The sequence below is a fragment of the Helianthus annuus genome, chromosome 9, assembly GCF_002127325.2.
Source record: "Helianthus annuus cultivar XRQ/B chromosome 9, HanXRQr2.0-SUNRISE, whole genome shotgun sequence".
NCBI classification, from domain to species: domain Eukaryota; kingdom Viridiplantae; phylum Streptophyta; class Magnoliopsida; order Asterales; family Asteraceae; genus Helianthus; species Helianthus annuus.
The window spans coordinates 46,062,571-46,134,659 of NC_035441.2; the positions used below are offsets into that span (position 1 = coordinate 46,062,571).

Genomic DNA, 72,089 nt, shown 5'->3' on the forward strand with positions numbered 1-72,089 from the left:
TTCTATAAATAAATGGTGTTACGTTTTTTGAAACCTCAAATTTAAAATCTTAAGGTTTCTATTTCTATTTCCGGAATTTAAATTTTAAATTTAAAATTTTGAGCAATTTTAAATTTAGTTAGTGATTTATTTTTAGTATGATAATTTTCCGGAATTAAGGTTTCTATTTCTATTTCCGGAATTCAAATTTTAAATTTTAAATTTCGAGCAATTTTAAATTTCGTTAATGATTTTTTTTTGAAACCTCAAATTTAAATTTTAGTGATTTATTTTTAGTATGATAATTTTCCAGAATTAAGGTTTCTATTTCTATAAAAAATGGTGATTTATTTTTAGTATGATAATTTACAGGATTGGATGTTAGTGATTTAATTTTCAGAATTCAAATTTTAAATTTTAAATTTTGACGTTTCTATTTTAAATTTAAAATTTTGAGCAATTTTAAATTTCGTTAGTGATTTATTTTTAGTATGATAATTTTCCGGAATCAAGGTTTCTATTTCTATAATAAATGGTGTTACGTTTTTTGAAACCTCAAATTTAAAATTTTAAGGTTTCTATTTCTATTTCTGGAATTCAAATTTTAAATTTAAAATTTTGAGCAATTTTAAATTTCGTTAGTGATTTATTTTTAGTATGATAATTTTCCGGATTTAAGGTTTCTATTTCTATTTACGGAATTCAAATTTTAAATTTAAAATTTTGAGCAATTTTAAATTCCGTTAGTGATTTATTTTTGAAACCTCAAATTTAAATTTTAGTGATTTATTTTTAGTATGATAATTCTCCAGAATTAAGGTTTCTATTTCTATAAATAAATGGTGATTTATTTTTAATATGATAAATATTAGTATGATAATTTACGGGATTGGATGTTAGTAATTTAATTTTCAGAATTCAAATTTTAAATTTTAAATTTTGAGGTTTCTATTTTAAATTTTAAATTTTAAATTTTGAGCAATTTTAAGTTTCATTAGTGATTTATTTTTAGTATGATAATTTTCCGGAATTAAGGTTTCTATTTCTTTAAATAAATGGTGTTACGTTTTTTGAAACCTCAAATTTAAAATTTTAAGGTTTCTATTTCTATTTCCGGAATTCAAATTTTAAATTTAAAATTTTGAGCAATTTTAAATCTCGTTAGTGATTTATATTTAGTATGATAATTTTCTGGAATTAACGTTTCTATTTCTATTTCCGGAATTCAAATTTAAAATTTAAAATTTTGAGCAATTTTAAATTTCGTTAGTGATTTATTTTTGAAACCTCAAATGTAAATTTTAGTGATTTATTTTTAGTATGATAATTTTCCGGATATAAGGTTTATATTTCTATTTCTATTTCCGGAATTCAAATTTAAAATTTAAAATTTTGAGCAATTTTAAATTTCGTTAGTGATTTATTTTTAGTATGATAACTTTCCGGAATTAAGGTTTCTATTTCTATAAATAAATGATGTTACGTTTTTTGAAACCTTTTTTTGTTTGTTTCGGTTTTATATGTTTTCCCACTATTATGAGTTTATTTCTATAAATAATTTATCGTTTTTACGTGTTTTAAACCGTTCACATTTAATTTGCAGGTATAGATTTGAGTAACAACATTTCTTCATTCTTAAAGCTGACTGAGGACGATGATCCTATTTTTTGGTATGTTTATTGGTTTTATGATTACTAAACATATTGTATTCAGACTTATGTATTTAATTATTTATTTTTTTTGTTTTTGTTTTCACTGATAGGAAATACCTAATGAATTTGCTTCATTAATGTGGGGAGAACAACCACCTTATAAGGAATCTAACTATGATTCATTGTTTACAAGGAATTTGCTTTATTTAATTTTTTATTTATTTTTTCGGTATAATTTTAGGTTTCATTGTTTATGCTGATGCGTATAATTTTGTAAATTTTTTTTTTTTTTTGCAAAAATCTAACTATGATATTTTTTAAAATTTGAATATTCGGGTTGTTTCTAATAAATTTTGTACTGTTTTAATATGTATTAATTACAATCCATCAAAGATTTTGTTATTTCCTTAAATTTTAGTATTATATGGTTTTCCTAAATTAAGGTATCTCTTTCTATAAATAAATGGTGGAGCAATTTTGCTTGGCAAGGTTAGATTTTCCCAATAAGTTTGCTTAATTTACGGGATTAGATGTTAGTGATTTAATTTTCAGAATTCAAATTTTAAATTTTAAATTTTGAAGTCAATCATTATTTTAAATTTAAATTTTGAAGTCAATCATTATTGTAAATCTTCCATTTTTTTGTTGTTCAAGATGTTTAATTCGGTTAGAATTAAAAGGGTTTGGAAATAAAAGGTTTGGAGTTTAGGTTTTCAGTTTAGATCTACGTTAATTAAAACATTCTACCTTTTTTTTGCAATAGGTGTTTTGCTTTCTTTAAAGTAAATCCTTCAGTTGAGGTATCACTTGGATATAAATCCTTCATCTATTTTTTTATCTTTCTTGAAAGCAAATGGGATGTTGTAACTGGACTTTTGTTTGTTTCTTTTGTATGAGTCAGGTATTTTTTTTATTTGTTTATTCTTTTTTGCAAGTGAACACGACCAGAGGCAAACTAATAGTGTTTCAGTAAGCTTATAAATTTTCCATAGAGAAGAAACGAAGGGAGAAGCCTTCTTAGAGGTATGCTTATGAACACCGTTTGATTCTTGGTCATATGTATCACTCTTCACTTTAGGACACTTCTTATATTGTCTCGAGAAAAGACAAAAGGTATATATTCAAACAATATTCAATTATATAAACATTATTGAACAATTTATAACGTTAATAAACAATGTGTTTTTTCAGCATTTGGTTGGCATTTGGTGCATAAAGATTGATTATTATTATTAATTTTTTACTTAATGGTGTGGCTAGGGTCATTTACTAATCAAGTGGTGGCTCAAGTGGATGATTCTACCATTTTTGCTGGGTACGTGTCAAGATTTCTGGGTAGTTTAGTATATTGTTTGATAATAAAGCGAAAGGTATGGTTTATTTTGATTTTTGATCTTTCTCCCACTTTATTCAATTGGATATTTTAAACTTTGCTATCTGAGCTTTTTTTGGACTTAGTGACTTGAGATTTTGGGTTTTTAGGTCCGCTGGGTTACCTGGGGGATTACATTTGAGCTTTTGGTGAAATATGGTTTAAATCAAGATGATAGAACTTACCATAAAGATAAAAAATATAAATACCTCCTCGCGTTTGTGATGCGTGCGTGTTCACCTCTGCTCTCCGTCTCTCGCCTCGGTTCCAAGGACCCTATTTCAGTATGCAGTTTTCTGATCTGATCGGAGGTGCAATTACCGACTAGATCGAGTGTCCATGTAAGCAGTCTCCATCTTAGCTCATTAACTCCATCTGATCTGAAATTTTAGGATTTTGGTGATGTTTAACGATTTAATGTGTATTGTTTCTTTGCTCTTTATTTGCCAAGTTTGATTCATGTTTTGAGGATTTTGTGTTTTGATAGCTGCTGACAGCATACATTGATCTATTTCAGGTATGGGAATGGATCATAACATGTTGAGAGTTCGTCTTTGTGAAGCATGATTTGATGAAGAATCGATTAAACGAAGGGATAATGGTTCATTAATCGCTCATATTGCTAAACTTGAAGCTCAGGTTGTTATTCTTTTCCACGTTGTTGCCAACTGTATGGTTTTGTTAATTGGATTCAGTTGTTAGGACTCATGATCAATTTTTTTACTTGCTAAAGATTTTATTTTTAAGCAACATACTGACTAATTAGCTCCTAAAAATGTTGACTGGAGGTGGAGATGGTCAAATGAATGATTTAGTTTGTTGCTATTATCATTGGAATCGCGATTGGTTTAAACGTGGTAAGTGGAGTTAGTTGAGCCATTCCTCAGAGTGTTGTCATAGCCGAAAGGTAACCTCAAACAGGTACGTTTTATAAATTTTTATGATATTTTTTAGTTGTGAATGTTTCAAATTTTGAAGAAATTGATCGGTAGAATTGATTGATTTACTTCAAATGCTACTCAATTAAGATCATTAAAAGTCTGACCCAAATTAAGCAGACAACTAATTTTGTTTTTTTTTTGTTTTTTTTTGCAGATTACTTCTTTGGTTGTGAAGATCATGTGATTTTGGAATAAGAAGTCTGGGCTGAGATTCGTTTCCTTTGAGTCTCTCGACTGCGGCTTCTTCTGAGGTTCGTTTCGATTGTAATGGTTACATGCTAATGACGAATTTATGATAAAATTGTTATGGTTCTATGATGTTTGGTTGAGAGTTTGGATTTGGGCGCACAAATATTTTTATCAAGAAGATTTTACCGTTTTATACCTTCATGGTGTCCCTTTGTTTAGGATATTTTATGTAGTATGATATTTTAGAATAAAAAAGAAGTTACAAACAACAAATAGTGGATGAATGCAACTTGGTTGATTTCATTTGGGTTTGATTAAGTTTTTGTCTTGACCTACTTCAGTGGTATTCATTCTTGATTTATGTCTGAGTTTCTTTATTTGTTGATAAAATGTTAATCTTCTTCATGAAACAAATTGATAAGGTTCTACTAAATCCAAACATGTATTTTTTGGTTGATGTTTTTTGTTGTAGCTGATGTGGGTGGGGCAAGGTTCTGTGGCTTGGTTGTAACTCCGTCATTCCACCGCGTCAAGAGGTAGTCGTTTTTACGCGGTCACGGATTTGCAAATGAGTGGGATTTGCCATCTCCGGCGTTAGTTGCAGATCCGTCACACACGTACATACACTGCGTTTCTCTCTGTTATTTTGATCTTAATCGCCGCCTCCCAGTTATTTTGCTCTTAATCGCAAAGGTATGTTTAGAACCATTAAACTTTTTCTGTTACTTTAAATATTTAGATTTTTGATGTGGGCGTGAATGTGTACATTATGTAGGTAGCTCTAATTGATGAGCAGCAGGCCAAAATAATCTTTGCAACTCTCTTTTTCCTCAACAGATTTAGCATATTATAGATTTGCTTATGTTCTATCAATAGTTAGGCTAAAAAAATAAGAGTTGCTAACCACAACATAAATTTTTAAAAAAATAATCCGTTATTGTCTATACGTGTATATAAATTTTTAAAAATAATCCGTTATACTAAAAAAATATACATGATTAATATACATTCTTGGTTTTGTATGTTTTTATGGCTCTTTACAACAAGAAAAAGTTTAAGAAACCGAATTAAAAATTTATGGTGGAGAAAATGGAAAGATGATACTTTAAATGTTAAAAGTGTTATTTTTATACTTTTATTTGTTGTAAATTAAATTTCCTACCCGGAAAATTTCCGGGTTATAACCTAGTATGCAATATATATGAGTTAGGAAGGAGAAATATATAATTGAATTTTTAATTTTGAGAAATATATAATAAGACCTCTTAGGAGAGGAAAATATGTCAATAAACCCTAAAGAGGTTAAAATAACATTAATGATTGATTGATTGTGGTGAGTTCTTAACTATTTTGAGAAATATATAATAAGACCTCTTAGGAGGGGAAAATATGTAAAAAAACCCTAAAGAGGTTAAAATGTCACACCCCGACCACGTAGAACATACAAAACGTGGCGGAAACGTCGGGGAGTGTTGTAACAGAATCAATTGTTTCAAATCCATGGCAATTGAAGTTTCGTTTTATTGATCAAATATGAAAGTATACATTGTTTAAACAAGAACCAAAGAGTACATAACATGAATTAACTAGTTCTTGTCTCGTTTTAAGTCACTAAGGCACAGGTCCGCCTAAGTATGTCTTGATAAGTCCTATGCGTCATCTCCTGAAAACACATGTGAAAGTAGGTACGTCAGCATAAAAATGCCTATGAGATACATTGGTTTTGTGAAAACGGGATTCATGACTTATGTTTGAGAAACTGTTTAGTCATGAACCTTGTAATTTGCTTTGTCTTGTAAATCATTTGAAAAACGATAAGATCAGATGATATGTATAAATAAGAGAACACTGTATGGTTAAACGGATAACCATGTAAAATGAGTTTGTATAAGATAAGTCGTTTGTAAAACAATGTCTCGTGAAAAGTGTGTTATTTGTATAAAATGTCATATGTCTCAAATTGAAATGATTCAAATAACGCTACGATATGTAATACCATACAAACACTTATATATAGGAAGTACCAGCGGCGTATCCACCATGCTTGTATCATATTACACACGCCTCGTTACTTAATCACTCACTCAAACCAAACCATCAAGATGAAATGTTTAACAACGGTAGAAATGTTTATGTATAGTCAAATGTCTATTGTCAAATGTAAATCATGTCAACGGATACAACTGGTTCACACGGTTCAATGGTTACAAACGGTTCATATAATCAAACGGGTTTAGACGGTTCACATAGTCAAATGGTCACAACGGTTCAAAATGTAGCATAATGTGTTCATATGCTGGATGAGCATATGCAACAGAAATGCAATGTAAAACAATGTACTAGGTACGCACACAATGGGCATACATAGCATGTAATGTAAGACGATGTACTAAGTACGCACACAATGGGCATACATAGCATGAAATGTAAAGCGATGTAGTAAGTACGCACACAATGGGCATACATAGCATGAAATGTAATGTAAAGTGTTGTGCTAAGTATGCACACGATGGACATAGATAGCATAAACACAATGAAATCATGTAATATATATGGACTATCGAACATAGCAAGTATATGATGTGAAAACAGGAAAGCATGAAAGTAACAGATAGGCACATGTGTTTCACCCCAAAACAGTTTGGAAAACAGTAAAAGAGGGGTTCAATGTACTCACCTGAGATTGCTTTGAAGTTCTTGTATAAAAACCAAACAATGCTAGAGATCACGGAATATCAAATGGCACCTAATAGGTAGCTATATTAATATACCGGACCAAAATCGGAAGGATCGGATAGTATCCGGGTTCGTAAACCAAACGAGTATGGAGACTCGTGTAATATGGTTTAACAAAGCCTACATACTAAAATGAAACCTGACCTAAGTGCTTGCGACCCATTACGACCCGTTTAGGTAGCTTATGCTACCTTACGCGTCGTTCGCGTAGAACGCGTCTGGAACGCCTAAACATCGTGACCACAAGGTATAACCTCGGAAGGTTATAGCTATGGTCACCTAATGTGTTTGGTCGGATCCTAATGATCGACCAAATGGGTCGGGTTCGAAAGTATAAGCGATGGTTTAGATCGCTTACCTTACGACCATATATAAGCACTAAACTAAAAGTGACGAGCTAAGCATGTTAGAACATGCTTAACTAAGTTTAGAAAACAGGTTTGGCATCAAAACAAACGGCTTTGATCCTCACGAGTAGTTTGGTTACAAAATATGCAAGAATGCACATTTTGGCCGAAACTACGACTCGTCACTGAGCCTAGATAACGTGGTGATCAGTAGGTATAGTCACTACGGACTATAACCATCGTGATCACACTCACGTTATGAAGTTCCATGAACTTCGGGCTGACCATAGGCTGGTCAATGCAGAATGTCAACAAAACGTTGACTTTCGGACTCGAAAAGCGAATAAAAGAACGAAAGAAGACTTACGGAGGGTTCCCGAATGCTAATCTAGATCAAAGAGCTCAGGTATGAAGCAATGGCATCAACTTAGAGCATTTTGATCAGATTGTGTGGGTTTTTGGCAACAAGGGGGGGGGGTATTTATAGGAAAAGTAGAACCGTTAGGATCGTTTATCGAATATCGTGCCACGATCTTGTGCGTACACTTGTCAAAATATTGTGGTAAGTCAGAACTTGGCCCGTGGCTCTTGATTGGGTGAAAGGGCATTGCCCCTTGATCGAACGAAAGGCCAACTGCATTGAATGCAAGCATTGAATCTGGTCTGATAGTCCCACGCGGCCCGCGTGAAGGTGCAGGCCAATCTTACGCGGGCCGCCTGGCCCCGTCTGATCTGCACCAAGTTTCAGAATTTGCAGTTTTGGTCCCTGTTGCGTGTTTAAGCCTTTTCCGACACTTCTAAGGCCCGTAAAGCCAACTTTAAGGCCCTAAAATGATGCCTAAACATTGTGGACATGAAACATGCTCAAAAATGTTCCGGATGTTGGTTCGTTTGGTCGTACGAACGCGATGTTCGCTTTATTACGACGGAATGCGCATAAGCGCGAAAAATGGTCCAAATTGCGCGACGAATGGATTTTTCTCATGCCAAACACTAAGGCATAATATAAGGATGCTTACATAAATTTTTGGATGTCCGGATGTATTCAGAACGTAAGTTATGCGCGAAAGTGCAAACTTGTGCACTTTTTGACACTTTTAGTCCCTGAATGATCCAAAAGTTTGTTTTAGCATACCAAACCCTTCAAAGCCTATTTCTAAGCTATGTAAAGGATATTTATGGTATGTTTAGTATATGTTGATGTCCCGGAGTATTTGTCGCATTAAACTGAGTACGTTTACGCACCAGTTTGCGTATAATTCTCCAGAAAGCGTTGTAGAGTTTGAAATTGAACCAGAATTGATATGTGCAATAGATACACATATTTATACAAGATCCCAAGTATGAAATACGATATTTCATCGGCTTGGTATTTGTTTGATGGTCGCGGTGACACAGGTGTCACAGTCTCCCCTACTTTAGGAAATTTCGTCCCGAAATTTATTCGTAGGAGTCTATTTGTGACTTTGTGTCAAATAACCACCAAAGATATGCAAGGCAATATCCTGTCATTTCCTTAACGGAGACTTTTCAGAAATGGAAATGAAGGAAAAATTCAAGGATATTCATTTTCCCTTTGATGGAAAATTTTCAGAAACGAAAATGCACAGAATGAATCATTTTCCTTAATGGGTATCCTTTAGAAACGAAAATGCACGGAATGAGTCATTTTCCTTAATGGGTTTTCTTTAGAAACGAAAATGAACGGAATGAGTTATTTTCCACAATTTCTTCAGAAACAAAAATAAACGGAATGAGTTATTTTCCACAATTTCTTTAGAAACGAAAATAAACGGAATGAGTTATTTTCCACAATTTCTTTAGAAACGAAAATGAACGGAATGAGTCATTTTCCACAGTTTCTTCAGAAACGAAAATGAACGGAATGAGTCATTTTCCACAAATTTTCAGAAACGAAAATGAACGGAATGAGTCATTTTCCACAATTTCTTCAGAAACGAAAATAAACGGAATGAGTTATTTTCCACAATTTCTTTAGAAACGAAAATAAACGGAATGAGTTATTTTCCACAATTTCTTTAGAAACGAAAATGAACGGAATGAGTCATTTTCCACAGTTTCTTCAGAAACGAAAATGAACGGAATGAGTCATTTTCCACAATTTCTTCAGAAATGAAAATGAACGGAATGAGTCATTTTCCACAATTTGTTCAGAAACGAAAATAAACGGAATGAGTTATTTTCCACAATTTCTTTAGAAACGAAAATAAACGGAATGAGTTATTTTCCACAATTTCTTTAGAAACGAAAATGAACGGAATGAGTCATTTTCCACAGTTTCTTCAGAAACGAAAATGAACGGAATGAGTCATTTTCCACAATTTCTTCAGAAATGAAAATGAACGGAATGAGTCATTTTCCACAATTTGTTCAGAAACGAAAATGAACAGAATGAGTCATTTTCCACAATTTCTTCAGAAACGAAAATGAACGGAACGAGTCATTTTCCACAATTTCTTCCGAAACTAAAATGAATAGGGTTAACTCTAGATACACGACAAAACTTGCTGTGATTTCTGTGCACTAAATTCCATAATTATGTATGCATCCATAATTACGTAATCCCTTGCACAGTCCGCACAGTTTGTTTTGTAATGTTTTGGGGAAGGATATCATACTTGTGATGAGGGTGACTAGACTTCCACCGGGTCCCTTTAATTAGATCGACAGGGGATCTTCTTAGTTAGGCCACCAAGGAGTCCTTTCAGCTATATCATCACATGATATTTCTAGCCAGATTTTTGGATTAATCTGCTTAACTAGACCACTCAAGGGTCTAATTATGAAGTAGTACTTTATAATCCAAGGAACTTAACTGTAACGTAGAAGTCCATTGAGGATTTTAAGTAACACCCTTGGGTATCCTACGATAAATCTCTTGTACAAGGATATGTAAGATTTTACGAGGATTTGGATAACATAATTTGGATCACACAACAACACATAAGGGAATACGTAAGCACAAAGTCACATAGTTGTTTAACTTGGTTATAATTTGTTATTAACTTGTTATCGATTGAATACGGATATGGAAACCTGTCGACGGGTCTCAATGTTCACTGGAATCTATCTGAGAAGATAGAAAGATCTCCCAAAATTCGATTTTTGATTACAAGGAATTATCATATTCGAATTAAGGTATACAACAATTAAGGACTTACGGGAAATCCTTAGGTACCATATTAAGGATTTATAGTGGTACTTTGGGTGTTCGTCACGTGTTATAACTTGCGCCTTGTATTTCGTTTTCTTTAGAAGAAACGGGTACTTAGGAATTTCGTGGAAGACGCAAGAGATCATAGAATGGGAGAATTTTGGGGGTAGTTTGTTCTTCAAGGAATACGGTTCTTTGATTGTCGGTATTGTAAGGGATATGTCATTTATACATGCAACCACAGAAATACATTGCAATGTAAATAAAAGATTTATTTATAAACAATGATAACAACTGTTTCATGGACCTTGGTAACAAAAGAAAATAATACACAAGACATGATTATTTATAAAGGGTGTTGTCTTCTAGTCGGTCAGATGCTCATCACGGTGCTGGATTAGCATTAGCAAGCTTTGGGCAATTTCTTCGGAAATGACCCATCTCGCCACAATTGTAGCAAGAACCTGGTGGAAAGCGAGCTTGAGCAGGATTGTTGTCAGCTTGATTTGGTGCAACTGCAGATCGGCAAACCTTTGCTGTGTGACCTTTAAGTCCACAAATTTGGCATTCGCGGCACTTCACCCTAGCATGATGATGAAGGTTACATTGGTTGCACAAGGGTGAAGTTCCATTGTATGGCTTCCTAGCAGGGGGTTGAGCTGGTTGGTTGGGGACAGCTTGATCATTGTGAGTAACCATGGCGAAGTTCTGAGAAGCCTTCCGCTTCTTTGACTTCTTAGGGGATTCAGTCTGTTCATCCATGGTCTTTGATTCCTCGATTTGTTTTGATTCCTCGACCGGTTTCTTGTCACCCTTTCGGAAAAGCTTACGTTTCCTGATCTGAGATTAAGTCAAGGTTGCAGATAGCTCAATGGCCTGCCTAACCGTAGTGGGGTTACTACCAGTAACAATGTCCTAAACTGAGTCAGGGAGGCCATCAATGTATTTTTCGATCGCCTTATCCAAAGGCGTAACCATGGAAGGACACAACAGGCTCAGCTCCTCATATCGATCAGTGTATGCTCGATGTTCGCCGCTGTCTTGCTTAAGATCGTCGAATTCCCTTTCTAAGGCCCTGATCTCGTGACGAGGACAGAATTCCTTCATCATCAGTGCTCGAAGTTCTTCCCACGTTTTAGCCAGTGCCACTTCGGCACCCCTATCTCTCATCACACCGTTCCACCATGTTAAAGCTCGTTTCTCAAAGACACTAGATGCAAAATCTACCTTTCGCTCGTTTGGACATTGAACATGTCTGAAGGTGCTCTTTAAACTCTCGAACCATTGCAGAAGTGCAGTCGCTCCTTGAGACCCAGAAAACTTTAATGGCTTAGCCGAGTTGAACGTCTTGAAGCTGCAGGGGGCATTATTGTTGTTGAGGTCTTGGTTACATTGGGCAACGATGTTCGGGATTGCAGCAGTTATTTGCTGTGTAATGACAGCTGCCAGATCTTCAATAGATACCGGATTTTCGCATCGTGGAGGCATTCTAAAAAGGGGAAACAAGAGAGAAAACAAATGAAATGGCATGGGTAAAAATAGGATGTTATAATTACCGGCCATAATCATGGTTGATGGTCATTTGTTTGAATCCACGAAGCAAACAAACAGCACCAAGGCTGAATCAAAGTAAATAGATCCTCATAGTGTATCGTGAAGACATGCTCGCCTATAAGTGGACACTCACCCCAAGAGTTCCCAGGTAAGAGTGAGTGGTCCGATTATGTGGATTTGTACGAACACTCTAACCTTAGACAGAAAACCCAGGGTACAGGCATTCACTCTTCCAGTTCGCACGTGTTCACACTATTTAGGACCCAAAACTTTGACGGGAGTTTTGAAAATTCAAAGGGGTTCAAAACCTTATAACAGAGGGTTCAAAACCTAGAAATCAATCATCCTGGGACAGATGATTGGTTTTCAAAGCGGTTTTGAAATTTATGTTCTTGTTGTGGTCGTCGCCTAAGGATAGGTGACGGTATTGTTTTATGACTAAACGCAAGTGAACTCGCGTTAGGGTCCTAGGAAGGTTATAGACTAGGTCAAAGCATTACTAATAACCTAATTCCCTATGACCATTGGCTCTGATACCAACTTTTCTGTCACAACCCGACCACGTAGAACATACAAAACGTGGCGGAAACGTCGGGGAGTGTTGTAACAGAATCAATTGTTTCAAATCCATGGCAATTGAAGTTTCGTTTTATTGATCAAATATGAAAGTATACATTGTTTAAACAAGAACCAAAGAGTATATAACATGAATTAACTAGTTCTTGTCTTGTTTTAAGTCACTAAGGCACAGGTCCGCCTAAGTATGTCTTGATAAGTCCTATGCGTCATCTCCTGAAAACACATGTGAAAGTAGGTACGTCAGCATAAAAATGCCTGTGAGATACATTGGTTTTGTGAAAACGGGATTCATGACTTATGTTTGAGAAAATGTTTAGTCATGAACCTTGTAATTTGCTTTGTCTTGTAAATCATTTGAAAAATGATAAGATCAGATGATATGTATAAATAAGAGAACACCGTATGGTTAAACGGATAACCATGTAAAATGAGTTTGTATAAGATAAGTCGTTTGTAAAACAATGTCTCGTGAAAAGTGTGTTATTTGTATAAAATGTCATATGTCTCAAATTGAAATGATTCAAAAAACGCTACGATATGTAATACCATACAAACACTTATATATAGGAAGTACCAGCGGCGTATCCACCATGCTTGTATCATATTACACACGCCTCGTTACTTAATCACTCACTCAAACCAAACCATCAAGATGAAATGTTTAACAACGGTAGAAATGTTTATGTATAGTCAAATGTCTATTGTCAATGTAAATCATGTCAACGGATACAACTGGTTCACACGGTTCAATGGTTACAAACGGTTCATATAATCAAACGGGTTTAGACGGTTCACATAGTCAAATGGTCACAACGGTTCAAAATGTAGCATAATGTGTTCATATGCTGGATGAGCATATGCAACAGAAATGCAATGTAAAACAATGTACTAAGTACGCACACAATGGGCATACATAGCATGTAATGTAAGACGATGTACTAAGTACGCACACAATGGTCATACATAGCATGAAATGTAAAGCGATGTACTAAGTACGCACACAATGGGCATACATAGCATGAAATGTAATGTAAAGAGTTGTGCTAAGTATGCAAACGATGGACATACATAGCATAAACACAATGAAATCATGTACTATATATGTACTATCGAACATAGCAAGTATATGATGTGAAAACAGGAAAGCATGAAAGTAACAGATAGGCACATGTGTTTCACCCCAAAACAGTTTGGAAAATAGTAAAAGAGGGGTTCAATGTACTCACCTGAGATTGCTTTGAAGTTCTTGTATAAAAACTAAACAATGCTAGAGATCACGGAATATCAAATGGCACCTAATAGGTAGCTATATTAATATACCGGACCAAAATCGGAAGGATCGGATAGTATGCGGGTTCGTAAACCAAACGAGTATGAAGACCCGTGTAATATGGTTTAACAAAGCCTACATACTAAAATGAAACCTGACCTAAGTGCTTGCGACCCATTACGACCCGTTTAGGTAGCTTATGCTACCTTACGCGTCGTTCGCGTAGAACGCGTCTGGAACGCCTAACATCGTGACAACAAGGTATAACCTCGGAAGGTTATAGCTATGGTCACCTAATGTGTTTGGTCGGATCCTAATGATCGACCAAATGGGTCGGGTTCGAAAGTATAAGCGATGGTTTAGATCGCTTACCTTACGACCCTATATAAGCACTAAACTAAAAGTGACGAGCTAAGCAAGTTAGAACATGCTTAACTAAGTTTAGAAAACAGGTTTGGCATCAAAACAAACGGCTTTGATCCTCACGAGTAGTTTGGTTACAAAATATGCAAGAATGCACATTTTGGCCGAAACTACGACTCGTCACTAAGCCTAGATAACGTGGTGATCAGTAGGTATAGTCACTACGGACTATAACCATCGTGATCACACTCACGTTATGAAGTTCCATGAACTTCGGGCTGACCATAGGCTGGTCAATGCAGAATGTCAACAAAACGTTGACTTTCGGACTCGAAAAGCGAATAAAAGAACGAAAGAAGACTTACGGAGGGTTCCCGAATGCTAATCTAGATCAAAGAGCTCAGGTATGAAGCAATGGCATCAACTTAGAGCATTTTGATCAGATTGTGTGGGTTTTTGGCAACAAGGGGGGGTATTTATAGGAATAGTAGAACCGTTAGGATCGTTTATCGAATATCGTGCCATGATCTTGTGCGTACACTTGTCAAAATATTGTGGTAAGTCAGAACTTGGCCCTTGGCTCTTGATTGGGTGAAAGGGCATTGCCCCTTGATCGAACGAAAGGCCAACTGCATTGAATGCAAGCATTGAATCTGGTCTGATAGTCCCACGCGGCCCGCGTGAAGGTGCAGGCCAATCTTACGCGGGCCGCCTGGCCCCGTCTGATCTGCACCAAGTTTCAGAATTTGCAGTTTTGGTCCCTGTTGCGTGTTTAAGCCTTTTCCGACACTTCTAAGGCCCGTAAAGCCAACTTTAAGGCCCTAAAATGATGCCTGAACATTGTGGACATGAAACATGCTCAAAAATGTTCCGGATGTTGGTTCGTTTGGTCGTACGAACGCGATGTTCGCTTTATTACGTTGGAATGCGCATAAGCGCGAAAAACGGTCCAAATTGCGCGACGAATGGATTTTTCTCATGCCAAACACTAAGGCATAATATAAGGATGCTTACATAATTTTTGGATGTCCGGATGTATTCAGAACGTAAGTTATGCGCGAAAGTGCAAACTTGTGCACTTTTTGACACTTTTAGTCCCTGAATGATCCAAAAGTTTGTTTTAGCATACCAAACCCTTCAAAGCCTATTTCTAAGCTATGTAAAGGATATTTATGGTATGTTTAGTATATGTTGATGTCCCGGAGTATTTGTCGCATTAAACTGAGTACGTTTACGCACCAGTTTGCGTACAATTCTCCAGAAAGCGTTGTAGAGTTTGAAATTGAACCAGAATTGATATGTGCAATAGATACACATATTTATACAAGATCCCAAGTATGAAATACGATATTTCATCGGCTTGGTATTTGTTTGATGGTCGCGGTGACACAGGTGTCACATAAAATAACATTAATGATTGATTGATTGTGGGGAGTTCTTAATTAAATTTTGACAAAATTTAAGAGTTTATAAAATAACATCAATTAGGCCTTGTTTCATTTACACTAAAAAAGGTAAGATCATATATTTTGAACGACAAAACTTCCATATATAAAATATAAATGCTGGTTAGCAAAAAAATGAACCTGATAGTTACAAAATCAAATCATAAACATTAAAATAACCACATCTAGACCAATTAATGTTACAAAATTTCGAACTATTCATAATACAAAGAAACAAATTTTCTCTTTATAAATTATCACTAGGTTATTCATCCTATGTGTTACACGGATTGCGTAAAAAAGAAAATATCAATAGAAATACATATGAATCAAACACCACAAAATGTGAAGGTATAATATGAATATAAGTTATAATCCTTACGCAAATTACACATATTAGCATAACTTTGATCTTTTAAGATGCAATTGAATATAGACTTGGAAATAGGTGGAGAGATGGTGACATGATGATTTAGAACAGACTTGTATTATACATATACCTCTTAATTTGTAATTTATAAATAAATAATGAATGAATACTAATTATAAATAGTGGAAGAATAGTTATTATACGAATGATTTAATGTGTTATTTGGTAAATTTAAAGTAAGAATGCATTTTATAATTTAAGAAACAATAAATAAATACTAATTATTTAATTGAATATTAAAAATTTCAGTGACCAAAATTAACCGACAATAGTTACGACTTGGTCACTTGCCTGTAACTTTAAAGTAATTTCTCTAGTTATATGTATACTAATGATTTTCAAAAATGTGATTCAGTTCTAATTACTAAACTCAAAAGAAATTATAATTGATTCAAATTTAACCGATCTAATCTAACTATTAATGAATGATTTTTATTAGTGTCACATGTGTTAATGATAAATTTCTTGACTAATAATAATAATATATTAGTTTAATAGTATCTAATGTATTATTAATATATATGATAGCATATAAATGCTCCAATATATTGTTAATATATATTATAGCATATGAATGCTTAAAATCGTAAAATCGTATGTATGATAATAAAACAATTTGGAAATTAAATTTGAGGTATCTTATAAAACATTCTTTTTTTGTTTCTTTTTAAGAAAACTAATTATATTTTATTTATCAGATGATATCTTTTTTTAGATAACTAATTCTATTTTCTTTATCAGATGATATGTTTTTAGTGAATTACTAATTAACATATATAGGCCGGTGTGTTACTAATTAACATATGTAGGTCGGTTTTTTTTGATAGATTTAGGTTAGTTGTATGAATTGTCATATGATGATATCATCGAACACGTTAGTTTTATAAAGTTTTTTTTACAGATTATATAATCAAGTTGTATTTATGGTACAACACCTAGTAATACACGAGTCTATAATTTAGTCTAGTTAATAAATAAAGGAATAAAGTTAAAAATATAACAATGCATTTTACATTTAACATGATAAATGTTTATCATTATTATAATTATACATCGAATTTTTTGTTTACGAGTTAATATAATAATAATAATAGTAAAGGCCGATAAAGTGATAAATCCACACTAGTACATAAATGGTTCATTGGGGCGTTTAAAATTGTTTTTTTGACATGGTTTATGGACCGCCCCAACAAATAGGGAGTCAAAAAATAAGGCTATCTTTTAGCACGGTTAAGAAACTGCGTCATTAAATAGAAACAACAGCGTCATTAAGTAGAAACAGACGCGTCCAAAGCCACTTTAAATAGGGAGTTAAAAAATGAGGCTATCTTTTAGCGCGGTTTAGAAACCATGTCATTAAATAGAAACAACCGCGTCAATAAGTAGAGTTAACAAAACTTTCTAAGCCATTAATAATAATAATAATAATAATAATCATAATAGTAATAATAATTCTGGGAACTTTTTATATTTCTATAACAAAAAAATACAGTCAATGGATTCAAAATAAACAAAGAAAACATAATACTTTGATACCAAATGACAATAGTCTATTCCTCACTTAACACGAAATGAAAAGACTTCCTACAGAAAAAGAACTTGCCACCAAAAGTTCAAACACAAAATGAAAAAAACTAAAACTCCTATAGAAACGAAATTGCAACCAAAAGTTCAAACGCGAAATGAAAAAGGTTCTCAACTCCAACAGTGGAACTCCAACTTTGACTTGCTATCTTCTTGGTTTTCATTACCCCCACTGATTGACAAAAGTAAAAGTAAAAATTAATCAAGATCACATCTATTGAGATTCGGTGATCCATAACAAAATAAGAAAGAAAAGATTTGATTTCTTACATATTGTCTCCTCCAAACATGTTGTGAGTTGTTTAGTTATCCCTGGACGTTATAGTTTAAAAAAACGAAAAAAATAAGAAACAATTTGTTCAAGACACAACAAAACTAATAGATTATAACGAAGCTGAATGAAAATAATACCCAGTAAAGCATTTTTAGTATGTTTCCCAAGTCAACATATAGACTCAGAAGATATCCCAAAAACAAAATAGGATTCAGTTTCTAATTATATTAGGTTTGTTTATTATACGTGACAGATGGAAATACATTTTACCTATTGTCACACACGCATCTGACCCGTTGGAAACACCCTGCTGATAAATTGTGGTGTTAAGTCTCAAGATCAGTTTGTCGATTTCTTTTTGCGGAAGAAAGCCTTTTTCGTTCCAAAGCTAAAAAAAGAAATAGAAAATATGTAATTGAAAAATAGATAATTTAGGTAATCTACAAAATCTATAATACAAACCACTTACTTTAGTAGGAAAATCATGTCGAATAGAATTGACAAATTCATGCATGTGCTTGATTATCATGAAACTACATTCCCAACCATTCTTTTGTTGCTTACACTGCATTGATTTAACAATTAAGTACTTTGCATTAGGGGTGTTCAAAAAAATCCGAATCCAAAACCGAATCCGAATTATCCGAATTTTCGGATATCTGAAATTTCGGATATCCGAATTTTGGATAATCCGAAAATTCGGATTCGAATAGTGATATTGAATTTTTTTGGATATTTCGGATATCCGATATCCGAAATTTTAAATTCTTTTTTTATTAGTTTTTAATTATATAACAATAAATCAAATAAAACCCCAACTTTCATGTATACATAACACGTTTTTTCTCAGCCGCTGCACCTACCTTACGAAGTCAAGAAGCCTTTTCCACAAAGGGTTTCCAATTTCCATTGAAGTCAACTGATTCGAAGTGAATGAAGGTTGAAGGGCTTCAATCAAAGGATTTCTATTTTGTTTTGTTCCATTCGAAGATGATTAGGTAAGTCACTGTTTTGTTCAAAAAGGGTTTCCATCGAAGGTCCTTTTCACAACTGTTGACAGATAGATGGATTGAAAACAACTTTGAGACATTTATACCATTTTAATGTGTTCACTGTTGTTGCAGAATGATTACAGAAGAAACATACATTAGTAAATTTGAGTCTTAGTGTCACACCCCGATTTCCACGTGTTTCACCGGTGGGCCCGGTGGGGGATTACCGTGACGTAGTTGGCAACAATATAGTCAAACCACACAATATTTAAATGCACAGCGGAAGCAAAAGATAAATATATTACATTCCGAATATTAAGTAATGTCAAAGTATTAGAACGGAAAGTAAAGGATCCACAGGCGGATCAAATAAAAGAAAACTGTTCAACAGACTTTAGACATCTAGAACTTGCAAGATTCCATATTAACGCCCTGAGCTTCCAGCCAATTACGTTCAGTACCTGTCACTTAACCCTTTTTGGAAAATACGTCAGTTTACACCGGTAAATACAATTAACCGACTCATTTGAAAAGGTTTAATAAAATTGATTTGAATGCACAAGGCACAACATATCTTTTATAACTTGGGACAATTATCTTTATAATCTTGTATACAGATTTACATGTTCGTTGTACGTTCAGGGCCCGATGTAGAAACCGAGTCAAAGTTAACAGACACGCCACAAGTATAGGCCCACAAGAGAGTGAGATACCGTTTCCCTTATGCACTGTCAGGGGTATGCCTACACCTCGTGCATAAGGCGTGGCCATTTTATAATACAATGATGTCAGGGATATCCGGGACATGGTCATTAACCCCTAAAGGCTTTTATTTCAAACAATACAGATTAAAGCGGGTTACCTCAATAATTTAATCACAATCCGGCTAAAAATTCAATACCCGACCAAGCGGTATTATTATAATACCGTATCCCAAGCCCGTATAGGAAAAATAAGTTAAAAGTATTTACCTGAGCTACCAAAAGCAATTTATACTCAGCCGTATATTCTAATCAGCAAGCGCAAGTACTTCTACTGGGGCTCTCAATCTGGAACGAAGGTTCTATTAACCTATTAGATTCCTAACGGGTCTTTAATTTAGCCTTAGCTTAGACCGGTCAGTTTCAAAGGATAAATACGGTTTAATCGCGTGAAAGGCGAAAACCGGGAATGGAATGTGGTTTGGACCCAACAAGTTTGAAGACTTGTTTTATATGGGTATAATAACCACACTCTGGATTTTGAAGTAAAAAATGATAAGGTTTGACCCGTTTCGGCTAGTTTAAGTAAGCTAGTTACATAAACCGAACCGTGCGCGCAAAAGGCGTAACGGGTAACCGTAAGAGTCCTACACAAGTTTCCTAAGTTAATATTCTCTAAAGAGGTTGTGGTATCAGTAGAATACCTTCCATAATGCCCGTAATGAGTTTAAATCCAAAATGTGCCCCGAAGGGGTATTTCGGTCTTTTTAAAGATTATAAAAGAGATTTCCGAGTTCTACAGAAAATATGAGTTTTTCCGAACAGTTTATAAAGTCCCAAATACTTTATTTATTATTTAAAATCAGTAGCAACTGGAATCGGGTCAAAATACAATGTAGAACTCAAGTTACGTCCGAAAAGGGTATATTCGGTATTTACCGAATCGATGCCATAACCGCAGGTTATGTGCAGGTTAAAAATAATTAAAAATCTTTAAAAATCTCAAAATATTATTTTACATCAGTGTGTAAAAGGTTTGGTGTCGAAATTTGGGTTTAGATAGGCTTTATGCTAATTGCGCCGTTTAATTACTAAAGTTTCCGTAATTGCGCTATTTAGCATAACTCCTATTCTAGACCTCGGATTGATGTGAAATTTTAGGGACATGCTTAGAAATCAGTAACTAAGGTTATTGTCCTTTCACATGTCCAAAATTCTCGTTTTAAAGTGAAAAGGGCGTTACGGTCAACTTTTAAGCATTTAACGGAAATGTGTAAAAGACTCGGACAAACAACGAACCGGTCACAGAGGGTTATACCATCATGTAACCTGGTCCTAAGAGAGTCCTAAGGCATATCTAAATCATACTTTAACGGGTCAGAACTGAAGTCAAAGCAAAAGTCAAAGTTTTGCGACTTTCGGCTCCGAACCGGGTCAAAACAGTAAATGGTTGGATCAAACAGGCTTAGACTAGTTAATATACTTATTATCATGTTATATGAGTGTTAAAACAAGTTACACGCCATCTATATTACTGATTATGCATTAAATCGCCAAATAGCATTTCTGTTGACTTTTTCTATGCACGTTTGACTCGACATTCGGACTAGTTAGAGTGGGAATCAGAGGGTGCCCTTTTAGGGGTTTAAAGCCCACATGATTACCAACATATAACTACTTTCGATTCGATAAACCACTGGACCATTTGTGATTTATCGTGAAGTCAATCGTTAGTTACGACGGTGTGACTTCTAAGCTAAAACTAAGTGATAACTCAAATAAGAAAGGAGTAGAACACTTACTGAAGTCCTATGCACGAAATGTGACCACTTGAGAGAAGGTTTGAGCTCCAGAAGTGATCCAAGAATGCAGATGAAGGTGTGAACAATGGGGTGCACATCATGGTCTTTATATAGTCCATTTCTCACCATAAGAAGTTGACACACAACTCTACCACTGACCACAACTCATCAACACGTGTCCCTAATGCTTAGGGATTGTTTAGGGGTTACTTGGAAGGTTTTAAATGCATCTCATGACGTTTAGAAGGCTGAACAGGGAAGTTAATCATTTTTCTGCATCTGTGTCTTTCACACGGCCCGCATTAAGGATCAAGCAGCTTAGACGCGGGCCGCCTGAATCCTTAAGTCAGAAAACGAATCCTCAGGTGGCTCGCGGCCCGCATTAGTTTACTTGTTTCATTAACGCGGCCCGCCTGAGGCCTGTAAATCAAGATTTTCAAATCTTTTGCCATGATGAGCTTGACCTTTCGGTTTCGAAGGGGTAACTTTGCGATTTGGCCCTCGATTAATTACAAACAAGGGCCTCGTGACTTCTACCCGCATTGTTAAGTCCCCGGTTAGTTTAATTACTATTCGAAAAGCCTTAACTTTTATTGTTGACGCTTTTAACCCCTCGCATACGAATTTGATCATAACTTTCTCGTTTTAAAACGGAACTTCGCGAAATTTACATTGTATATTCAAGTGAGCGTATTTTACTGTTACAAAGTCTCGGGTTCGTCAAAGGGTCACTCAGAGGTATAAATTAAACATGTTGACACATTTGACCCCTGTACTTTGTAATCTCTCACTTTCTTCAGCATTTCGTTCCGTACGATCCATGATTTATTCGTTTGAAGGTACGAGCATCATTTAGGGTTACTATACAGTATATTTACCCCTCGTTGACATTTTTAACCCTCGAATTTACATACTTTCAAGGCTTGTCAACTTTAGTCCTTTATTTATTATTTAACGCCACGTGTAAACTTATGACACGTGTCATCACATTATTGGACACAAATTTTCGAGGTGTTACATCCTCACCCCCTTAAAAGAAATCTCGACCTCGAGATTTGTTAATGTAAAGGAAGTATTTTCTGTCTTATGTTGGGCTTAATCTTCCCCAGTACCTTTGAGCCTCTAAGGTACTCCAATTGACCTTTATAATAGGTACATGTATCTTTTTGGGGCTTCTAATCCTGTCGATCCTCAATCGACACAGGATGCTTATCACATCATAATTCTGCATATCATTGTGTGATAGTGTTTCCTGACTTATTGGTGAAATACATCCTTCAGTCACTAGTGTGTAGTATTTTGCGAGCTCCGTCAAGCTTCATAAATAGGTTTTAGCTTATAAGCTACTTGACCTTGATACATTCGATTTCCTTCGAATGATTCTATCTATTTTCAGGGCTTAACTCGCCTGAAAATTTAACAATTTGGCACACCCTTCCTGGGTGATATCTCTTGTTGAACCTTATTCCTTATCAAGAATCTAGGAGGTTCGCCATTTTCCGTAATCCTTGATTTTCTGCCGAATATTGGCTTCTCACAGATGATTAGGGATTTGTATGATCTTATTTGTTGTTTCCACTGCAACTTTCAGATCCTGAATATTGGGCTTACCAATCTATTGTCCCAACAATAGATGTTTGACATTCTACATATACAAGGTCTCCAAAGGAGCAGTCTTGATGCTTATATATCAATCATTATAGAAAGTTTATCTTAAGGTAAGATGGTTATTCCAACCACTGCTTAATTAATTTCAGGGAATAGCTAATCCTTGTCATTAGTCGAACAAATCGACGATCCTGGGCAGTTGATGGAATTTCCTGATCGATGCCTAATTTAGGGTTGCGGTAATAATGCATAAGCAGAATGAACCGTCTTACTTAATTAAATATACCGAACTCTCGGAATATTGAGTTAGACTACATGAATCCTTTATTTTTAAAACTTACCTAATCAGGGTGTTCGACCCTTTCCAATAATGGTACTAGCTGTCTTGGAGAATTCGTAATAATGATGCAGCCCTAAATGGGATATAAATCTTAACTCTACCTGCCTCTCTGGAGGTAAACAGGGTAGTCTCAGGAGAAGATAATCGAGATACAAGGAGATTACAAAGATTTTCCGAATCTCGGGCTCCAGTTCGTCCATCCTTGCTTGTGTCGAATGAGTGACTCATGTACGAGTCCACAGATTTAATCAAAGACACTTACTAGAAAAATTTTCCATTTTCTAAATATCCTCTTTGAATACTACTGGTTGACTTTGGTACCGTATGTTTATTTGAATATCCTTGTGGTTCCATGCATTAAACCCCCATACTGATCAGGCGTGGAAGCAATCCATGGAACATATTAGGATACACAAATCCTCATATGGTGCTTTCGTCATACCATTTGGTATTCGAAATCAATGGAGATCAAAGGGATATGAATTTTATAGGATGTCGTACTTTATCTGGAGAGAGGGTACATTAGGACTTTATGATTGAAGATTTTCGACAGGAATAGAAGGAATAGTTCCTGTGAATTTTCTACCCGTAGGTTTTACCTTACGCTTAATATATAGGGTTTTTATGAAACGTTTTTAAAAGTTTGCTATACCTATCGTTTATGAAGGATTTATTGGCATCCGAAAAATAAAAAAAAAACTCTTAGCATTAAAATTTCTGAATAAAATTAGGGAATGTACCTGAGGCCATTATTTATGAACTAGCTCAGGTATATAGGCGCTTTCATTCTTAGGCTTTCCTTCTTTAGCCGCATTTCATTTGACATATTTAGGGCACGTGGTCTTGATGTGGCCTTTCTCATTACAGCCGAAGCAGACTGCATCCTCCATGTCTTCGCAGTCCAACGTTTTATGTTCCCTTGATTTGCAGATCCCACAAGCCCCTGGTCGTGATTGGGATTTTGGTTCGAACCTGCACTTTCCATAATGGCACTTCTTGCAGGTCTTGCATACTGGTTTCTGGTTAGACTTTTGTTTGTTCTTCTTCATAGAGCTCTGGGAGTTATTTTCCTCCCTTTTCCTTTTTAGCTCATCTTTTGCAGTTGAGGCATGAACAAGATCCTCCTTATGAGCAAGGAAATGTGGTCCCTGATAAAATTTGGAGCGAGTAGCATGGGGCTCCTTGAACTTTTTCATAGCCTTTTTCACAGCCTTCCCAACAGCTACGTCTATCATAGTTTGAAGAACACCTTCGGAAATTCTAAGGCTCACAATCGTAGCATCATTGGCATGTGTCGCATCATTCATAACACAATCAATGGCTGTCTTATCTGAGTTTGCCATACTCGATATTGGTTCCTAACACCAACAAAACAATTTCTTAGCGGCAATCCAACAACTGCTATTCTTCATCCTGATGGCCTTAATATATATTAACCATGGTATCTATAGACCATATAGGCCAATAAAGTACTAACATTTTTAATGAATGTTTTTTTTATTATATATATTCATTATGTTTAGCCTAGGTCACGAAAGACCATCAATGGCATCTAAGGTTTGGACCTAATCCATCATCTTTTTGACAGGGGATTAAAACGTCACATCTGTCTTTAATATATTGATGGATTTTGGTTAGTATGAAAGCTTGTCATCAGGGTGTCAGAAAAGAGTAATTCCTAATAGATACTAATATCAATCTAGGATTTGTTGGAGCGTTTTCTTAAGTATCATCGGCAAATTTCCATCTCGCATTAAATGACCGAAGTCCTAAACAGGCGGAGACAACTGTCACACCCCCAAAATCCACCCGCGGAATACCACCGCTTGGGAGCGTGACTGACCAGGATCAAGCCATCAATCATATCAAACATAGCATTTAATATAAAAGTAAATAATGTAGATCATCATGACATGATTGATGTTTCAAAACCAACATCGTTTAAGTAGCGGAAGCATAGTATGTAATCTCATAATAATTATAAGTTCGAATAATGTTCATGAATCCAAATCCCACAACGCCCTGCTCCTCCCTGTGCAAGCTCCAGTACCTAAGGTCCTGCAAGGCATGCAACAAATAATCAACAAACTAGTTGAGCGAGTTCACGGAAAGTAAGTTCATAACATGCATAAGTATAGCTAGTGGGGGCTTCCCATACTAGTGTGTACTAAAGGTGGGGGCTTCCCAAACCTTGTGTTCATACTACTGGTGGGGGCTTCCCATGTTTATCCTGGCTAATGAGGGCTTCTCATTAACGGTACTTACTAGACTAACTTCCGACCATGTGTTCTTCTTTACCGAGAACAGGAAAACGTACAGGGTCACGTAGGCTTTACGTGACGTGCCCTTCCCCGAGGACAGTGGTACGCGTGGGGGCTACGTAGGCTTTACGCAGCGTGGCCTTCCGACCTGGAAGCCAGTGGATGGTATTGGGTTACGTAGGCTTTACGTAACGTGTCCTCCCGACCCGGGAGACATATGGCAATTGTACTGGGTTACGTAGGCTTTACGTAACGTGTCCTGACTAACCTGAGGACGATGGTCTATAGTCTGGTATATGCGTAAGTACGAGTAACTCCTTTTACAATAACATATCCAACCCAATTCCCAACCCGGGAATCCCATGCCTTGGCTGTGTGAACTCACCTTGGTTTGCTCGGCAGATACATAAAGGAAAGAGGGTTCTTGAACTAACAGTGGTCAACCACGTCCTAATAGGGTTACCACACAAGTCAGGTTCGGTTCAAGTATAGTAGCATGTAATGCACGTAAACAGTCAACATGTCGTAAACATCACTTGTGATTTGAATGTCTAATCCCAGACTACACCCGGCCCAGAATTATACAAGTCCCACATAAAGGTCTCGGCCCAAATAATATAAGCAGTCCAATGGAAATCAGTCCAACAACATAACAGTCATAGGATTGGGCCCGTGACAGTGGAGGCCCAAACAGTGTGCGTGTAATTGATGGTCTCGAGTCGCAACGGAGGTCTCGAGTCGCAACCGGAGATTACGGGTCGCAACAGCTGGTTGCGAGTCGCAATGGTGATCTTGGTTCGTCATGGTCTGGTTACGAGTCGCAACGGGACTCGCAACCGTGGTTACGGTTCATGCTGTTGTGGTCTCGAGTCGGGATCATGGGGTTTCGACTCGCAATCTGAGTCGCAACCGTGTGTGTAACTGATTTTCCTGGTTTCCTTAATTACCAACAACATTTACTCCGTGATTTCAGCAAACATATTCAGCAGTTTCGGAACAGATCAAACACAGAAAATTAATCAGTTTTCATATCACATTCAACCTGTTCATATTCATCATCAAGAACAACAATCGGACCAACCTAACACCCTAGACCAAATCAGTTATTATCATGTAACATGCCATGGAATTTCGAGATTATAATATCTCAGCCGGTTTAATCAACAACATCAGAACTAATCATCATATAGCCAAACCTATATGCAGCCGATTTCATGTCAAGTAACCATGTAGCCTAATCATACATGTTAATCAAGTATCTAATATCATCAACATGATTATTATAAGCACACACAACAAAACATCAACAACCAATAATCAAACACTAACCGATCGGATTGAACAAAAGGGAAAGTGAGCCGAGATCCTTGATCCGAGTGAGGGTTGTTCGCCGTCGGGTTCCAAGCAAGCCGAGAAAGGGAGAGAGCAAATAGAGTTGGGTGTGTGTTTGTGATTTTCAAAAGTGGTAAGACAAACCCCTAGTCCTGGTTTTGTGTTGCGAGTGGGGGGTGGGCCGAGCCCAACTCGGGTATCAAATGGAGTCCGATTTCAAGTGTGGCCCAAAGGGCTTGTGTGACCGGTTTGTGTAGTTTGGGCTCATGCAACGCATAACATACATACACACATAACACACGTAAACAAATATTCATTTAAAATCATATAATTCAGTTCTCTTAATCACGTAACGTTACATCAAAGCAAGTCGAAAGTTCGAGTTGTCACATTATCCCCAACAAATTGGAAATTTCGTCCCGAAATTTGGTATGCACTCACTGAGGAAGCTAGGTAAACTGTACTGTTTACTGATTTTCCTGGGGTGTCACATCCTCCCCCCGTTGATCTGGAATTTCGTCCCGAAATTCCGAAGTAGTAGCTTCAGCCTCAGTAGTGGTAGCATTGGTTTCGAATAACTGGGGGTACTTTTCTTTCATTTGGTCGTCGCGTTCCCAGGTGTACTCTGGGCCACGTCGGGAGTTCCAACGAACTCGAACAAGAGGGATTCTCTTGTGTTTGAGGACCTTCACATCCCGGTCCGTAATTTCAACAGGTTCCTCGACGAACTGCAACCGCTCGTCGATAGTGAGTTCCTTAAAAGGAATGATGAGGGTTTCATCTGATAGGCACTTCTTTAGATTCGATACATGAAAGACATTGTGAACTGCCCCGAGTTCAGCTGGTAAGTTCAATCGGTAGGCTACTGGGCCTATTCTTTCTATAATCTCGAATGGTCCGACATATCGCCGATTTAATTTACCTCGTTTGCCAAAACGTACCACACCCTTCCAGGGTGAAACTTTAAGTAATACCCGGTCCCCGACCTGAAATTCCAACGGCTTTTTACGCTTATCCGCGTAGGCTTTCTGACGGTCGCGTGCTGCCGCCATGCGTTGTCGTATCTGTGCAATCTTTTCTGTGGCGTCCACTACAATCTCTGGACCCGTAATCTGACTATCCCCCACCTCTGCCCAACAGAGAGGTGACCGGCATTTACGTCCGTACAATGCCTCGAATGGAGCGGCTTGAATGCTGGTGTGATAACTGTTATTGTAAGAAAACTCCACCAAAGGGAGATGTTTTTCCCAGTCGTTGCCGAAATCGATAACACATGCCCGAAGCATGTCTTCAAGAGTCTGGATCGTTCGCTCAGACTGCCCGTCCGTCTGAGGATGATATGCTGTGCTCATGTCTAAACGTGAGCCAAAAGATTTGTGCATCGCTTGCCATAGCTCTGACGTGAATCGTGCATCCCGATCCGAAATAATGGAGGTGGGCACCCCGTGCCTCGAGACAACTACTTTAAGATAAACGTCTGCGAGAGTGGAGAGCTTATCCGTTTCCTTTATAGCCAGGAAGTGTGCAGACTTGGGGAGTCGATCCACGATCACCCATATAGTATCATTCCCACGCTGGGATCTGGGTAAGCCCGTAACGAAATCCAGGGAAATTTCTTCCCATTTCCATTGTGGTATCCTGGGTTGCTGAAGTAGACCCGCTGGTTTCTGATATTCAACCTTGACTCTTGCACAGGTCAAGCACTTGCCAACATAGGTGGCGATGTGGGCCTTCATGCTAGGCCGCCAATAAGTAATTCTGATGTCGTGGTACATTTTGTCCGACTCTGGATGTACCGAGTAGCGAGACTTGTGTGCTTCATCCATTACAAGTTCTCGTAAACCGCCATAGAGTGGGACCCAAATACGCCCCGTTACATAGTAGGCGCCGTCTTCCTTTTGTTCCATTTGCTGCCTCGAACCACGTAAAGCTTCAGCCTTTACGTTTTCTGGTTTCAATGCTTCCACCTGAGCATCTCGTATCTGTGCAGGAAGACTGGACTGAATCGTAAGCTGTAGCGCTCGCACGCGCTTAGGTAGAGTGTCTTTCCGACTGAGGGCGTCAGCCACAACATTGGCCTTGCCTGGATGATACTTGATGGCGCATTCATAGTCGTTCAGCAGTTCAACCCATCTTTGTTGACGCATGTTCAAATCCTTTTGCTTAAGAATATGCTCGAGACTCCTGTGATCGGTGTAAATTGTGCACCTGGTACCGTACAGGTAGTGTCACCATATTTTAAGTGCGAAAACAACAGCTCCCAGCTCTAAATCGTGCGTCGTGTAGTTCCGTTCGTGAATCGTGAGTTGACGAGAGGCGTAGGCAATCACTTTAACCCGCTGCATCAATACGCAACCCAAACCCTGTATTGATGCGTCACAATATACTACAAAATCTTCCGTGCCCTCTGGCAATGAGAGAATAGGCGCGCTGCAAAGCCTATCCTTTAAGTACTGAAAGGCGGTTTCCTGGGAATCTCCCCAGCGGTAGGTGACACCTTTCTGTGTTAGCATAGCAAGCGGCTGCGCGATCTTCGAAAAGTCTTTAATGAAGCGTCTGTAATACCCCGCCAAACCCAAGAGTTGGCGTATTTCCGTTGGTGTATGCGGTACAGGCCAGTTCCTGATCGAATCTACCTTGAATGGATCGACATGAATCCCATCCCTGTTCACCACGTGGCCTAAGAAGTGGACTTCACGAAGCCAGAAGTCGCATTTAGAAAACTTTGCGTACAGTTGTTCCTTTCGTAGCAGTTCCAAGATCAATCTCACATCCTGAAGGTGCCATCCTTCTTTTTCACAGATATTTGGTATCCAAGAGTTCTTGTAGCTCCCCAAGGCGAAGAGATAGGTCGGATAAATCCCTTATCCAAGATTTCTTGTAACTGCGTCGATAGTTCTTCCGATTCTGGTGGAGCTAAGCGATACGGTGCTCGAGCTATGGGTGCTGCTCCTGGAGCGAGCTCGACGTGAAACTCGACCTGACGATGAAGCGGTAGACCAGGTAAATCTTCAGGAAACACTTGAGGAGAGTCGCGTACAACAGGAATATCCTCCAACTTCTTTTCCTTTGCTGATGCGTCAGTGACAAGTGCCAGAATGGCGGTGTGCCCCTTTCGTAAACATTTATGCGCCTTTAAGAAAGAGATGATGCCAACCACAGCACCACTCTTGTCGCCTTGAACTTCGAGAGGTTCCTGACTAGAACGAGGAATGCGAACAATCTTTTCTTTGCATAGGATTTCTGCTTGCTGTTGTTGCTGGCGATTCCGATTTGCAGGCCGTGGGCTCCTGAATCCTTAGCTTCATTGGCCCATCTTGAGACACCTCTGGCAATGTCCCTCGTTGCACTAACCACCGTGATGTCTGTTGCATTAGTTTCACATTGGGTGAATTCCCCGATATCCATCCTGCCCCTGACCACCAGAAGTTGGCTGACTCGGCTTTGGTGATCACTATTCTTGCGCTGCTGCTGTGTTTGAGACCGAACGGTAGCTGAACCCTTGCTGGAATGCCCATCCCATTTCCGCTTGTTGTCACTAGGGGTAGCGGGAGTAGCAGAAGTGGTAGCGGTAGTAATAGCGCTGGTACAACTAGTCAGCCTGTTCTGTTCCACTGCCTGATCCGTGAGGCGATGAACAAGACGCTGAGTGTCTTGGATATTGTCGAGGTTAGCCGATGTAGCATGGCTCTGAATCTTTGAGGCTAGACCCTTGAGGTACAATTCGATACGCTTGCTTGGAGGACCCACCATGGTTGGGCACAAGATGGCCAGTTCGTTCGACCGTTTCGTATAAGCTTCAAATTCTGACTCCGTCACTTTCAAATGGTAAAGCTCCACTCCCAACTTGTGAATGTCATCACGCGTGCAGTATTCCCTTTTAATGCGTTCTTTGAATTCGTTCCAGGGTGTGGCGTTAGCAGCTGCCAACCCCAGAATTTGCACCTGCGCGTTCCACCAGGTTAGCGCGATTCTTTCCAAGGTGCCAGTTGCATACTTGACCTTGCGAGCCTCAGGGCACTCGCACGTTTCGAATACTGACTCTAGCTTTTCAAACCAATGGAGGAGTCCCACTGCCCCCTCGGTGCCACTGAAAGAATTTGGACGACAGTCCATGAAGTTCTTGAATGTGCAGACAGGTTGCTGTGCGTTCCGACCCGTTGCGCGAGAAAGATAGGTCAAGGTTAAGCGTGAGAGTTGGGTCACGAGAGTAGGATCTAAAATCCTAGGATAGGTCTGGAATAGCAGGTTATACCTCCTGCTTGTGTGGCTGTAAGCGCCGCAACAACTTGTTCGTTAATGAGAGCCGTCAACTGGGCTTGAGTCATGTCAACACGTCCAGACATGATCGAACAGTAAAGGTAGCATAAGTATGTATGGTTCGCGAGTAGTGCGATGACAGAAAAGTGTAAGCACGTAGGTGTTCTCAAGCAATAACAAGTAGTGAGCAAAGTAATGTAAGCATACTACGAGCAAAGTTCTATGCAGTTCTAGTAAGCAGGTAATAAACATAAACCTTATTACCTAGTATGTCGAGTCTTGCACGTGGAGCGAAGCGTCGTTGTGGATCGTTGAGAGCACTGTTCTGGTTATAGTCTGGTTTTAATAAAAACGTTTTCCCATATTAAAACCAAGTTCTCTATAACCAATGGCTCTGATACCAATCTGTCACACCCCCAAAATCCACCCGCGGAATACCACCGCTTGGGAGCGTGACTGACCAGGATCAAGCCATCAATCATATCAAACATAGCATTTAATATAAAAGTAAATAATGTAGATCATCATGACATGATTGATGTTTCAAAACCAACATCGTTTAAGTAGCGGAAGCATAGTATGTAATCTCATAATAATTATAAGTTCGAATAATGTTCATGAATCCAAATCCCACAACGCCCTGCTCCTCCCTGTGCAAGCTCCAGTACCTAAGGTCCTGCAAGGCATGCAGCAAATAATCAACAAACTAGTTGAGCGAGTTCACGGAAAGTAAGTTCATAACATGCATAAGTATAGCTAGTGGGGGCTTCCCATACTAGTGTGTACTAAAGGTGGGGGCTTCCCAAACCTTGTGTTCATACTACTGGTGGGGGCTTCCCATGTTTATCCTGGCTAATGAGGGCTTCTCATTAACGGTACTTACTAGACTAACTTCCGACCATGTGTTCTTCTTTACCGAGAACAGGAAAACGTACAGGGTCACGTAGGCTTTACGTGACGTGCCCTTCCCCGAGGACAGTGGTACGCGTGGGGGCTACGTAGGCTTTACGCAGCGTGGCCTTCCGACCTGGAAGCCAGTGGATGGTATTGGGTTACGTAGGCTTTACGTAACGTGTCCTCCCGACCCGGGAGACATATGGCAATTGTACTGGGTTACGTAGGCTTTACGTAACGTGTCCTGACTAACCTGAGGACGATGGTCTATAGTCTGGTATATGCGTAGGTACGAGTAACTCCTTTTACAATAACATATCCAACCCAATTCCCAACCCGGGAATCCCATGCCTTGGCTGTGTGAACTCACCTTGGTTTGCTCGGCAGATACACAAAGGAAAGAGGGTTCTTGAACTAACAGTGGTCAACCACGTCCTAATAGGGTTACCACACAAGTCAGGTTCGGTTCAAGTAATCATAGTAGCATGTAATGCACGTAAACAGTCAACATGTCGTAAACATCACTTGTGATTTGAATGTCTAATCCCAGACTACACCCGGCCCAGAATTATACAAGTCCCACATAAAGGTCTCGGCCCAAATAATATAAGCAGTCCAATGGAAATCAGTCCAACAACATAACAGTCATAGGATTGGGCCCGTGACAGTGGAGGCCCAAACAGTGTGCGTGTAATTGATGGTCTCGAGTCGCAACGGAGGTCTCGAGTCGCAACCGGAGATTACGGGTCGCAACAGCTGGTTGCGAGTCGCAATGGTGATCTTGGTTCGTCATGGTCTGGTTACGAGTCGCAACGGGACTCGCAACCGTGGTTACGGTTCATGCTGTTGTGGTCTCGAGTCGGGATCATGGGGTTTCGACTCGCAATCTGAGTCGCAACCGTGTGTGTAACTGATTTTCCTGGTTTCCTTAATTACCAACAACATTTACTCCGTGATTTCAGCAAACATATTCAGCAGTTTCGGAACAGATCAAACACAGAAAATTAATCAGTTTTCATATCACATTCAACCTGTTCATATTCATCATCAAGAACAACAATCGGACCAACCTAACACCCTAGACCAAATCAGTTATTATCATGTAACATGCCATGGAATTTCGAGATTATAATATCTCAGCCGGTTTAATCAACAACATCAGAACTAATCATCATATAGCCAAACCTATATGCAGCCGATTTCATGTCAAGTAACCATGTAGCCTAATCATACATGTTAATCAAGTATATAATATCATCAACATGATTATTATAAGCACACACAACAAAACATCAACAACCAATAATCAAACACTAACCGATCGGATTGAACAAAAGGGAAAGTGAGCCGAGATCCTTGATCCGAGTGAGGGTTGTTCGCCGTCGGGTTCCAAGCAAGCCGAGAAAGGGAGAGAGCAAATAGAGTTGGGTGTGTGTTTGTGATTTTCAAAAGTGGTAAGACAAACCCCTAGTCCTGGTTTTGTGTTGCGAGTGGGGGGTGGGCCGAGCCCAACTCGGGTATCAAATGGAGTCCGATTTCAAGTGTGGCCCAAAGGGCTTGTGTGACCGGTTTGTGTAGTTTGGGCTCATGCAACGCATAACATACATACACACATAACACACGTAAACAAATATTCATTTAAAATCATATAATTCAGTTCTCTTAATCACGTAACGTTACATCAAAGCAAGTCGAAAGTTCGAGTTGTCACAACAACAGTTCTCAACAATTATTATTCATTATAGAATTATATGTGCCAGTAGTAACTAATTTCTGCATAAACTGCTTGATAAGGAAAGGTACCTGCTATATATTTATTATACTGCACCATCTCCTGGGCGTTCCTCCTGAAGACTTATGCGTTTGTTCTCTTGGCTTCTTCGGGCTTCTTCTGATTCCTAGGGCAGTTAGTCTTGATATGCCCCTTTTCGTTGCAACCGTAGCAGGTTGCATCCTTCAACTTCGTGCATTCCAACGTCTTATGTTCTTTAGACTTGCAAATTCCACAAGGCAGAGACTGAAATTCAAATCTGCATTTCCCCAGGTGGTATTTCCTACATGTTTCGCACCTGGTCTTCTCACCCGACTGCTGGTTGTCTCTCTTAAACCCGGAACTCTTCTTATCCTCAGAGTTCCTCTCTGTCTTCTTATCGGAGCGATGAGAATCCTCATCCTCCCTTTTACGCTTTCCATCTTCAGAGGCTTTGGCAGCCATGTTTCTGACTACATCGAGTGTAAGAGACAGCGACAGGTCTGCCGCTGACCTGAACGTAGCAGGTCTCGATGCTTTCACACGTGCCTTTATTTCTGGGGCTAGACCCCCAATAAGGCGAGCTATACGCTTTGGTTCTGGCGTGATTAAGTAAGGAACCAATCGAGACATAGTATTGAAACTTGTAAGGTATGCTTGACAATCTAAGTTCTCCATGACTAATGCCAAGAATTCAGTCTCAATTTTCTCAACTTCGTGTTGAGGGCAGTAGTTCTCTTTGATAAGAGCAACGAACTGATCCCAAGTCATGTTGTATAAAGGGATCTTCCCCGTAGTTTGGATCAGTGACCTCCACTAAGCTAGGGCTTCTCCTTTAAAAGATTGTGAAACAAACTTCACAATGTCTTGCTCTGCACATCCACTGATGTCAACAACGGTGTCCATCTCATCGAGCCACGTCATGCAATCGATGGCTCCTTTTTCTCCTGTAAAGTCTCTGGGCTTGCAGGAGACAAAATATTTGTATGAGCAGGTCTTAACTAGTGCCTCTTGATAAAGCACCACCTGTCTAGACGGGACAATCTTTTGATTTGACGGGTTACGATTATCGTCTTCCTTCGACTCGTGTGATTTAGAGAGGGGCTTACTACGAGCCACATATAGAGTCTTAGAGTGAGTATCACTTAATTCATCATACTGCCTGTCGAGAGCTTGTGTAACGGCATTATCTATTAATGCCCGCAGTTCCGCACCAGTTATATTAACTCTGGGAGCATCATTATCCTCCCTTGGATGGCTGTTGACCTCCTCCGATCCAGCCATGTAGCTTGATTGCTACATACATAATGACAATCATTTACTCAGAGGTTATTTTGGAATCATCATTTTTGACGATTCATCAACCATGGTAATATGAACCATATTGGTTAATTTGTTAGTTATATTTTCATTGTTATTTATCCTAGTTACAAAACATTAAGGATATTAATGTGGCGCAAAAGGCCTAGTCACAAGGACTGTTTTAATTTATAGGCCATGATTTCAGAGAATCGAGGCATTTAAGGTTTGAATCAAAGTTCACTACCTTTTCTTGGCAGGGAGTTGTAGGCTACCACTGTCTTTAGTCTCAGAGGACGTTATTCATAGCCCGTGGGCACTTCATCCATAAGGGATGATTATATAGATAAGGGGATTTAGAACAACCCTTTTAAAAATGACTTATGTGATTTTTATCGTATCACACTTTGTCAAGCATGTTAATATGCTTTCAGATATTTAACAAAATTTTGAATCTCTTAGATAGGTTCTACCATCTTGGCCATGTCTATAATGACATTCAGGCTAGGTTTTACTCTTTAGATTCTTTTAAATAATTAACGTAGAACAATCCTTAATTGGAATGTTAACGAGGATCTGAATCTAATTATGGAACTACCATCTTGGCCCTGTTTTAAAATAACACATGAGCTAGGTCTTGTCCTTTTTAGATTTTGTCATCTTATTATAATGGTAGATCTTATATAATATAGGAATAATATCTTAACATAATCGTTCCTTTTTAAAAATTTTAAAAACAAGTATATGGTTGCCTTAAACGGGACTTCTTAAGAACATGACTTGCCCATGCAAGGGCTAATCAGAACAATAACAAGGAAGTAATGAAACGAAATGGAATTCGTCCTATGTTCTTGTCTAGACTCAAGAATGTGCAATTGCGTAACTGAGATTAAACACAAAGGCTATTGTTTAATTCACTCAGTGTTGGCTCTGATACCAACCTGTCACACCCCGATTTCCACGTGTTTCACCGGTGGGCCCGGTGGGGGATTACCGTGACGTAGTTGGCAACAATATAGTCAAACCACACAATATTTAAATGCACAGCGGAATCAAAAGATAAATATATTACATTCCGAATATTAAGTAATGTCAAAGTATTACAACGGAAAGTAAAGGATCCACAGGCGGATCAAATAAAAGAAAACTGTTCAACAGACTTTAGGCATCTAGAACTTGCAAGATTCCTTATTAACGCCTGAGCTTCCAGCCAATTACGTTCAGTACCTGTCACTTAACCCTTTTTGGAAAATACGTCAGTTTACACTGGTAAATACTTTTAACTTATTTTCCTTATACGGGCTTGGGATACGGTATTATAATAATACCGCTTGGTCGGGTATTGAATGTTTAGTCGGATTGTGATTAAATTATTGAGGTAACCCGCTTTAATCTGTATTGTTTGAAATAAAAGTCTTTAGGGGTTAATGACCATGTCCCGGATATCCCTGACATCATTGTATTTTAAAATGGCCACGCCTTATGCACGAGGTGTAGGCATACCCGTGACAGTGCATAAGGAAAACGGTATCTCACTCTCTTGTGGGCCTATACTTGTGGCGTGTCTGTTAATCTTGACTCGGTTTCTACATCGGGCCCTGAACGTACAACGAACATGTAAATCTGTATACAAGATTATAAAGATAATTGTCCCAAGTTATAAAAGATATGTTGTGCCTTGTGCATTCAATTCAATTTTATTAAACCTTTTCAAATGAGTCGGTTAATTGTATTTACCAGTGTAAACTGACGTATTTTCCAAAAAGGGTTAAGTGACAGGTACTGAACGTAATTGGCTAGAAGCTCAGGGCGTTAATAAGGAATCTTGCAAGTTCTAGATGCCTAAAGTCTGTTGAACAGTTTTCTTTTATTTGATCCGCCTGTGGATCCTTTACTTTCCGTTGTAATACTTTGACATTACTTAATATTCGGAATGTAATATATTTATCTTTTGCTTCCGCTGTGCATTTAAATATTGTGTGGTTTGACTATATTGTTGCCAACTACGTCACGGTAATCCCCCACCGGGCCCACCGGTGAAACACGTGGAAATCGGGGTGTGACACTTAGTATTCAATGGATCATGTTTATTTTGCAAGGATGGATTTTAATGTAATTTTTTTTAAGATCTGATGTTATATTTGCTGCATTATAAAGATGGATGATTGTTTAAACTTTTATTTTAAATTTTTATTTTAGAATTATGGATATCCGGTTCAGTATCCGAATCCGTATCCGTATCCGAAATTTCGGATACGGATTCGGATAGTGAAATTAGCTATCCGAAATTTTCGGATATCCGAAATTCGGATATCCGAATTTCCGGATATCCGGTTTTTGAGCACCCCTACTTTGCATACATGAAAATAAACTGATAATAAAATAGAAAACATACTTTCACCATTTCCCAAAGAAATGGAAACCCAAAAGTTTCATCAATGATAGACGTAAGAAGGTAACTATGCTGGCCCTTTTCTCTATTTATAGAGTCAATAATATAGTCTTTCTCAGTTGAGGGACAAATGATAATTAATGTCCAATATTTACTACAAAAAAAAAATAGACAATAATTAAGTATGTATGTGTAATTATGGTGGAAAAACATAACTTACTTTGCTAAATATGGTGCAAGAAAAAAATGTTTTGTCAGTATGGAACGTAAACATGTCTATGATGTGTGATTAAACACCTTCAGAATTTTTATTGCATGATTCACCTTTGATGTGGTGCAGATTGAAGAACGCACATGGAGAATTGTGCAACTCATAAAAATACCTTAAATCAAGAACAAATACATATGATAAAATTGGTAAACAGAATTGTATCTAAGAAATGTAATTTTACCATATAAAACAATAACAAAGACTTACATGGCAAACCAATGTATGACGGTGATGTCAAGCCAATCAATAGTAAATAGTTGCAACAACTCCATATATGGAATAATATCTCGAACATGTCACTGTGTGTTCCAACCCCCCATCTGAAACTATAGACATAGAATAAGGAGTTAGGAGTATGTGTTTATTAGTAATGAACATGCTCCCCTTTCCAGCGAGTTTTAATTTTTTTGCTTGTGAACCAGATCAATTTTTTTAACAATATAACTTTGGTGATCATACTTGACACGTTACTATTATTAAAAAAACCTAAAAGTTCTGAACAAAAAGTAGCTTGTGCATAACAGAGATACATAAACGCATTATGCAAAAACTGAATAATAACAAACTCTGTTTTTGTTCAAAAAAAAAAAAAAAAAAAAACCCTCACCCTTTGCGTAAATAAGCCTTTGGATTTGAGGGGTCCAATTCATTGCTTTGCTTGCATCAGCAACAGCATCTGCAAGAATTAACATGTAAACATCAAACATAACAACAATATCATTCACAACATAAACCATTCATAAAAGTTAAAACTATTGCAAATCCTAACCGAGGACTACAAAATGTCCTGCATATCCTAACAATTTTGAGATACTTTTTCACAGTAATATCAGCAACAATGAGCATTCGAAAAAAACTATTTTCGATTCCATTGTTAACTTTTCTTATTTGTGTCTTGTAAATAGGTGTCATAAAGTAAATAATCCAATCCGAAAGTATTTGAAAAATATACTTAATAATCCGAACATTCATGGATTAAAAGGCAAGTAAAATCAAACCTTACAAAACGATAACGCCATGGGAGGACTAATATCCTCCTCAAGTCTATAATCAAAAGCTCCTATTCAACTAAACCCATCATCCGCAAAACATAGTCATTTCCGTACTACATAAACCACAATCCATACAAACTCACAATCATTTTACCACATATCTCTGAATCCGTTGAGCTCTCTGGAACGAATGTTCTGGAAGATCGATAGGTTGCTAGAAGTCTCCATTTGCAAACGGAGAATGCTCATATCCGAATGGAACGAATAGTAATTTGACACTTAAAAATGCTCGTATCCCATCTATTCTTTTTGAAACATCAAACTGGAACCATAAAACTAAAGATAATAATCAAACCAGAACCAAAAAACTAAAGATAATAATCAAACTGGAACCATAAAACAAAGTGTAAAATCAACGATTTAGTGTCAAGATAATCATATCATCATCAAAAACTTTGCTTTTGTCATGGATAAAAACTTACAACTAAATTACCAACTTGTGAACTTGAATGTTGTATTAAGTTAGTGATTTCCACCTTCCATTTGCTATATTACCCTGGTTTCCGATCCAACAAATCAATTTCTTCACCATAGATCTAAAGTAATTAAAATCAAAACAATTAAAAGAGTTTGTGTTACCTATCAACATACCCTAATAACTTGTTCAAGAAGAAACATTAGCCTATTCTTCAAATAGTATAATATCTTGACCTTGCGCGGCTTAGAAGCCTTGAAATTGCCCTAAAATTCCTTTGCTTGGAGCCTTAATGATGAAAACTGTCAAGAAACCCTAGAGAAGAGGAGGGAAGTGTCGAACAGAGGAAAGAAGGAAAAAAAGGGGCTGCTTTTATGTGATAGTTAGGGTTTTAGTGGAGACCGTGACTAAAAATAATTATTAAATATATATGGGTTAATGGATTTAAACACCCTCAACTATTGCCATTTGGCCGCTGGCACTCTCAACTTTGACTTTGGCTCACACCACTCCTAACTTAATACTTAGGTTATTGTGTCACCCCGTCGTTAAATAAACACTAACTGGGTTAGTTCTTTTTGCTGACATGGACATTTTCTCCAACGTGGCATGGTGACATGGTGTAATTTTTTATTTTCACCATCTTTATAACTCCAAATAACATAACCAAATAACACCTGCATCTCGATCTCCCTCTCTTCTCGATGATGTCTGACCGGCACTACCCCGACCGATGCCGGCAGCCGGTTTGTCATGTTTCAACAAAGGATCACAACCAGTTTGAAAAAACAAGAAGCAGTTTCGCCGCAAGACCGACATCCACAGCGGCCGACGAGTACTCCTCGGGTGACACCTTGCAAATCGACCATAACTGTCATTCTGTCTAACGCCTCTGAAGCGTTTCTGATTAGATCTTGGGATTTTTTCTTCATCTGCAGGTACTTTTGAGCAAACCAAGTGTGGATCAACTGAGGCAGCGTCTTATTCGGGGTGACCGAATCATCCCAAAGTTCTTGCATCGTCGTCGGGCAGGTGAAGTGCCCCAAATTGAACCATTTCAAGATGTTAGACCGCTCGTACGTCTGCCCAGTGCAGAGCGTAACCGGGTCTTGCATCGGTTCAAGCGAAATCGGGCAAATGAACACTGATGGAACCTCAGGTTCATCCAACTCTTTAATCATGTAACTAAGATCTAATTTCTCAACAAACCCACAACCAAATCTCACCCCACCACCCAAAACCCTATCTTTTACAGCAGTGGCAAGATCTAGCACCTGCCCGTTAGCCCTATCTTGTGGTGTGTGTAATTTTGATAAAGTGATTTCTGGGGTTTCATATGGAGTTCTGTTGTTAGGATATTAGGGGTTTTAAAGATGATGAATCATGGGAACTTACACATCATACATGCCACATCAGATTAAAATGACACGTAGGATAATTTTCCTAACTAGGTTAGTTTTTATTTAACGAGGGGGTGCCATGACAAACAATATGTTAAGTTGGGAGTGGTGTGAGCCAAAGTCAAAGTTGAGAGTGCCAGCGGCCAAATGACAATAGTTAGGGGTGTTTAAAACCATTAACCCAATATATATTTAAGTAGTAAAATGGTTTCATAATGTGGGAAAGGGTTTTTAGACGTGCTTATTGCCGAGACCGTTACTAAAACTAATAATTAAATATATATTGAATTAGTAAAATTAGTGCTGTGCAACGGTTCAGAACCGGACCGAACCGAACCAAACCGGAACCGAACCGGAACCATTAATTGCTAAATTTAAGAACCGGAACCGAACCGTATTATAATGGTTCCGGTTCGGTTCCGAATCGGTTAAACGGTTCTCGTGTAAACGGTTCTCGCGGGAACCGGTTGACAATTAAATCCTAAAATTAACAATTCAATAGAAATGAATCAAACCATTTAAAACATTAACTAATAGTTGCAACATTCAAAGTTCAAACCAATCAAAATAAAAGTAGCAAAGCAACAATAAAAAATTTCAAGCCATAAAACAAACTCTAAATAAAACTATTACAACCATCGTGTTAACAATTAAAACAAGCGATACACTATTTATATTGATTTAATTATTTTTGTTCAAATCTTATTTTCACACACAGAAAACTATATGTATCAGAAAGCAAACATCTAGAAAGAAAATATATGCAATCATAAAAAAAGGTCATGTAGAATAACGTACCTGTATTTGCAGGGTGTTGATGGAGATGAACTTGTATGATAGCAATTAGGGTTAGTGTTGAGAGATGGAGAAGAATTAGAAGATAAAAGATGAGATTGTGGAATGAATATAAGATGAGGGAATAAGAATTAGGATGGTCGTATGATGTTGAAATGCCCCTTAATAAAATAGGGTTTTAAATATTTATAATCCCAACTGGTTCTAGCGGTTCTTTAACCGGAACCGTGGTTTTAACCGGAACCGAACCGGGAACCGTTTTTACCCAAATTTAAGAACCGGAACCGGACCCTATATACAAAAATACGGTTTGGATCTAGCGGTTCCGGTTTGGTTCCCCGGTTCTGGCGATTCTGAACCGTATACTGCTCAGCCCTAAGTAAAATGGTTTCATGACTTATTTATGAGTATGGAAATGTGGGAAACGGTTTTTATACGTGGTTTTTGCAAAGCCCACGTCTAAAAACTATTGGGGAGCACGTCTAATGCTTCATTTTGTACTAGTGCCATATTTCATATTTGTTAGATCAGATTATTTCAACTCAGAATTTCCAAAATATTTAGGAACAATTTAAAAAATAGATATTTAGGAGGAGAAGGTGTTGTCATGTACAATTATTTGTAGTCTTTTATTATAAGTTAGATATTAGATATACATGTTTTCTTTTTCACCCGTACAAACCTATTTACAGTAAACAAATCAAAATCATACTTGCATGAGAATAATTGAATTAAAATCAAACTAGAGTAATTAAAATAGAAAGAGAATAACCAAATCAAAATTGCAGTAGAACAAATTGAAAAATACGATTAAATTATAAAAACAATATAAATGGAGTCACACTACAAGAAAAAGGATCAATAGCGGCGACACTATTAGCGGCGACAGCCAATATGTCGCCGCTATTGGCCTTATCCGCACCCGGTGTCCCACGTTAAACCCTAGCCACACGTTTCTTATCATCATCCAACGGCTGGGGATTGTCCAGGTTAATAGCGGCGACGGGTTTAACCAATAGCGGCGACAGGTTGGACGTGACGAGAATATTTCGACATAACAAACCAAAAGTACAAACTGAACGAGAACAGTGTAGGTAAATTTAGAATAAAAGAGAATGTTTAAATACTATATGTATCAGACAAGAAAGTAATGTATGCACCAACCATACACTAAACATATATTATTAGTAACACATGTACAATATACTAAGAATGTATATGAGAAGTGTGTGCAATAATGCATACATTGTAAAAGTATCACAATAACACAACCAATGTATGCATCCATTCATACACCATACTATTCACTGAATGCAATAATATATACATCAAAGTATGACTAGTATGGAATGTATGCATCCATCCATGCTCACTACACAAAAATATCATATGCAATATATGCACCAATTATGGAGTGCATTCAAGGTTATAGACATAAAAATGTTATAAAGTTTCGTTTTGTACGTTCCAATAGTGTCACGTCTTTTCTGTATTTTTCAAGAATTAAATTACACCTTTGATTCAGTATTTTTTAACAATTAAATTACACCTTTAATTCATATCACCGTGTAAACTTCTTTTATGCGAATGATCAACGATACACATATCTGATTCATAATTAATCTTATTTTTTTTTTTTATAGTTTTCATTTAAACTGCCCTATGTAAAATTCTATATTTCTATTGTTTTGTATCGGCGAGTATAGATGTATAACTGATTAATTGAGAGTGAGAACCGCCTTTTGATCCGGTGATATGCCTCCACCTGTTATGAGCAATTTAATAAAACCATTAAATTTTCTCAACTATTTATGTTTGTCAGAAGAAATTAGGATTCTATATATCATTATTTTCACGCTTAAAACCATGCCTCACCAGCTCACCTACATTCAATGTTTATAAAACATTTTCCAGTTACATTACAATTCTTTATAACCATTTCATGTTAAAATATAAATATAAATACATCTATGATATATGAAAAGAAACTTAGAGGATGAACTTTGCTTGAAATGTAATTATATATATATATATATAGAGAGAGAGAGATCAGTTAACGTACAACACGGCTTAACGTACATCACGTACGATAGATAATTACGCACGTTCATTTGAAAATCACGCACGTTATAAACTAAAAACCCCAAATCATGCATGTTGGAAAACATTAATCACGCACGTTGTCGTACGTGATGTACGTTAAGCCGTATTGTATTTTACACTTTTCCTATATATATATATATATATAGGACAAAGATCCGTTAGGAACCACCCTTTATTGCGAGAACCGCAAGAACCAGTGTGAACACAAACAGTAATAGCTAAAAAAATCTAAAAAACACCCAAAAAATTTTTTGTTTTATTTTTTTACTATTTTTTATATAAAAATCGCTACTTTTAGTATCCAAAAAAAAAAAAAATTTTTTTTTTATTTTTTTTTTTTAAAAAAAAAAAAAAATTTTTTTTTGGCTACTAAAAGTAGCGATTTGAACATAAAAAATAGTAAAAAAATAAAAAAAAATTTTTAGATTTTTTTTGATTTTTTAGGTTTTTTGGGGGTTTAGTTTTTAGCATTTTAGCTTGGAGTGGGGGGGGGGTGGGGGGGGGGTTTAGGTTTTTGGGGGGTGGGGGAGGGGGTTTAGGTTTTTGGGGGGGGGGTGGGGTGGGGGGTTAGGTTTTTTTTAGGTTTTTTGAGGGTTTTAGTTTTTAGCATTTAGCTTGGGGGGGGGGGGGTTAGGTTTTGGGGGGGGGGGGTTAGGTTTTGGGGGGGGGGGGTTAGGTTTTTTTTGGGGGGGGGGGTGGGGGGTTTAGGTTTTTGGGGGGTGGGGGGTGGGGGTTAGGTTTTTTTTAGGTTTTTTGAGGGTTTTAGTTTTTAGCATTTAGCTTGGGGGGGGTTAGGTTTTTTTTTGGGGGGGGGGGGGTGGGGGGTTTAGGTTTTTGGGGGGTGGGGGGTGGGGGTTAGGTTTTTTTAGGGTTTTTTTAGCTATTTTAGCTTGTGTTCACATTGGTTCTCGCGGTTCTCGCAATAAAGGTGGTTCTCGCATGAACCTTACCCTATATATATATATATATATATATATATATATATATATATATATATATATATATATATATATATATATATATATATATATATATATATATATATTTGAAATGAATCATTGATTGCTTAATTAATTTTCAAAGTTTATACACATAAAATATCATTTCTCGTATTATAGAGATTAACTGACTATCAATTTGTCACTATTCACAAAACATGCTTGTAACAATCTATATAAAGAGTTACATTTTATGGTGATGTATAAAACACAAGATCAAAGATGAACTCAAATTATATCCTATATACTTAAGTATAGTTTTTAATCTTTTATAGCTCACTATACATGTATTGAAACCGTTTTTTAATGACAGTTGTGTACAGAGTGAAATAAGCATTTTTGTTGATTGATTATGGACAATTATTTCACTTTTTTTTTCCAGAAAGTTCTCCATTCAAGTATCAAACCAAACACTGATGGAATCAGAGATATATAAGGCACAATCAATAAGGGATGGGTTATTTTACATAGGATATCCCTACTAAAATGAATATCCAAGCGTATGGAGCCAAATTCATATCATATGACATATCATCTCAAAATCGAAAAGGTGCCTTGACTACGCCACAATATTGTAAAAATGAATCGTAAGATATCATATAGTGTGTATCTTTATACATCTATGAACTAATCAAAAGGGTCTCCCTATATAAGACCAAGCGTACTGGGGCGTGTTCCCCCCTTGATACCGCCCGAAAACGCCGGAAAACGCCCAGCCCCCCACTACGCTAGGCGTTTTGGGGCGTTTTTTTTGAAAAAAAATGAGTTTGGCGTTTTATTTATAACGCTGGGCATCCATTTCACCATCCAATCAGATGGAGACACCTGGATATAGTGCCGGAAGGAGATGAATCTGCCGGAAATGGCTGTGGTTAGCCGGAAATTGTCGCCGGAAAAATCTGCAACTTTGGTCGCCGTTTACAAAGGAAGAAGAAGATAGGGTTTAAAATGTTTGGTTTTTGACAACTTTGGTCCCTGTAATTTAGATATGTTTTTAAAGATGGAGATAACTTTTGAATTCTTTTTTTAAAAAATAATTGATCCCTGCTTTTTTTTTTTACTTTCGTTTTTTTTTTAAGTTTTTTTTTTATTTTTTTTTTCAAGTAATGTAATTTTTTTTAAATTAATGAATGTTATTTTATGTTTTAAATTAAAAAAAAATAATTGTGAAATGATTGTAAAATGATTGAATGGAGCATTATGGGGCATTATACCACTACACCACTTTTGCTATAATGCCCCCTTGCTGACTAGGACGCCACATGGCGCAAAACGCCCCATGGTGGGGGCATTATAGTGTTATACCACTACACATGGTCTAATAACAAAATCGATGTGTGTCGTCGTATCTAGACATGCAATCGTGGGGATGGCTCAAACCCGTACACACACTAGTTGGTACTAGCGTGAATGGTTTATTTCCTAGTTATTCTCCATTTGTAGTGTAAGGGGCTGTTTGGTAGCCTCTGAATGATCATTAAGAGGCTACCTCTTAATGGAACCATTAAGAATTTTACCAATGAGAAGGTAGAAGAATGTGACATGTGATGATTTATCATTCAGATGTTGCCTCTTAACCATTCAGACTTGATGTTACCTCTTATTCATTCAGATGTTTTAAACAATTAAGAGGTAGCATCCGAATGGTCATTAAGAGGCAACCAAACAGCTCCTAAGTCTCTAAATCTCCCGATTAATCTTCAATTCTTTATGCGTCTTTTTGGCCCACAGTGGTAGATGCAGTAGCCGATTTAGCTCAAAAATTTATGAGTATTCCAGTTTTTTTTTTTGGATCAGGGGTATCCTTTGTATAACAGAGACGAAGTTAAGAGGTATTTTTACACTACGGAGACGGAGTTGAGAGGTTATATTTATACTACGGAGACGGGGTTGAGGGGTAGCTCGCAGACGGATGCAGGATTTTATTCTAATGAGTTTCTTTTGGTAAATTCTCTTTAATTCTAACTATTTTTTCTAAATTCTACAAAGTTATCACTAATTTTTTCCGTTTTTTTCTAAACACACTGGGTTCCTGAGAACCCACATATGTGGGCTGGATCCGCCCCTGATAGCTCGTGCTACCCCGGTTAACAATCTATATCCGCCCCTGGATACATGTACAAAACAGAAATTTAAGTGGAGAAGATTTCAGGAGATCAGACGTGGCATGGAATTGGTGCAATAATATCATGTGTTTGGTATAGTTAATGGGGTGATACACATACGTCTCATTTATGTCTCTTAGGTTCTATGGTCCCATGAGTAAACATATAATTCAAGCTAACAATAGAATATGTCCGTCATGCATATGAAACGCTGGCCAGCATGCAAGTGCATTTTTTAATTTTTCTTTTCAATTTGTTTTCTAAACAAGGTTATCCCAAAAGTTTTCACATGTTAACAAAAACCCTATGACAGTTTATCTAAAGCTAGATGATATCATAATTTACCTTAGAAAACACATAACATGTTATGATCTTGGCCCTCGATAAGAAGATGATCCCAGGAAGTACGTTCTTTCCTGGTTTGTCTACCTCAAACAAACGCACTCTTCATATTAAACCCAATTTCTTCATCCACATCAAACGAACACCCCATCTTCTTGGATGGTAGCTTTTTGCCTAGTTTGTCCTTAATTCTTCTCATTTCTGTATATATTTTCGAGCAAACAGGACGCAAAACCGCGTCTTATCAGATGGATCTTGTTACTACAATAATTTGACATTGAGATCCAAGACAAAAAGGGAGCTTTAAATGTTGCAGCCGACCATCTCTCGAGACTTGAGCATGGGCCGGTAGTTCTGAAAATTCATTGGAGGAGCCAATAAATGACAATTTCCCCCACGAGTTCCTCTTAAGTATCGAGATGAATGACGAGTCACCATGGTTCGCCAACTTTGCAAACTACCTCGCATGTGGAATCCTTATCAAAGGATTGTCATATCAGCAGAAGAGGAAGTTCTTTGCAGATTTGAAGTGTTACATTTGGGACGAACCATACTTGATTAGAATCGGAGCCGATCAGGTGATCCGAAGGTGTGTATTTGGAGGAGAGGCAGCTAGCATTCTGCGTCACTGTCACGAAGGGCCAACCGGAGGTCATCATGGAGCAAAGCCCACGATCTTTCATGATACGCATCAATGGGGTCGAGCGTGTGATGCTTGCCAAAGGGCAACGGATATCTCCACACGCAATGAAATGCCTTAACATCCAATGCAAGTCAGTGAAGTCTTTGATATATGGGGTATCGACTTCATGGGACCATTTCCAGCCTCACGAGGTAACAAATATATCCTAGTTGCTGTAGACTACGTCTTAAAATGGGCTGAAGCTCAAGCTTTGCCCAAAAACGATGCTAGGGTAGTCGTGAGGTTCTTAAAAAGTTTATTTGCCCGATTTGGTGCTCCAAAAGCACTTATCAGTAACCAAGGAACGCATTTTTGTAATGCACAGCTAGAACGAGCCTTGTCCCGTTATGGTGTTCTTCATAGATTGGCTACGCCATATCACCCTCAAACGAGCGGGCAAGTCGAGGTTACGAATCGGGGTTTGAAAAGAATCCTTGAGCGGTCCATTAATAACAACCGCAAGGATTGGTCAGACAAGCTAGATGACGCTCTGTGGGCTTTTAGAACAGCATTCAAGACACCTATCGGGACGACACCCTTCAGGTTGGTTTACGGAAAAGCTTGTCATCTACCTGTCGAGCTAAAACACAGGGCATTCTCGGCCTTGAAGACGGAGAATATGGATTTAAAAAGCGGAGGTGAAGCCCGTTTTCTACAAATTCACGAGCTCAAAGAGCTAAGAAATCATGCCTATGAAAGTTCTAGCCGATACAAGGAACGAGTCAAGAGGTTTCATGACAAAAGATTGAGAGAACATAAAGATTTCCGCGTTGGAGATCTTGTTTTGTTATACTCCTCACGATTGCGTTTATTCCCCGGGAAGTTAAGATCTCAATGGACGGGTCCTTATACGATCAAAGAAGTATTTCCATACGGAGTCGTCACCATCGAAAATTTAAGCGGGGAAACATTCAAAGTCAACGGTCATTGTTTAAAACTTTACATCAACGGACCAGTTGACCCGGAGGAGGAAATTCTCGAATTCCATGTCCCGCACACTTAAAACAAGTGTGGGGAGAATGAGTCTAGCTATCGACTTGCTGACAAATTTAGCGAGCGTGTTTTCACATGCTAAAGGGTAATTTTGTAAATATTAGTTTTAATATTTAATTACTAGATCGTTAATTTTTCGGTTTTAAAAGTAGATACATACGAGCTTGAACAATAACTTTTGGAAATTTGAAGTAGATTAATTGTTAAAATAGATGAAATAGAGCAAAAATGGAAAATTTGGGTGAAAATTCGGAGTTAAAAGCTTACTGTGAAAAGTTACACAAAAAGGCCCAGGTGTTGCACGGTCATGCCAAATCGGCACGGTCATGCAATCCTTAGTCAAAACAGACCAGATACTCGTGCATCAAACGGTTATCGGATCGCACTACCGTGCGACCACTGCACTACCATGCTACCCGATGACACAAGCCGAACCAGAAAGCGATCCGGGATGGCATGACCGTGCCACCAGTGGCACGACTGTGCGGCTCGAAAAACCGAACAGTAAAAAGTAGGGTATTTAAGCGATTCTGCAGTAAAAACATTTCATTTTTATGAAACCCTAGCAGCCACACGGGAGTTCCAGGTCGCCTACACCCAAAAATCATCTAATTCTTGCCTAGTTTTCGCTTCAATCATCTTCCAAGGTATGTTTCCTACTTATTTTGCAGATTAAACTTAGTTTCTGATGTAGATCTGATGTTTGAACCAAGAAATTTTGGGGTTTCTTCATAAAAGTTAAATAAACCCTTATTCTTGAGTGATTAGCGTTAAATCGATTATTCTGATGCTTGATTCGAGGTCTATTCACTGATTAAAAGTTAAATTTTGAAAGATACAAGTTAAAATCAGTGATTTAGACTATTTTCTGATGAGATTTGCTGTCGCACGGTCACGCCATTGAAACGGCATGACAGTGCCGGTCGGAAATCAAGTACAGATCATCGATTCAAAGCTGCGACGCCGAGTCGCACGGCAGTGCCGATTTGGCACGGTGGTGCGACACGAGTTTCCAGAAACAAGCTGTTGACCGATCACGGAATGGCACGGCAGTGCCACCAGCCGCACGACCGTGCGACTGCTGAAACGTCAATAGAACGTTGTAAACAACCTGTTCCGGTGGCAACAACAAAATTTTTATATTCTGCTCTTATTTTGTTATATTCCTGTGTGCAGATGAATCACAGATTCCTCCAGTTTAGTGAGAACAAAGTGAAAGAACAGCCCTGTATTGCAAGATTACAAGCCTTATGGAAATAGACGTGGACAAATCGGTGAACTGAGAAGGATCAACTGGGAGACTTTGACAACCCTAAACCAAGAAGAGAGGCTATCCAACATGATGTCACATCCGATGTCAAGGTTGTTCAACATTGCACGACCCGTTTATCTTGAGCTAACATTGGAATTCTTTGCTTCATACACTTATGAAAAATCGAGAAGCGTAAATCCAGACTTTAAAAACAGGGAGACAATGCAGTTCAGGTTGGGAAGAAAGTGGCATAAGTGGACAGTTGCTAGACTTGGAAGAAGATTGGGCATATACTCAGCTGAAGATATCAATTCAGAACTTTTCACCAATATCTACAAGTTTGATACTGATCAGCAACGGGCCAACTTTTAGGCACAAGTGGCAATTGAACCACCTTATGAAGCTAGAAAAGCTAAAGCTTCACGACTACGAGACCCGCTTCTGAGGGTCATTCATCAGGTCATGAGTCACACTATATGTGGGCGCATGGACAGTGCAGGGAACTGTCCCACTCCAGATCTTCTTTTCTTATATTCCTTAGTGACTGGAGTGCATGTCAACCTCGCAGCTAGAATGGCTGAATTCTTTGTAAACAGCGCAGGGAGAACTACAAATAACGAAATACATGGTGGTGAATATGTGACTCAATTAGCATATAATTTGGGTATTATGACAGATGATGTCGTCAACTGTCTCACGATGTGTGACAACCCTCACTAAACCAGGTATCCGTACGACTTAATTAATAATTAATTACTGCTTAATTACTGTGCTTACCTGAAATTGTGGATAAACTGCTACTTGAATGTTGATACATGTACATACTTGCATCATACTCTATTTACTGTCACTACATTATTTACATGCTGAACCTTAGTGACAAACATGATGCACAAAAGCACAGTAGCACAATGAACGGATAACCTATTGAACGTGCTGTCATAACTAGCACTAGGCAGATACTGCCTCTAAGGCCTGTATGAGCCAGAAATATTTTACTACACTAGTAGTGAGTGTAGGGATACAAGGGTTGTAGAACTGCGTCTCTAGGAATAAGTTACAGTGACAGGATGTGCCTAAAACGTACTCTAAGTACAAAATTCAGCACTTTAATTAACAATTCAGCTTTTAGCTAACTAATAAAGTGCCAAAACATGAGAAAGATATTACTAGACACTTTTTCAAAGTGTCAGGAATAAGTTGTGTCACTAAAAATAGTATTAACGACACCTTAAAGCTTTGTCAAGCGCTTTAACGGATTACTATCCAACCGAACAACCGGACTAGACCCGGAACATAAAAATATTGCCATTTACATTGTTTGTCTTTTTCTGAGCCAGTTAGGGTCCCTGAATACCCTAACACCCACTGTAAAGCACAACACACTAGTAACCGGGTTAATCCCTAAACTAACTAAACTAACCAAACTACATGCTAAATAAATGGTTGGAAATGAACCAAGACCCCCCCCCCCCCCCTTAACCGAACCGTCCCCTTGGGGGACACCCTTGTACCATTTGTGATTAAATTAATCACCCTTGTCTCATATCAAGAAAACACTTGATCCATTGGGTAATTTACTTGATAATTGTCTATAAGAACAAGAGTTTACACATCATGATCATCCAACACTTCACAACTCACAACAACACCCTCTCTCTCTCTCTCAAGAGCTCTCGGCCGAACACCCCTCTCTCAACCATCCATCATTCAATTTTGTTCAAGCCATTCCAAGATCACACAAGTGTTAAGGATCACCTACAAGGAGGCTTGGTGCATTCGGAAGGCGAAGGACCTCACCCTATTGCTTTTATCCACTCATTTTGCGTCTAGATTCTTCCCTAGCCGCGAGCTAGTAGTAAGTTACTATAATCACACTCTCGAACTATTTTAAGGTGGTTAAAGTGATATGTAACAGTTAAAATTCATAATCTTACAAGATGATACATAAAAGTCTACTAAAAATGCTAGTAATGATGGTTAAAAGCTTGATTGTTGTGTAAATCTTGTAGTATTTGATTTGTGTAGTTATTTAGGCCCGATCTATGTTGTGGTAGCTCGGATCATCGTTTAACCTGGATTGGTCATGATCATGGATCATGACAGAAAGCTTGCTTAAGTGTAACAAGGGTTAAATGATGAAACTCTACCACACGCGAAACTTGAACTTGTGTAAAAATGATTTTACTTACGAAATAGTGTTTAAAACTAGTAGATCTACGGATCTACATGCGGTATTCTCAAAGAACCAAGTGTCAAAGAAATCATATTTTCTAAAGCCGGATCTTACATGAACAAGAATGATTTTTAAACACACAAGTGTGTAACCACTTGTGTAACACCAAGTTTCGACAAAGAACTAGTTTTGTCAAAATTTTACAATAAGTTGTAAAGATGGAATTTCTTTAAAAACGAGGTTTTTATGAAACCGGATTGATTTATATAAAGATCCACTAAAAGTAATGGGATTTACTTCATAGTTTTGAAAAACTACAAGTTCATGTAATTCTTGCGATTTACATAATTACTGACTAGTTTGTTGCTTGGAACGTTGTTTTGTTTGAATGGGAAAATTGTTGGGTTGATTTATAAAAGAAAATGATACGCTTGAAAGCGTGGCCACCTCCCGTTATAGAGGAAACTCTGGCGAAATTTTTCCAAAAACCTAACACTTAGAATTATTTTCACTACAAGTGTTAGAAATACTTTTCGACTTGTTTTCAAATTATAGATTTCGCCACGACTTTATTTACAAAATATCGGAGGTAGGATTTCACAAAATAAAACTTGGTAAATATATATTTAGTATATATTTTTCATAACGTCACCTGATATGTGTTTATGATTATTTTGTGAAATATACAAATATTATTTTTAGGGTAAAAATAATATTATCGAATGTTAACGAATCCAAAATAATACGAACGCCTCTACGATAAATATATAAGTTACACCGGTAATTATTATTACCACTCGATCGTTAAAACGTAACTTACGCATTTAAGGAAATATTTATGAACGCGTATTTTTGCCAAGGTATTATTTTGGGAAAATTTTATGTAATAGAAAATATAATATTTTTGAGAAGAATATTTATATTTTGCAGTTAGAAATAAAATATATTTTAAGTGAGACTTAATAATATATTTCGAACACACATGTATTAAATCCCCCATCCTTGGGAAGGAAAATGATTACCAAGTATTTACAAAATGTAAACACGAAATAGTTGTCTAACTATTTCCCAAAAACTTTAAACCATAAAACTAAGGCACGGCCGTCCGTTTAATAGAGTTAGTACGTGTAGGTCGTCGCACCGCTGCTTGATCAGGAGATATACTTGGTAGAGACGCACCACTGTGAGTTCATGTCCCCCTTTTCTCTTAACTGTTTTCAGTTTTATAAACTGCGGGGGTGAAATACATGTTACTTTGATTACAAGTACTTTATACATGGTATGGTTAGCGTAAGGAGGTTTACTACTTAGATCATGTTAGTGGGTAGGCGCAACATGAGGCCATTAATCCTCATGGTAGGACCGAGGGACAGGAGCGGTAGACATATCTGGGTGTAGCGAGCCCAGCCCCAGGCCAAACAAGAAACGGACCTCGGGGTGACTTTGTGCCCAACGCATAAATCCGCTAGGTTTGAGTCTTCCTACTTGCACTTCACACTTATCAATGGCCTTGCAAACCATTGGTGATCTCTTTTTCCTTATTTGCTATATACCAGGATTTTATACATACAAAGGTTTATTTACTCACTTACACATGAACTCGCTCAACATTATTGTTGATTTTTCAACTTACATGTATTTCAGGGAATTAAAGGATCTGGCGCGGTATGACACGTTTTCCCGCTGCACTAGTTACGAGGTCATCCGGGTTTAGGGGATGTGACTCTTTCCTGGACAAGTCACAGTCCTTAAACTGTGTTTATGTATGTTGATGTTTGTGTTTGTTGAACAATGTTTATGTCGTTAGGATGTGTTTCCGTTGAGACAATGTTGTTGTATTTGGTTTTTAAAACTTAATCCTATGGATGATCTTGCATGGTTTTTATTTCATATAGCTTGTTATGATTAAGCTATGGTATTAAGAAGTCACATCAAAATTAACCACGCTTCCGCAAAGCCAGGGTGTGACAGCTTGGTATCAGAGCTCTGATCATAGCGAACTAGGATTCCTTCTCGAGTCTAGACTATGATCACTAGGGCTCTCACGAAAACATTTTTACTGCATACCACTTAAGTCCAGATCCAAAACGTTTTTACAAACAAATGTTGAGCACATTTTATTTATTATTTATAGGCTCAGTCTGGGAGGCTGAGGCTCGGTCTGGGAGGCCGAGGCTCGGTCTAAGAGATCGAGGTAGATGGCTAGTGAGACTAGGAAGAGCAGTCTAAGAGGCTAGGAGAATTTGGCTAGTGAGACTAGGAAGAGCAGTCTAAGAGGCTGGGAGAATTTGGCTAGTGAGACTAGGAAGAGCAGTCTAAGAGGCTGGGAGAATTTGGCTAGCGAGACTAGGAGTATCAGTCTAGGAGACTGGGAGGCTAGTGGGACTAGGAGAATTATTTGATTGCTTACTTGGTGACTAATGTGTTTACCTAATTGTATGACTGATTATTTGTGCATATTTGTGTTTATGTTACAGACACATGGACTCGTCCGGCACTGGTGATTCAGACACCACAGGCCCTAGACCTATAGTATCAGACGACCTAGAGTCTTCAGAGCGCGAGGTTCACACATCCGACGTTACTAGCACAGACGAGGATGACTTTCAGCCCTTTGCGTTACCTGATGGTGCTGATGAGCTCGCTGATGGCCCTTTGGCCGGGGACCCACCGTTTGTAGAGATCCCTGCTCCCATACCACTTGCTTCATATCCTGCTTACGATTTGCTTCTCGACGCTGACGCTGATGGCGACGTCGATCTGTTTGATGACGAGCCCTTAGAGGAGGATGTTCAGGGCGAGGCCCTTCTTGCTGCTGGTGATCTTTTGATGCTTGCAGATGCTCTCGCTGAGGAGTCACCTGCACACTCACCGGTCCCAGACTCTTTCGAGTCTGTGGCCTCCGCACCTTCACACACTCAGAGTGCGCAGCACTTTTCTCACGGTTCAGATCCAGATAGAGCATCCTCTGTTGCCCCTGCTCCTAGCTTTGCTTTCGACCACGATGATGAGGAGGATTCCGATCCTGTTTTTCCCCCGGGATTCGACCCAGATCAGGATATAGAGTTTATACCTATGGATCAGCCTATGGAGGATCCGGTCGACCCAGTTGACCCAGTTGATCCCATCGACCCTGAGTTTGATTTTGAGATGGCCTTTGATGACCCCAAGCCTGCCATGGCCCCTGAGCAGGTAGCCGCTCTAGACCCTGCGTTTGAGCATGACCCAGTTCATGCTGGCGCACCCATTATTGAGCCTATGATTGCTGACCCACCTATTGATGATCACCCTGTGGATGCTCCGTTGTTGGAGGGCGATCATGTCATTGCTGCTGATCATGTTGATCCCCCACTTATTGCTGATGCACCTGTTGACCCTCTTGTTGCTCCCCCACCTGATCACGTTCCCCTGGAGCCCGAGCATGCACTATTCGCGACCCACATTGATCCCAGGTATGCGCACACCCAGAATGGGTGGATTCCTGCTGATGATGAGGTTCCACCTATTCCCCCTCATACCACTGATGCACGCCACGTTGATACCTCTTTTACATTCCCTCAGTTCACACCTCCAGCTCGACCTAGAGAGGGTTCTTCGGCTCACCCTTTTGGACATGTATCGGTATCTATCCCAGCTATACCACCGTCTTCTACTACTTTTTCCCCTGTTCCACCATTTCCTGTATCACCTTTTGATCCAGCCAGTGAGCCATTCCTTTGGTCGTCACCACCTGTTATGCCACCGACCGACCCCTACCATCCTTTCCATATGGGGTATTCCATTGAGGACGTTTTGATGTCCTTTGTTGTCCAGCACGAGGCATACACACGGCGCATTCAGGAGCTTGAGAGAGCTCAGCCGCCGCCGTGCCAGTGTCAGGGTCAGACCCACCCTACTTCTTTGCAGCACCCTCGACCTTTACCACCAGACTATGCTGCACGCCTTTCGGCACTTGAGCAGCAGGTTGCTTCTTGGTTGCGTACCCAGAGAGCCATGGAGGAGGACTGGCTCCATTTGCGTCGTTTGTTCTACACCCGCTTTCCCCCTCCTCCACCGCCATCAGTGTAGAGCTCTTCAGTACCGTATGGGTAGACATTGGTGAGAAGACGGCGATTGCTTTTGACTGCACAACATTTTTGGAGACCACCTTCTGATTCTGACTTTTGTTGATCATGTATATGGGATGTATTGACACTGATTTGATATAGTTTTTGGACTAGGGTGATGTAGCCCTTAGTCGACTGATGTTGTATGACACTGTGATGTACTTGTACACTTACTATGTGGTCTCGATATATGGCAATCGCAGTATTCTCATCATATTTGATGCTTGATTTGGTTATTTATATTTTATGACATGGGATGTTGTGTGATTGGTATAATTGAAACATGGGATGCTATGTGATTGGTCTATTTATAACATGAGATGTTATGTGCTATTACTATTATTATATACGTACGCTTTATTATGGCCTGACCAACGTGAACACATCTTTTAGAAGATGCCGAGACGTCAAACGCCGATGCCTACCAATGAGGCAGAACTCCAGCAAATCATCGCTGCTGCCATCGCGCAATACGCCGCCTCTCAAGGAGGGACTAGTGGAAGCAACTCTGGCAATACTGGCAACAACAATCCACCTCATGGTAATACTGAGTCATTAAGACATACCGTGACCTAATTGGATATCTATAGCAAAGATGCTAATGACGTTCATATGTTGTAACGTATGTGCAGGGCGCACCTACAAGCAGTTTCTAGACTGCAAGCCTGTCAACTTTGATGGCACAGGAGGTGCTGTCGCCTTTGTTCGTTGGGCTGAGAAAACTGAATCTGTTCTTCGCATGAGCAAATGTGCACCAGACCAGCAAGTCACCTATATTTCTGGGCTATTCTTGGATGGAGCCCTATCTTGGTGGAATTTGCAAGTGCTGACTCTTGGAGAAGCTGCTGCCTACGCACTAACTTGGACCGAACTGAAGGAACTTATGCGCAAAAAGTACTGCTCTCGCGCGGAAATCCAAAGATTGGAAACCGAGTTCTGGCATTTGAAAATGGAAGGTCCAAAGATCGCAGAATACGTTCAGAGGTTTCATGACTTATCGCATGTGGTACCCTATATGGTCACTCCAGAATTCAAGCGAATTGAACGCTTCATTTGGGGTTTAGCTCCCCAAATTATAAGCATGGTAACCTCCTCCAAGCCTGCAACAATTACTGAGGCGATTGATCTGAGCGTGGCTCTCACTGAGGAGGCTATTCGCCTGAACAAGTTCGATGAGATCGAGGCAAAGAAGAAAGAGACTCACGTCGAGTCATCAGGAGGTAACAAGCGGAAGTTCTCGAACTTCAAGCAAGGCACCAGTGGTGTTGTCAAGAAAGGAGAAACAAGCATGCCAGCTCAGGTTACAGCTGGTAGTGGAAAGAAAGGAAAGGGATATATGGGCACCCAGCCCAAGTGTAATACCTGCCAACGACACTATTCTGGCCATTGTACTGGGAAAGTATGCGAAGCATGTGGAAAACCTGGCCACTTGAAGGATTCTTGTTGGGCTACTGTTGGCCAGGGAGGCCAAGGAGGATTCGAAAACAGAAATAATAACCGGGGTGGGAATGGAAATCGCCCACAAGGAAACAATGGAGGTAATGGGAATCGAGGCAACAATGTAAATCAAGCGGGCGCTGTGAATCGTAACCAGAGGAATAATCAAGCTGGGAATGGAGGTGGAAACGGGCAAAGACCCGAATGCTTTAACTGTGGTGATCTTGGGCACTACAAGAGGAACTGCCCAGAATTGAACCAAGCCCGTGGAAGAGTGTTTAATATCGAAGCGAGGGAAGCGCGCCAGGATCCCAATATCGTTACTGGTACGTTCCCTGTAAACCAACGCTATGCATCCGTTTTATTTGATACTGGCACCGATTATAGCTTCGTGTCGTTAGAGTTTAAGAATATGCTTGGTTTAGCCGGTAGTAAATTAGATATTCCGTACTCAATCGAATTGGCCAATGGCAAGTTAGTAGAAGCCGGTGAAGTTATCAGAGGTTGTGTGATCGAATTGGGAGAGCGTGAGTTTGCCTTGGATCTACTACCGGTCCAGCTAGGAAGCTTCGATGTGGTGGTAGGAATGGATTGGTTATCAGGCAACAAGGCAGAAATAGTTTGTCATGAAAAGGTCGTTCGTATCCCAACCGAAGATGGCGAAACAATTGTGGTTCACGGAGAGAAGCGTGATACGCCGTTAAGAATTATCAGCTGCCTCAAAGCGCGAAAGTGTTTGCAGAAGGGTTGTGCTGCCTTTCTGGCACACATTGTGGATAAGAAAGCTGAAGAACCAAAGATCGAAGACATCCCTGTCGTGAGGGAATATCCAGAAGTCTTCCCAGAGGACTTCCTTGACTGCCACCTCAGAGGCAAGTAGAGTTTCACATCGATTTAGTCCCAGGCGCCGCGCCTGTGGCTAAGGCACCCTATAGACTTGCTTCGTCTGAGATGCAAGAACTGTCGACACAACTTCAAGAGTTGTTAGACAAGGGATTTATCCGACCAAGCTTCTCGCCTTGGGGAGCTCCAGTTTTGTTTGTCAAGAAAAAGGACGGTAGCTTTCGAATGTGCATTGACTACCGGGAGTTGAACAAGCTGACGATCAAGAATAGATACCCTCTGCCAAGGATCGATGATCTATTCGACCAACTGCAAGGTTCAAGCTTTTATTCAAAGATCGATCTTCGATCTGGATACCATCAGTTAAGGATACAAGAGGAGAGTATCCCGAAGACAGCCTTTAGAACTCGATATGGACACTACGAGTTCCTAGTTATGCCGTTTGGGTTGACAAACGCACCTGCAATGTTCATGGATTTGATGAACAGAGTTTGCAAGCCCTACTTGGACAAGTTCGTGATTGTGTTCATCGATGATATCTTGATTTATTCAAAGACGAAGGCTGAGCACGAACAACATTTAAGAGCCATTTTGGAATTACTGAAGAAAGAACAGTTGTACGCCAAGTTCTCTAAGTGCGAGTTTTGGCTACGAGAAGTACAATTCCTTGGGCACGTGGTAAATGGAGATGGAATCCACGTGGATCCCACCAAGATCGAAGCGATCAAGAATTGGGAAGCGCCAAAGACGCCAACCGAGATTCGACAATTCTTGGGTTTGGCTGGTTACTATCGAAGATTCATTGAGGATTTTTCAAAAATCGCTCAACCATTGACACTCCTCATGCAGAAAGATAAGAAGTTTGATTGGGGAATCAAACAGGAAGAAGCATTCCAGATATTGAAGGATAAGCTCTACAATGCGCCAATCTTAGCACTACCGGAAGGTACTGACGATTTCGTGGTATACTGTGACGCCTCACGTCAAGGATTGGGTTGCGTGTTGATGCAACGCCAGAAGGTTATTGCTTACGCGTTGCGTCAATTGAAAGTACACGAAAAGAACTATACCACACATGATTTGGAACTTGGCGCAGTGGTTTTTGCTTTAAAGATCTGGAGACACTACCTATATGGTACGAAGTGTACAATCTTCACAGACCATAAGAGCCTACAACACATATTCAATCAGAAGGAGTTGAATATGAGACAAAGACGATGGGTTGAGTTGTTGAATGATTACGACTGCGAGATAAAGTATCATCCAGGGAAGGCGAATGTGGTCGCCGATGCCCTAAGTCGAAAGGAGAGAATCAAGCCCATAAGGGTTAGGGCTTTAGAGATGATTATTCAGACCGATCTTTCCTTGCGCATTCGTGCCGCGCATAAAGAAGCTCTCAAGGAAGGGAACCTTGAAGAAGAATATCTCCGTGGGATGGAGAAACTATTGGTGCCAAACGAGGAAGGAACATTATGTTTTGAGAAAAGGATTTGGGTTCCTTTGTTTGGAGGTTTAAGGAAAGTTATCTTTGATGAAGCTCACAAATCACGGTACTCTATCCATCCAGGAGCGGATAAGATGTACCAAGATCTTAAAGATTATTATTGGTGGCCTAGGATGAAAGGCGATGTTGCTGTTTATGTGAGCAAGTGTTTAACATGCGCTAAGGTGAAAGCGGAATACCAGAAGCCTTCGGGACTTCTACAACAACCAGAGATTCTCAAGTGGAAATGGGAACAAATCTCCATGGATTTTATTACAAAGTTGCCAAGAACGCCAAGAGGCCATGACACTATTTGGGTAATAGTGGACTGATTAACGAAATCTGCACATTTCTTACCTATCAGAGAGAAGGATAATACGAGCAAGTTGGCCGAAATTTACCTGAGAGAAATTGTTACACGCCATGGAGTACCTCTCTCGATCATCTCTGACAGAGATGGAAGGTTCGTATCAAGGATTTGGCAATCCTTCCAAGAAGCTTTTGGCTCGCAATTGAATATGAGCACCGCGTTTCACCCACAGGCCGACGGGCAAAGCGAACGGACGATACAGACTTTGGAAGACATGCTGAGAGCGTGTGTTATGGATTTGGGCGGTAGCTGGGATAAACATTTGCCACTGGTCGAATTTTCATACAACAACAACAACTACCACACCAGTATTGGTGCCGCGCCATTTGAAGCTTTATATGGACGCAAGTGCAGGTCACCGCTTTGTTGGTCTGACGCAGGTGATAGACAGTTGGTTGGTCCTGATGTGGTCTAGGAAACCACAGATAAGATTGCACAGATCCGAGATCGCATCAGTGCGGCTCGTGACCGTCAGAAAGCCTACGCGGATCGAAAAAGGAAACCTCTAGAGTTTGAGGTAGGTGATATGGTTTTGTTGAAAGTATCACCCTGGAAGGGTGTGGCACGCTTCGGGAAGCGTGGGAAGTTGAATCCGCGGTATATTGGTCCGTTCAGAATTTTGGAAAGAATTGGGCTAGTAGCAAACAAGCTGGACTTACCTGCTGAACTGAATGGTGTTCACGATACATTCCACGTATCCAATTTGAGGAAGAGTCCAACGCAAGATACCGTTGTCATTCCTACCGACGAAATTCATGTTGACGACACGCTCCACTTCGTTGAAGAACCCGTTGAGGTTACGGATTGGAAAGTGAACAAGACCCGCCGGAGCAGTGTCAAGCTCGTCAAGGTTCGTTGGAATGCCAGACATGGTCCTGAATACACCTGGGAGCGTGAGGACCGGATGAAAGAGAAATACCCCCACTTATTTTCCAAGAACCCTGCATCTAGAAGCAGAACTTAAAATTTCGGAACTGAATTTTTCTAACGGGGGAAGAATGTGACAACCCTCACTAAACCAGGTATCCGTACGACTTAATTAATAATTAATTACTGCTTAATTACTGTGCTTACCTGAAATTGCGGACAAACTGCTACTTGAATGTTGATACATGTACATACTTGCATCATACTCTATTTACTTATGACTTAATTAATAATTAATTACTGCTTAATTACTGTGCTTACCTGAAATTGCGGACAAACTGCTACTTGAATGTTGATACATGTACATACTTGCATCATACTCTATTTACTGTCACTACATTATTTACATGCTGAACCTTAGTGACAAACATGATGCATAAAAGCACAGTAGCACAATGAACGGATAACCTATTGAACGTGCTGTCATAACTAGCACTAGGCAGATACTGCCTCTAAGGCATGTATGAGCCAGAAATATTTTACTACACTAGTAGTGAGTGTAGGGATACAAGGGTTGTAGAACTGCGTCTCTAGGAATAAGTTACAGTGACAGGATGTGCCTAAAACGTATTCTAAGTACAAAATTCAGCACTTTAATTAACAATTCAGCTTTTAGCTAACTAATAAAGTGCCAAAACATGAGAAAGATATTACTAGACACTTTCCAAAGTGTCAGGAATAAGTTGTGTCACTAAAAATAGTATTAACGACACCTTAAAGCTTTGTCAAGCGCTTTAACGGATTACTATCCAACCGAACAACCGGACTAGACCCGGAACATAAAAATATTGCCATTTACATTGTTTGTCTTTTTCTGAGCCAGTTAGGGTCCCTGAATACCCTAACACCCACTGTAAAGCACAACACACTAGTAACCGGGTTAATCCCTAAACTAACTAAACTAACCAAACTACATGCTAACTAAATGGTTGGAAATGAACCAAGACCCCCCCCCCCCCCCTTAACCGAACCGTCCCCTTGGGGGACACCCTTGTACCATTTGTGATTAAATTAATCACCCTTGTCTCATATCAAGAAAACACATGATCCATTGGGTAATTTACTTGATAATTGTCTATAAGAACAAGAGTTTACACATCATGATCATCCAACACTTCACAACTCACAACAACACCCTCTCTCTCTCTCAAGAGCTCTCGGCCGAACACCCCTCTCTCAACCATCCATCATTCGATTTTGTTCAAGCCATTCCAAGATCACACAAGTGTTAAGGATCACCTACAAGGAGGCTTGGTGCATTCGGAAGGCGAAGGACCTCACCCTATTGCTTTTATCCACTCATTTTGCGTCTAGATTCTTCCCTAGCCGCGAGCTAGTAGTAAGTTACTATAATCACACTCTCGAACTCTTTTAAGGTGGTTAAAATGATATGTAACAGTTAAAATTCGTAATCTTACAAGATGATACATAAAAGTCTACTAAAAATGCTAGTAATGATGGTTAAAAGCTTGATTGTTGTGTAAATCTTGTAGTATTTGATTTGTGTAGTTATTTAGGCCCGATCTATGTTGTGGTAGCTCGGATCATCGTTTAACCCGGATTGGTCATGATCATGGATCATGACATAAAGCTTGCTTAAGTGTAACAAGGGTTAAATGATGAAACTCTACCACACGCGAAACTTGAACTTGTGTAAAAATGATTTTACTTACGAAATAGTGTTTAAAACTAGTAGATCTACGGATCTACATGCGGTATTCTCAAAGAACCAAGTGTCAAAGAAATCATATTTTCTAAAGCCGGATCTTACATGAACAAGAATGATTTTTAAACACACAAGTGTGTAACCACTTGTGTAACACCAAGTTTCGACAAAGAACTAGTTTTGTCAAAATTTTACAATAAGTTGTAAAGATGGAATTTCTTTAAAAACGAGGTTTTTATGAAACCGGATTGATTTATATAAAGATCCACTAAAAGTAATGGGATTTACTTCATAGTTTTGAAAAACTACAAGTTCATGTAATTCTTGCGATTTACATAATTACTGACTAGTTTGTTGCTTGGAACGTTGTTTTGTTTGAATGGGAAAATTGTTGGGTTGATTTATAAAAGAAAATGATACACTTGAAAGCGTGGCCACCTCCTGTTGCAGAGAAAACTCTGGCGAAATTTTTCTAAAAACCTAACACTTAGAATTATTTTCACTACAAGTGTTAGAAATACTTTTCGACTTGTTTTCAAATTATAGATTTCGCCACGACTTTATTTACAAAATATCGGAGGTGGGATTTCACAAAATAAAACTTGGTAAATATATATTTAGTATATATTTTTCATAACGTCACCTGATATGTGTTTATGATTATTTTGTGAAATATACAAATATTATTTTTAGGGTAAAAATAATATTATCGAATGTTAACGAATCCAAAATAATACGAACGCCTCCACGATAAATATATAAGTTACACCGGTAATTATTATTACCACTCGATCGTTAAAACGTAACTTACGCATTTAAGGAAATATTTAGGAACGCGTATTTTTGCCAAGATATTATTTTGGGAAAATTTTATGTAATAGAAAATATAATTTTTTGAGAAGAATATTTATATTTTGGAGTTAGAAATAAAATATATTTTAAGTGAGACCTAATAATATATTTCGAACACACATGTATTAAATCCCCCATCCTTGGGAAGGAAAATGATTACCAAGTATTTACAAAATGTAAACACGAAATAGTTGTCTAACTATTTCCCAAAAACTTTAAACCATAAAACGAAGGCACGGCCGTCCGTCTAATAGAGTTAGTACGTGTAGGTCGTCGCACCGCTGCTTGATCAGGAGATATACTTGGTAGAGACGCACCACTGTGAGTTCATGTCCCCCTTTTCTCTTAACTGTTTCAGTTTTATAAACCGCGGGGGTGAAATACATGTTACTTTGATTACAAGTACTTTATACATGGTATGGTTAGCGTAAGGAGGTTTACTACTTAGATCATGTGAGTGGGTAGGCGCAACATGAGGCCATTAATCCTCATGGTAGGACCGAGGGACAGGAGCGGTAGATCTATCTGGGTGTAGCGAGCCCAGCCCCAGGCCAAACAAGAAACGGACCTCGGGGTGACTTTGTGCCCAACGCATAAATCCGCTAGGTTTGAGTCTTCCTACTTGCACTTCACACATATCAATGGCCTTGCAAACCATTGGTGATCTCTTTTTCCTTATTTGCTACATACCAGGATTTTATACATACAAAGGTTTATTTACTCACTTACACATGAACTCGCTCAACATTATTGTTGATTTTTCAACTTACATGTATTTCAGGGAATTAAAGGATCTGGCGCGGTATGACACGTTTCCCCGCTGCACTAGTTACGAGGTCATCCGGGTTTAGGGGATGTGACTCTTTCCTGGACAAGTCACAGTCCTTAAACTGTGTTTGTGTATGTTGTTGTTTGTGTTTGTTGAACAATGTTTATGTCGTTAGGATGTGTTTCCGTTGAGACAATGTTCTTGTATTTGGTTTTTAAAACTTAATCCTATGGATGATCTTGCATGGTTTTTATTTCATATAGCTTGTTATGATTAAGCTATGGTATTAAGAAGTCACACTAAAATTAACCACGCTTCCGCAAAGCCAGGGTGTGACACGATGGTTCACGCAGGAGGAGATGTGGATACGAGGTCTTTGAGAGCGATGGGTTTGGTAGTAGATACAGATAACGGCCCGCGACTGAGGGGTCTAAATGGGGAAATATGGGATCCGATACCGCTACCTCCACAGGACGAGGACGTTAACATGGAGGAGCATCAGGTACTAGAGCCACCACCACATGGCCAGCCACCACATGATCAGCCACATCATGAAGAGCACCAGCATCAGTATCAACACCAGTAAAACTGGCCTCCAAGTATACCTTCCTACCCTGAGTTGTACCAACAGTTCCAGCATATGCAGGTTTCTCAAGATGCTATCAGAGCAACTCAAGACGCTATGAGAGCCGACCAGTTAGCTATGCGGGCATCACAACACACATGCGGGAGGAAATGTATGCATGATTTTCCTACATCTTCGGAGGGCTACAAAACGTATATCCCAGCCATTTCGGCAACCCTCCACAGTTTCCGTTTGGAGACACAGGTACCTATGGGGCGGGTTCATCTGGAACACGCCACCATGATGGTGATGATGATGAGGAGTATGAGGAGGTAGGGCGGAACAGTTCAGAAACTAATGTTTATGTTATTCAGTACTTTGTTTGGGATATTTTTACTTTATGTCTGTTTTAAGTGTTTTAGTAGTATGTTTGCTTTGTTTGAATAACGGAGTTGGTTGAATTATCTAGCATTTTGATCAATGGTAATGTTGGCTATTTTAGCAAGTGACATAATTGGCAGATTCATAAAGAAATGCACACAGAGTTGAGACGACTTCAAATCAAAGTCTACTCAAACAAGTCAATTCCAACTCTGAGGGAGTACATCTTTCCCTTTTCACATTATTAGTTTAGCTCTTCATAATTGCTTAACTAATATGTATTTCACATTGGGGACAATGTGAAGTTCAAGTGTGGGGAGGGGTTTAAAAGGTTTTAAACTTTGTTTGTCCTTAATTGTTCTCATTTCTGTATATATTTTCGAGAAATGAAACAAAAATGGTCAATTTGTGTTCTTTAGAAAGCATCAAATTTGTGTTCTCATGGAACACGGGCGTTATTAGGTACTAAATCTTTGTCATTAGATTACCAGATAAAAAGATAGGTGAATGGTTGTTTAACTAAGCTATCTAAAATTACATCTAAAACATAAATATACTATTATCTTGTTTCACAAACATCCTAAACATGTTATCTATCACATATGTCACAAAAGCACTTAATCAATTTTCCAATTTCGAGACAGTTAGTCATCCGCTAGGAGTTTTCTAACATGATGATTCTTCGGAAAGTTAACGCGATAAACACACGTTAACCACCTAAAATCATTCTTTAGAGAGCTATTGATATTCATTCATGTAAACCTTTAAAGATAGATTAGTCATCCGCTAAGAGTTTTCTAACCTCACTTATCAAAGAAAGCAATACCGATGGTCACAATACAGCCACGAGGATAATCATTTCAGTAGATCATATAATAACATATTTCACCTTTACAAGTCTTGAACACAAATCTACCATGTTAGCAATTTCAGACCAAAACTACTAAACAAGGATCATAAACCGCATACAAGAACATGTAATCAACACCATATAATTCGTTAGAACCCTTACTTGCAAGAAAGTATTCCTAATCAAAATAAGATATATCTTAGATAAAACCAATACCCCTCTCGAGTCTCATGGTGTAAACAAGTCTACAAACAAGTGATTAATCAAGAAATAGTTTCCATCCCACTAACCACAGATTCATTATCCAAGACAATCAAACATAATCAGGAACTTAACATCAATGAAACGTTCATTATATAATCATGAAGATTCAAACATGGAAAAGTACTTAAGTTTCATACAAACAAGATTACAACATAAAGATTATTCAAGAAACAAGTTTATAACTACTATTACATAAACTACATTAAACATAAACTAACATCAGCTCAATACTTGCAAAATGATCAGAATACATGTTCAAGAACAAGGAATCGAACCATAAACAAGCAAGGAATTAATGGGTTGGATAGGTTATGCTTCCATTCGGTCTTGAAGCTTTAAAGAGGTCTGATCAGGACTGTTTCGGAACCCAGAAATCGCCTAGAAACATGGAGAAAAACCCAACACTTGAACCAGTAGCGAATGCTGCTATTTATAGGAGATTTTCTCATCGGCACGGTCGTGCCACGGGTCGCACGGTCGTGCGATAGGTGTTGTCGGGTGACGTCAGTTTCTCCGATCCCAAGTCAGCCAAGTGGACTAGTGGACGAGTTGCTGGGTCATCACATCGGCACGGTAGTGCCATATTATCAGAAATGTTGGTCAGAAACCTTGGTCAAGCCTTGGCACGGTCATGCCTCGGGTGGCACGGTAGTGCGGTCTGAGAAAAGGTTGGCACTGGCCCTTGCACTGGCAGTGCTTCCGAGATCGCTTGATCGGCACGGTAGTGTCGATGGATGGCACGGTCGTGCCACACCTGGCAGTCATCAGATTTTTGCCATTTTCATCAGAAATGCATCAGAATTTGTCCGTTTTCATCAGACTCTGCAAGAAGCTCAAACTCCGACGACAAGCTCAAGCTCCGTCAACCACTATCGTTAACGCCCATTGTTAACCACCAGCTCTGCCTCTATCATTATGTCATGGGAACCTTGTTTGAGTGTTTGGATGTGTGAGTGCATTATGTTTATTGCCTTCATCAATGTATCGAGTCATAGTTGTATGTTTAGGATTTCATGTCAAAGTGTAGGTTTTGTAATGTCTAGACCCATTCGCACGAAGGGACCCTTCATGCGGATGGAATGTCCGACCAGTCCAAGCACGTTTTGCACGAGAAGCCCAATCGCCCTAGGATCTTTCGCACGGAAGGGTTGTAGTATAAATAGAGGACTTGGTGCTTTCATTTGTAACTTTTGTGATTCTGGTAGCGAAGGTTTATCAGTTTGGTTTCTTGGATTTGTATCATCAAAATATCAATAGAAACCTTATAATTAGTGAATTCTTGTGTATGTCAACATTCCGAATGGATTCCGCACATTACGAAGTGTCATATTGAATCGGCCGGAGCATTTTCAGGAGCGAAACGGTCCTCACTAGTGGTATCAGAGCTTGGAAGCCGATTTTAGCGACAACGATCACAAGAATCCAAAAGAATTGCATCAATTTGAAGACTATTTCACTTCTTTCTTCTACACTTTCTTCTTATTCATCAAATTAACAACGAATTCGTGGACAAATTTGGCTGATTTTTGGACATAACATGCGAAACTAACTAATAATCAATCCTTGAACAAATCAGACCATAATTTAATCAAAATCAGTGAAAAATTGTAAAAAACAAAATGTAACTTGATCTTCAAGAGGAAGGAACCAGTCGCACGAAAGATAACACCATTCGCACGAAACGCTTGTCCTTCGCGCGAAATGAACAGATTTTGTTGTTTTTGAAAATTTACCCTTTGCACGAAAGGGAATGTCTTTAGTGCGAAAGAGTCAGAATTTTATGTGTTTTTTTTTAAATTGAACCATTCGCACGAGTGGCATTCCCACTCGCACGAAAGGCACTTGTTCCATTCGCTTGAACGATATTTGATCATTTGTTTGACTTTTTCAAGTATTTTTCATGCACTTTAATAGTTTGATAATGGATTCTGAATTTTATAACTCTTTTGCAACGACACCTAGTTGGGTAGCTCAGAGTTTAAAGTTAGAAAATGAACTTGGAACACAATCAAAACCACCAAGGATGATGAGAGTAAATAAATTCAAGAGTTGGGAAGAACGGTTCTGTAATTGGATTCAAGCATATAATAAAGATTGTTGGTATTCAATCATATTTGAATATTCGGAACCAGTTGCAGTCAATGGTCAAAAGAAATCATTGATGCAATTTGATGAATGTGAGAGAGCTAAATTCAATAATGAGAAGAAAATGATAACTTTTTTTTACAGCAATCAGTAAAAGACAATATTCTCACTCTCTTACAGCACAACTGAACTACATACTCAATCTGGAAAGCATTGAAATCGAAATATGAAGGCAATTAACAGATGATGAAAAATAAGTGAGCATTAATGAAAAAAGAATTTGAAAAGTTTGCAAGTTTGAAGGGAGAATCAATGAAATAGTTAATTGAGATATACCATTATTTGCTTAAAGGACTGAAAAGATTGGGGATTGAAAAAAGATAAAGAAGAATTAGTTGATAGATTGGCTGATGTGTTGCCTAGGGATGGAGATTGGTCTACATATCTGATGGTTTTGAAAAATGGAGAAGGTTATGATAGTTTCAATCTGGAAACATTTTTCGTAAAACTAGAAGGACACGAATTAGAGTTAAGAAAAACTGCTAAGATACAGAGCCCCAGCACACAACAAGATGTAGGTCTGTATTACAAGAGTAGTAGTTCACCGAACATTCAGAGCCCAAAGATACAGACCGCATACAGTGCAGATAGCTCGACGGGATTTCTGGTTTTTCTTCCAGCATTTCAAACAGCAGTGGATTCTCAACTTTTCAAGTTTTGATTCAAATTCTTCAACTCCAAATTCAAAATCATCACAAGGATCCAATTCATATTCAAATCAAAGCAATTCAAAGGATCATGGACTTCAATGCAATATAGCAGTTAACTTGCAGAATGCTCAGGGTCTAAGTGAATCCATAGTGAAATAACAAATGGTGTTTCTGGCATCAGTTCTTGAGTCATACGATAGTCTTATTGCTGGAAAAATCAGAAATGTTAATATGACAAAAGAGGACTATGATCAGATAGATCAGGAGAAGTTAGAGCTTATGGATATGATGTGGAACATGGCAAGTTTTTTTAGATGAACACAAAGATTTTTTGAAATCACAGGAAGCATCATTATAGTCGCCTCATTTCATGACTACGGTCAACAAATTGTTTAGTTTTCCTACTCATCTTATCATATGCTTCTTTCATCTGATTGTAATCATATTTCAAAAGATTATTATGTTTTAGCAATTCTTGAATTTGTTTTTCTTTTTCAAAACAAACAATTTCTTTATCAAAACATTCTGTGCAAATACGTTTTTGTTTTAAAGATTTTTCCATTTCCACTAACTTTGCACATTTTTGATTTAAAAACTCATCTTTTGTAGCTAGTTCTGCACATGTTTGTTTTAAAATTTCTTTTGTTTCGGCAACTTCTATGTTATTTTGTATCAAAATCTCATCTTTTTCATCACAGAACTTGCACGATTCTGTGCACCTTTTGCATTGTGATTCAATTTTTCTCTCAACTTTTTCACTTTCGTTTATTTCAAAATTTTCACTCTTAGTTTGTTCGCCAACTGATTCCTCTTTCTCATCTCTTTTCTCTTTCTCTTCAACCTGAGCCATCATAACTTTTTCTGCTATGTTGGACAAATTTTCTTCATCCATCATTCTTGCCAATTCAACAGTTTCATCAACATTTCTATCTTTTCTTCTTCTCTCTGTCCTCCACCAGATCCTGAGCTGCTTCCAATGCGACCTATAAACATATCATACATTTCAGGAGACACACAAGATCTTAAAATTTACCAGAATTCTTAAGGATTTTATCGAAATAGATTTCTTCTGCATCTGTTTGTTCAGGTTCTTTGATTATTTTAGCCAGCAATGCACAACCTTTCTCTTTTGGTATGTAACTACTCCAATCAAATCCTTCATCATCTTGAGTTACCATCAAAGCTTTATTTCTTTTTGATGACCCGTCTTTGATTTGCAACTGAGTCAAGTTTGGCTGAAATGATGTTTTGTGATTGAATGCCTTTTGATAGCAATCACTATGAAAAGGATTCTCATTTCCCTGAACTTATTCTGAAACTCTCTCTTGAAATGCCCTCGTTGCTGACATTTAAAGCATGCAACAGCTACCATGATGGATAAGCAAACTGCAATCAACATTCATCTTGACACAATTGCAGTGCTTAAACAGGAGTTAGCAACAACAAAAATTGAAATGGAAAGGGTCAATAAGAAATTGATTAGTTACTCAACTTCATCATATGTGCTTGATCACATTTTTTCAAAACAGACAGAAAAGAATGAGCCTGAAGAGAAGGTTATTGGAAAAGGAAAAGGGTCAGCGTATCATCGTGTTCCGCCTCCTTTTAAGGAAGGTTATTATCGAAAAAAGCTGCGGGTGGAAAAGGCGCTGAACATTAAACTAAAATCTCTTCAAAATCAAATTTATCAACTGCCCAATGATATTAATGTGACATACACCAAATCTGATGTTTGTGAGTCAGAGTTGGTGAATGTTGTGATTGAAAAGGTTTTTGAAGAAGAAAATAAAAATGATTCCACCAAAAATGAAAATTCAAAATCACAATTTGAAGATGAGGAAAGTTTTCATAAGAACTATCTTCAAAAGTCTGATTCTAAATGGAATGATGATCCTAATATGATGATGTACAAAATGGTTGGATTTGACAAATTGTTCTCGGATAATGAATTTCCGATTCAAAATGTGGATTTGAAAAAGCTTGATAAAGTGTTTAAACAGGTGGAAATCAAAGTTTCAGAAATTGAAAATCTTGCAACAACTACAAGAAATTTGAATTTCAAGAAAGATAAATCTTTTTATACTAAACTAAGAAACTCATATTATCAATAGAAAAATTTTAAAAATGAAAGAGCTGGTTTAGGTTATAAAAAGAAATATCAAAACAAAAGGTTTCAGAAACCAAATTTTGTGAAGAAAATGAACTTTGTTCGTGGAATAAGTTCAGAAAGTGACAAAGAATCCCACTTTCGTCAACAGACTAACGAGAAATTCTTTGCACAAAAGAAACAGCAAAAATAGGCTGAGGGATCTACTATCAAACAAGATAGTAGAAAGTGCTTTAGATGCAATCAAGTTGGACACATTGTTCGAAAATGTCCACAAAAACAGCCTAAGCCTGTTTATATTGATAAGAAAGAAAAATCAGAAGATTTAAAAACTAAAATCACCAAGTTTTATACCAAAACAAATTCTAAAAGAAAACAATGAATTTTTAAAAAGAAATGATCAAAAGGTTTCAAAGCTTCGTATCAAAAAACATTGTTTCAAAAGGTCAAAGCTGGGTGATCAAAAAGAAAGAAACTTCTGATGTTGAAAAGAAGAAACTTGATTCAACTGAAAAAGTTGAAGTCAAGAAACAAGATGGTGTTTTTGAGAAAGTAGAAAAAGATTTTCC

General features: G+C 38.4%; 1 long non-coding RNA gene across 2 annotated transcripts; it reads right to left on the reverse strand.

Annotated features, from left to right (window-relative positions):
- Positions 1-17,491: 17,491 nt before the first annotated feature.
- On the reverse strand, positions 17,492-39,659 carry LOC118481963. Of its 2 annotated transcripts, none has more exons than XR_004866462.1 (7): positions 39,424-39,659; positions 38,791-39,340; positions 38,400-38,468; positions 38,000-38,118; positions 37,525-37,904; positions 18,161-18,455; positions 17,492-17,928 (listed from the first exon to the last, which is right to left on the reverse strand). It is a non-coding gene; the product is annotated as an uncharacterized LOC118481963 (long non-coding RNA). The 2 variants fall into 2 exon arrangements; XR_004866461.1 differs by having other exon boundaries at positions 39,436-39,658.
- Positions 39,660-72,089: the final 32,430 nt, after the last annotated feature.